The sequence below is a fragment of the Periophthalmus magnuspinnatus genome, chromosome 4, assembly GCF_009829125.3.
Source record: "Periophthalmus magnuspinnatus isolate fPerMag1 chromosome 4, fPerMag1.2.pri, whole genome shotgun sequence".
Lineage (NCBI taxonomy): Eukaryota > Metazoa > Chordata > Actinopteri > Gobiiformes > Gobiidae > Periophthalmus > Periophthalmus magnuspinnatus.
In genome coordinates this window covers 32,621,656-32,682,603 of record NC_047129.1, presented here as the reverse complement: position 1 = coordinate 32,682,603, position 60,948 = coordinate 32,621,656, and the positions used below count along the sequence as shown (strand labels likewise).

At 44.4% G+C, this 60,948-nt stretch overlaps 5 protein-coding genes and 1 long non-coding RNA gene across 6 annotated transcripts in view; 3 read left to right on the top strand and 3 right to left on the bottom strand.

The window, feature by feature from the left end:
* Positions 1-5,294: 5,294 nt before the first annotated feature.
* Positions 5,295-7,718, bottom strand: LOC129456221 (podocin-like). The gene is made up of 3 exons (XM_055221562.1): positions 7,459-7,718; positions 5,483-5,586; positions 5,295-5,411 (listed from the first exon to the last, which is right to left on the bottom strand). Exons 1-3 carry the CDS (start codon positions 7,700-7,702, stop codon positions 5,295-5,297), a joined length of 465 nt encoding a protein of 154 aa, XP_055077537.1. The 5' UTR covers positions 7,703-7,718.
* A 2,795-nt stretch (positions 7,719-10,513) lies between these two features.
* LOC117393999 (E3 ubiquitin-protein ligase TRIM21-like) lies at positions 10,514-16,487 on the bottom strand. The gene is made up of 2 exons (XM_033992001.2): positions 16,426-16,487; positions 10,514-12,208 (listed from the first exon to the last, which is right to left on the bottom strand). Exon 2 carries the CDS (start codon positions 12,204-12,206, stop codon positions 10,545-10,547), a length of 1,662 nt encoding a protein of 553 aa, XP_033847892.1. The 5' UTR covers positions 12,207-12,208; positions 16,426-16,487; the 3' UTR covers positions 10,514-10,544.
* A 3,516-nt stretch (positions 16,488-20,003) lies between these two features.
* LOC117393979 (uncharacterized) lies at positions 20,004-26,073 on the top strand. Its single transcript, XR_004543332.2, has 3 exons — positions 20,004-20,080; positions 20,568-20,608; positions 25,998-26,073. It is a non-coding gene; the product is annotated as an uncharacterized LOC117393979 (long non-coding RNA).
* A 3,307-nt stretch (positions 26,074-29,380) lies between these two features.
* On the top strand, positions 29,381-31,872 carry LOC117369923 (methylcrotonoyl-CoA carboxylase subunit alpha, mitochondrial-like). Its single transcript, XM_033965267.2, has 5 exons — positions 29,381-29,476; positions 30,155-30,273; positions 30,901-30,905; positions 31,051-31,178; positions 31,621-31,872. Exons 1-5 carry the CDS (start codon positions 29,381-29,383, stop codon positions 31,870-31,872), a joined length of 600 nt encoding a protein of 199 aa, XP_033821158.2.
* A 7,499-nt stretch (positions 31,873-39,371) lies between these two features.
* On the bottom strand, positions 39,372-41,796 carry LOC117370159 (E3 ubiquitin-protein ligase TRIM21-like). Its single transcript, XM_033965539.2, has one exon. It carries the CDS (start codon positions 41,683-41,685, stop codon positions 40,033-40,035), a length of 1,653 nt encoding a protein of 550 aa, XP_033821430.1. The 5' UTR covers positions 41,686-41,796; the 3' UTR covers positions 39,372-40,032.
* An 11,091-nt stretch (positions 41,797-52,887) lies between these two features.
* Positions 52,888-60,948, top strand: part of crb1 (crumbs cell polarity complex component 1) — a 63,998-nt gene continuing 55,937 nt past the window's right edge. The window contains exon 1 of the mRNA XM_055221561.1: positions 52,888-52,966. Coding sequence (XP_055077536.1) covers positions 52,888-52,966 — 79 coding nt within the window. The remainder of the gene's footprint in view (positions 52,967-60,948) is intronic.

Sequence of the window (60,948 nt, the reverse complement as noted above, 5' to 3'; positions counted from 1 at the left end):
GCAGATATGCGCGTGAAAGCTTTCCACAGTGTGCATAATTCACATTCTTTAAGCTTAGAAAGTCTCAAACTGAAAGAGGAAGTCTTGCGGGAAGAAGGATGGAAATTAACAGGTAGGCCAGACCCAGAGAGTTCTATAAACAAGTTCTTCTCATTTAAGGAGCTGCGAGACGCCATTCAAGCTGGAGCCAACACCTCACCGGGCCAAGATAGAGTGTCCTACACACTGTTACAGCATTTGGATGAGGAGGTACTGGAGGAGGTCTTGGTACTTTTTAATTACATCTGGGAGACGGGGACATTACCAAAGAGCTGGAAGCATGCCATTGTAATACCAATAGTTAAGCCCGGTAAGGATCCCTCCTCTCCTTCATCTTACAGACCCATAGCTTTAACGTCGGTGATGTGTAAGGTGATGGAGAGAATGGTAACAAATACACTTGTCTGTACTTTAGAAGTTGCCGTTTTTTTTTGCAAATTATCAAAATGGTTTTAGAGTAGGTAGAAACACAATGGATTCTATAGGAGTGCTGGATCAGGACATAAGGCGCGCTATAATAAATAAGGAGGCAGTAGTATCAGTGTTTCTGGATATAGAAAAGGCCTACGATAGTATGTGGAGAGAGGGTTTACTGATAAAGCTGTATAATGTGGGTGTTTGGGGCAGGATGTTTCTGTGGATTAAAGACTTTTTAAGCAATAGGTCAATTCAAGTTAGAATAAAAGGGGATCTTTCTGAAGTTGCCGACATAATGAATGGTACTCCTCAGGGTTCTGTAATCAGTCCAGTTCTATTTAATGTTATGGTAAATGATATTTTTCAGAAAGTTGACCCTAGATTTGGCAGGTCCTTGTTTGCGGACGATGGTGCCATCTGGAGGCGGGGAAAGAATATAGAATATTTAATGAATTGTACCCAGGAGGCTTTAGATCATATAGTGCAATGGGCCAACAAGTGGGGCTTTAAAATATCAGTGGCAAAGAGTAATTTCATGATCTTTGGGCTGAAGAAGGCAAAAGTGGTGCGGTCTGTGAGTATGTGTGGGAGTCCGTTAGAAAGAGTGAAAGTGTTTACATTTTTAGGGATGTGGATGGATGAAAAATTAACATGGAATAAGCATATTGAAAAAACAGTGCGTGAGTGTGAAAAGATAAATAATTTACTCCGGAGTCTAACAGGTAGCGACTGGGGAGCAGACAGATCCACACTGCTCATGATATATAGAGCAATGATTAGATCCACTTTAGATTATGGCTGTTTTGTTTATGGGGCGGCAGCCAAAACAAATCTCCAAAAACTTAATAAAGCCCAGACTAGAGCCCTGAGAATCTGTAGCGGAGCTTTTAGGACGACTCCTATTCTGGCACTTTTGGTTGAGACTGGGGAGTCTCCATTGTATATTAGAAGACAAAAACTGGGTCTTCAGTATTGGGCTCGATTGGCAGGGCTTAAGCATGACTCAGCTGCAAAATGTCTGTTAAATGACTATTGGGAGTTTGAAAAGAGAGAGGATAAGTGCAATTTTCTGTATCTTATCAAAGGAATTGTTAAAAAGGAAGCTCTGGTGAACAATGTCATAGGTGTAGTCTGGCCATCTCTTCCTTTCTGGAGGATGCCTGAACCTGAAGTCCAATTGGATTTCTTAGGAATGGATAAGTGTATAACAAGCAGACAAGTGAGTGAGTTTATTGCTGAAAACAAAGAGAATATAGTTCATGTCTTCACAGATGGGTCAAAAGACCCAGGCTCTAAGCAGCAGGATTTGGAGTATATGTCATGAATACTGAGTACAGTTATAGCTGTCGAGTGAGTGATTATCTTTCTGTTTTTTCGGCTGAGCTTCTCGCCGTTTGGTGGGATCTTTTGTTGTTACAACTCACTGGAACTGTGGCACTTTTGAGATGAGCATCTGGCTTGTTTCAGTACTATTTAGTGTGTTGAGAAATCAAATCCATTTACAGATGCAGTCATCAAGAAGGAAATCCTCCACAATGTGGGAACTTCATAGTGTCTGGCCATAATAAGGTGTGAATGAATTAGATGACATTTGGCATAAGCTTGACGAAAATGTTAACAGTAGAAGAACAAAGAGCTTTGTAGCAGATGCAACCATTGAAGTAGACCGTTATCTTGCTGAAGTCCCAATACCGAGAAGCGAGGATCCATTAATGTACTGGACCAAATCAAAAGTGCTATACCCAACCCTGTATAATCTTTACAAAAGTTTCCTCTGCTCCCCAGCATCCTCTGTTCTTTGTGAGAGAATATTCTCAAAAGCTGGAGACATTCTTTCCAAAAAAAGAAACAGTCTCAGTCCAAAAACCCTTGAAAAAAATTGTATTTTTAAATAAAAATCAATGAAACAGAATTGTGTGACATGTTTTATTATTTTTATATACAGGCCTTTACAAATATCCAAAGTGTTAGTTGAAATAACTAAGGCTAATACACAGCTCAAATGTTGTAATGTCTGCAAAGTAACAGCAGATGGCAGTATTATGAGACCTCATTACTGTACCACATTTTGAATCATTTGGCTGTGAGATCTCATCACCTCATAAGATCTCATTTCTCCCATCACTACATATTGGGAACAGGTGGCTTAAATCAGTGGTCCCCAACCTTTTTATCACCGCGGACTGGCCAACGCTTGAAAATTTTACCGCGGACCGGGGGGGCCCTAATGCTAATGCTAATGCTAATGATTACACATGATAGACATTTGACCCACAATTAAGTCAATAGCAGAATAAACCACACTTACCGATCAGGAACAGCATCCAGTCCATCAGCACATCAGGTCCTCTGCTCCTGAGTCCATCATGATCTTCACTCGGTTCCACGAACCGCTCCAGGTCCAGATGTCTCTAGTTTAACTTGTACAAACATCCACAGTGTCCTCGATCGTGTACTTCCTTTGTTTTGTCTGTTTCGTCATGTTTAAAACGCAAAACTGCTGCGTAAAATTACGCAACACGCGCGCATAGTTTTACGCGCGGATCTTTATATCCAGCCTCGTGTTTTTACGCGGAGAAGTGACGGAACAGATTTCACTTTCCTGCAGCAGATTGGACATGGAGGCTCTAACTTCCTTTGTGGACATAATTTCTCGACTGGATTATATTCTCTGGACCTTTACGGAACGAATGAGACCAACTTTGTGTGAATATGTTGATGTTTGACAGAACCAGAGCCTCAATGGTAAGTGAAGTCCAAATCCACATTCCTGACTTCTCTGTAAAAACGTCTTTCCTGTCAGCACTGTGGTGATTCGAGGTGTAAATGGTTTACATATTCAGAAAGATGAATGTCGTAGCTTTCATTTGATGTGTAGATTGTTTGTGTGGGTGACGCAGAAATACACGTACATTGCTGTAAAGTTGTAACGTGTAACGCGCGCGGGCCGTCGGAACGATAAGTGGTTAAGTTGTCGCGCTCAAGTGACGGAAATGTAACCGAGAGAATCCGGTCATTTTTCAAAATAAAAGATTTTTCAAAATAAACGATTGTTCAGACTCAGATAATAAATACAACAGAAATAATTAATTATTTCTTGGACGGCCCGGTGGTTGGGGACCACTGGCTTAAATAGTCCCTAACTAGGAGGGCGGGGTCAAGGGTGGAGCCCACAGTAGTGTTTTCAAGGACAGCAAGGGAAAGCAGACAACCCCACTACACAGGCAAAATGAAAGTAGTTAAAGTGCAGATTTTTGTTGTAACACAGTGAGTTCTTGGGTCGAGTCATAGAAATGATCATCTGCCTCAGAATGTGTTATCGTGACAGTTTAGTTTTGAGCCTAGATTTAAAAGACACACGTACTTTTGTCTTTTTTCCTGTTTTTCTGTCAGTTCAAATTTCTTACCGTGTGCAGAGGAATCTTAAGAGTCTTCAGTCGGACGTCCACGATATGACACACATCCAGGAACGGCAGAAAGAACAAGAGACCTGGGAGCAAATATACAAAGTGGGTAGGAGCCAGGAAATGTACTTAGTTAAGAGAGTACTGTTTGTAAAGTACAAGTACAAAGTAGAGGTCTGATGTCTGTGTGATCGCTCAGTCGTCCAGGTCTGATCCAGAGTAAAAGCCAAAAGTCAAATCTGTCAACTGGACAAAACGTAAAGGTCTATAAAAATGACAGAATAAGCACTTCTGAGTTCCAGTGGTGGAAGTAGTAAATGTACTGTTCTTAAGTATACATTTTAGGTATCTGTACTTTCTACTTCACTGCATTTTGAACTGGACCGAAAAGTATTTTTTATGACTGTCTGAGACCTGGTGAAAAGGCTGAGGGTTTATTTTTAACACGTTCATAATTTGAGCAAAAAAAACATAGAAAAATATGATCAGTTCAGTTGTTTCTGTTGAACAAAATCCAGCACAAATCTTTATCAAAATCACTTAATTTGAAGCGTTATAAGACTCAAAATGTGCCCCAAATACTTTTACTTTTTACTCTTCAAGTACATTTTTAAACAGGTACTTAAATCCTTTTTACTTAGGTGTTTTTTTTCATTAGATTCTTTTACTTTTACTTGAGTATTTTTTCATTTCTAGTATCTGTACTAACAAAATGACGTACTTCTTCCACCGCTGCTGAGTTCTTCATGTTCTTCTGGAAGGGCTCATCGATATGATTCAGGAAGAGGAGGGACTCTCAGTGGAGTTTTAGCCAATCACAGCAGCCAGTTTAGATTTCAGAATAAAAAAATGTAGTGGCTAAATGAACATGTAGCATCGTACCCACTGATTCTAACGCTTAGCACCTTATGAGCAAGTATTAATAAAATGGGACTTGTCATTATATTCATTTTTATAAATTAGCCAGTTTGAGGAGAATTGAGTGAATTTGAACCCCTATCTGGAAAATGACCAGTCACCAATTCTCTCTGTAGCATCTGGAACCAGAACCAAACGTGATGGTCCAATCGGATTTGTTTATTTCAGTGACACGTGTGAAACAAAGGAGATCATTGGTCACTCACCATTTTGAACAAAGTGACATTTTGGTCACTGATTCTACAGAAAAGCCGCCATGTTTTTAGTCCCCTGTGCTATTTTTTCCCTTTTCTTGTCTCCTCGTAAGCAGCCATTTTGTTCTGATACAGACGGACCTTGCGAGACCCTGATTGGCTAATCCACCTGTCAATCATGCCCGTCTGAACTTGGGGAGATTCAGTTGGATTTGATGTCCAGACTCACATCTTGGTAAAGTATTTGTGTGTAAGTGCGGTGTATTCCAGATCAATCTAGCTTCAGTTTGGCCTTGAAAAATCCTGACAAACTTCCTGTGCTCTAAAAGTCACATGATAAGGTGACACGTCTCTGGACACGCCCACCTGGTCCTCTGGGTTTCCCCCTCAGGAGATGTCCGAGCCTGAAGACGACCGCACGCTCATGCTCCCGCACCACCTGTCCATCAAACACAGAGAGTCAAAGTTTATCCTGCCAACGAAATCATCCTCTACTGCGTCTGGACTCACTCTGACACAGAACCAGATGGACACAGGCAGGAACAGCAGCACCAAAGATAGGACAAAAACCATGAGCGCCCACTCCAGCGCCCCCAGACTCCTCCTCTTCAGACCTGCACCGTCAACAAAAAAACACTCTGATCTCATTTCCTCATCACAAACAGACCTGGACCTTGTGTTTTTTGTTTCATTCACACATGTTTAACACACAAACGCTGCATATTTAGGCTTCTATCAGACAGAAAACACTCTGTTCCACCTTGTGATGTCATCATGTGGCGATACAGGAAGTGCTCCGCTGTGTTTTTAAACCCCACACGCGTTCATTTCTACAATCATTTGGATCATTTCAGTCCTGGAATTGCCGATCTTCTACTGAACTAAAATGTAAAAGGAGCCGTTAACGTGGAAACTACCACTTGATGACATCACAAGGTGGAACAGAGCGTTTTGAGCTTTGGAGATGTAACAGACGAATAATAAAGAGTTACTCAAACAGGTACAGTTTTTTACAGCACATTTTCACCCAGGGCCATATCAAGAAAATGGCTGCTCTCAAAGGGCCAGATCTACTGTAAAATAAATGTAACTACTTTTTTAACTTGTTCATAAACTTTCTGTATTTATTACTTATTCAGTTTACAAATATTGCATCTGTATTTCCATAGATGTAAAAAATATGGCTGTATAACTTGCTATCTCCTGATAAACTGATATTTTAAGACAGTCAGACCTTTTAATTGACTTTGTTGTGGGCCACATAAAATGGCATGGCGTGCTACATTTGGCCCATGGGCCTTGAGTTTGACACATATGTTTTAGAAGGTAAGAAAAGCCAATTTTGTGTAACATCGGACCTTTAAACTGAAATGCAAAGGTGGTGCAGCAGGTTGAGTGTTTACAGTTTACCCTCGTGTAAAAAAGTGTAAAAAAAAGTTGTATTTTTCCCAAATTAATTCTATTATCTCTATATATTTTGTTGTAACTCAGGGTATAAATGACATGAGGATTTGCACATTTACACATCAACACAAACTTCATGTATAACTGTTGAATTGAGTCTCTATTTTGCCTTCACTCTATGACCCATGAATATTCTCACTTCATGATGTTGTACATTTTTAGCATTTTAACGTTGATTTCAGTGTTGCCAGCAGGTGTCAGCAGACTATTACAAGTGCTGTCTGCCAAATTTAAATCAAATACAAAATAAACCTCCATCTTGCAGTCCCACTTAAAGGTTTTTTAAGTTTTTTTTCTCTTTTTCTGGCTACTTTTAATACATTCTCATTTCTAAATCACATTAAATAACAGGTTCAGGCTTGACTTTTTTGATATTTTCCAGTCCAGCTCCTTTGGTCTCTGTCCGTTATTGGTTTAGTCTCCAGTTCTATCCTGCAGTCCCAGTGTATCAGCAGTAGTAGTAGTAGTAGTAGTAGTAGTACTAGTAGTAGTAGTAGTCGTAGTAGTCGTAGCAGCATTGGATTTATTTAAAAATAAACATGACACAAACCAAATATTGATTTTGTTTATGTTTACGGCTGAATAAACTCCTCAGTTTCCGTTGCCAAATCCAAAACTAAATCCAGTCTTGCTGTTTTTAACCCAGTACGAGCGAATGTTACAGCCATTACTCGCTTTGAAGGTGCAATGTGTAACTTTTCTGGTGGGGAATGTGTCACCTGGTTGTCTCCATGGAGATGTTATAGGTTTGTTTGGAATGCTCCACAGTGAGGCATTAAATTGGTTTATCTTGCGTTTATTCAGTTGCAGGTTTTTCAGCTAAAAATATCTTGGAAAAACATCAATTGTCACTGTGAGCGGGGTTGAATCTAGTCTCCACAGATCTGACCTGTAACTCGGCCTGGTAGTGGTACGTTTAATGTCATACTGTGGAACATTCCAGGCAAAGCTTAAACATCTCCATGGAGAGAAGCAGGTTACATAATGCACCTTTAAGTCCATTCAAAGTCAAAGTAACTCACCGTCGTCTTGTCCGGTCGTGATCTCCAAATCTCCAGCGTTCTCCTGCTCCTCCTCTCTCCTCACACTGTCCATGTCCACCACTGTAGCCCTCTTCACCTCCTCCTTCTCCTCCCTCTTCTCCTCCTCTTCTCTCCCTCGCGCTCCCTCTCTCCTCTTCTGGACCCTGGCTGACTTGGAGGTGCTGTTTTGGGCCCGGTGGCTTCTCTCCTTCCTCGGCTTGGGTCCGGAGGTGGTGGAGTCCATGCTGAAAGTGGACGGAGGAGGAGAGAGGAGAGGAGGTGGTTTAGGGTTTAGGTTCTCTTTTGTTTGGAGTCGTTGATGAATTAATCAAGTTTTACGCGGGAGGATCAGAAACACTGGACTAACACGGGATTTAATTAGTTTGACAACAGCTCCACAGTTTGTGAGCGTCTTATCTACTAAACTAAACTAGAAACAAAGGCAGGAAACGTGTAGACATGGGACCAGAGTCAAATTTGGTGTCACAATTATCATTATTCACGACTATATCACCATAATTATTGTTGTTTACAGTTTCAAAATGTTCTGGATATGAATCATTACATTTTTAATCTTATAAATAGGTTCCATATTTCCATGTTTGGACGACATTTAAACATCATTATAATGTTTTATTCAATATATTTCAGTAGAGTCAGAGTGAAACAAGACTGAGTGTAAAGACACTGAAATCACCAAAAACACAGTGTTTAATAATAATAATAATAATAATACATTTTATTTGTTAGGCGCCTTTCAAGGCTCTCAAGGTCGCCGTACACATATACACACATACACAATACAAATAGAACAATGTAAAATGATTAAAAATACATTTAAAAACAAATATAGATTAAAGCAAGTATAGATTTAAAGACAGAGCAGTTATGGTCAGAGTGGTCAGGGTGAGAAGGCTTTTCTAAACAGGTGAGTTTTGAGTTTAGATTTGAAGTGTGGGAGTGAGTGTGTGTTGCGGAGGTCATGGGGGAGGGAGTTCCAGAGCTGGGGAGCAGAGCAGCTGAAGGCTCTGCTCCCCATAGTGACGAGATGGGCAGGAGGGACAGTGAGGTGCAGGGAAGAGGAGGAGCGGAGGGAGCGGGCGGGTGTGGAGATGTGAATGAGGTCAGACAGGAGGGGCCAGGTTGTGGAGAGCTTTGTATGTGAGGAGTATGATTTTGTAGTGTATGTGGTGTGTGATGGAGCCGGTGGAGCTGGTGCAGGTGTGATGATGTGATGGGAGGGTGTGTGTGTGTGATAATGCGGGCAGCTGAGTTTTGGACCAGTTGGAGTTTATGGAGTGATTTCTGTGGGAGTCCAAACAGAAGAGAATTGCAATAATCAATACGAGAAGTGACCAGGCTATGGATGAGGATGGCGGTGGTGTGTGGGGTGAGTGAGGGACGGAGGCGGTGGATGTTTCTGAGGTGGAAATAGGCGGACCGGGTGATGTTGTTGATATGGGAGGTGAAGGAAAGTGTGCTGTCGAGGATGACCCAGACTCTTTACCTGAGGGGAGGGGGAGATAGAGGAGCCATCAATGGATATGGAAAAAGGATTTATTTTGCTTAGGGTGGATTTGGTGCCGATGAGTAGGAGTTCTGTTTTATTGCCCTTAAGTTTGAGGTGAACCAGGTTTGTATTTCTGTGAGGCAGTCTGTCAGGGAGGAGGGTGGAAGTGTAGACTTAGGTTTCCTGGAAATGTAGAGCTGGGTGTCATCCGCGTAACAGTGAAAGTGAATGTGGTGTTTTCTAAAGATGGAACCAAGGGGGAGAAGATAGATTAGAAAGAGCAGAGGACCGAGGACAGAACCCTGAGGAACACCTGACGTGACAGGGAAGGGGTGTGAGGTGAATGACTTGAGGTGAATAAACTGAGAGCGATCTGAGAGGTAGGAGTGGAACCAGGAGAGGGGAGTACCAGAGACACCAATGGAGGAAAGTCTGTCAAGGAGGATGGAGTGTGAAATGGTGTCAAATGCTCCACTGAGATCTAACAGGAGGAGGATGGAGAGTGAACCAGAGTCAGCAGAGAGGAGGAGGTCGTTTAGTGCAGTTTATGGGAGGGCATCTGACACAGAGACAGGAGGACGGGAGGGCATCTGACACAGAGACGGGAGGACGGGAGGGCATCTGACACAGAGACGGGAGGACGGGAGGGCATCTGACACAGAGACGGGAGGGCATCTGACTCAGAGACGGGAGGACGGGAGGGCATCTGACACAGAGACGGGAGGACGGGAGGGCATCTGACACAGAGACGGGAGGACGGGAGGGCATCTGACACACAGAGTTGTCATATAAGTGTTTATTTACATCACTGTAGAGATTCAGATGAACTTTTTCTTATTGTCCTTAAAATTTCTCAGGTTCCAAAGTTTAAGGAACTTGGTACTTTTCAGTTCACTTCAAAATATACAGTAAAAAGTAAATACAGTAAAAAGTACACACAGTAAAAAGTACACACAGTAAAATGTACATAAAGTACAGATACCTCAAAATGATACTTAAAGAGGAGGTTTTGTGTAAAATCATCATGTTTTCACGTTGTTCCTGAAGAGGTTGTACATGTCGTCCATGTTTGAGTAATCTAGAGATCTCTCCCACAGTGAGCAGTACGAGCCTGTACGAGGCTCCGCCCACAAGTCTACATCACCCGTGTACGAGGCTCCGCCCACAAGTCCACACACTGGTGACAGAAGTACTCAGTTTTGTTACTGAAGTAAAAGTATTAAAGTACTTGTTTAAAAATGTACTTAGAGAGTAAAAAGTAAAAGTATTTCTTGCAGGTTTTGTCTTATGAAGTTACTTTGTTCTTCCACTTTAACACAAAATATACAAATAAAACATGAGAAAAAAACATTTATTTATTGTTTTGTTGGACAAAATCAAAATCACGACATTTGGAGATTTATTAGATCAAAATCTGCAAGAAATACTTTTGAAATAACTTTTTACTCTTTAAGTACATTTATAAACAGGTACTTTAATACTTTTACTTAAGTAACTAAACTGAGTACTTCTTCCTCCACTGGTTAACAGTTAATACTCCATAGAAGTGTAATACTCCTCTTTAAGTGCAGTACTTTTACTTTAGTACTTTGTCACTGCTCAAAGTCTCCACTGCAGTGAGGACCAGAGGAGTAGAGTTTGATCCTCCTTCATTTAAACCGGGATTGAAATATGGAAACAGTTTCTCCCTGAAGCAGCAGTTTGTGAAGGAGAAGAGGAGATCTGCAGAATGTGCATCATAAAAGGAGACCAGACCCTTTCCATAGTCCACAAACACCCCCACCTTCTGAGGAGCTCTCTGAGGAGACAGACGGACAAGAGGAGAAGAACAACCAATGTACTGATCTTTGTTTATTAAGGCGATGCACCACTGTCCATGTTCAGGTGTTACATTGATCTTTCCCTTCCTGTTGATGGACTCTTGGGCCACTCCTAAATCCCACTTTGTTTTCCCTTTGACCTGAACCTCAAAGTAAAACCTGCCTGAAGAAAAACTCTGTTTTCCTAAAACAATTGCATATTTATCAAACCTCAGAGGAGAGTCTGGGAGCTGCTTCCACACACCAGTGTGATGAACCTGTTTAAGATCTTCAGACAGAGCGAGTCGAGGATGAGCCGTGTCTGGATCCAGAGTCACCTCCACCGCACACTGCTGCACTCTCCTCAGCTCGGCTTTGTTAAACTCTGAGGCCAGTTCTTTAAACTCCTGAGAGAGACTGTTCTCCAGCTCAGACAGAGCCCGGGTCACACTGCCCTCACACGTCTCCGGCTCAAAGCTCACGCTGCTCCACTCCTTAAGCCCAGCAGGGGGCGTGAGTGCAGGGCAGCGCTGTAGAAAGTGGAGGGGGTCATGAGAGCGTGAGAGACGTTCGGCCTCAGCGCCGCTCTGCTCCAGATCACAGATCTCCTGCTCCAGCCGCCGCACCAGATCCTGGGCTCGTCTGTGGCTCCGGCTCTGCTTCTCCTGGAGCTCCTCTAAGAAGAGGTCCATACGCCTCTGAACAGACTGCATGAGAGCAGTGAAGGCCTGCAGCCCCACAGCCCTCTCTCTGAGGGCCTCTGTCTCACTCAGCTCCAGGAGGCTCTGGATCTCCTGGATCTTCTGCCTCCTCTGCTCCACCATGTGCTGGCTCTGAGCCTGAGTCTGCAGCAGAGAGGACCTCCTGCGCTCACACGCCTCCTCCAGAGATGAAAACTCATGGTTCTTGTGCTCAAGAACGGAGCACATCATGCACACGCTCTTCTCATCAGTGGCACAGAAGAGCTCCAGGGGGCGCTGGTGTGTGGGACACATCCTGTCTTCCAGGTTCTCCACAGGCTCCATCAGCTGGTGTCTTTTCAGCCCAGAGACTGTGAGATGAGGCTGGAGGTGGCTCTCACAGAAGGAGGACAGACACACCAGGCAGGACTTGAGGGCCTTCAGCTTGGGCTCAGAGCACACGTCACACTGGACCTCTTTAAAGACGGGCATGTCCTCCATAGATCTGCTCTTGTTCTTCTCCAGGTTACACCCTGAGACCACCTCCTTCAGGAGCGTGTTGACCTTGAGCTGTGGTCTGCTGTGGAACACCTCTTTACACAGAGGACATGTGCAGGGCCCATCAGTGTCCCAGACCTGAGAGATGCAGCGTCGGCAGAAGTTGTGTCCACATGGAGTGGACACTGGCTCAGAGAACACCTCCAGACAGATGGAGCATAGGAACGTCTCCTCAGAGCTCCTTTCACTGGTGGAGGACATGTCTGAAACAAACCAACAATAGTTACTATCAAACTAAAGTCTTTTCAAAGTGAAAACTCTTATTGTGACAGGAAAGAGGTGAAGAGCTTTTATTTTGTCAGGCTTCAGGAGGATGTGGTGAGACTGGACTAGAAGAATATGTTAGTGCTGTGACCATAGACTGTTTGGTGGTGACTAATGTCCAACACGGTTACCATGACGACAATAAAAACAATATTTCTTTTAGACAATAGAATGTCATTTCAGCTCAAAAACACGGCAGTGTCCTGAATATTACACTGTTGTGACTATTCGAACTAGAACTCTGGAGAAAAGGTCACTTTTTATCCTGTCCGTGTGTCTCAAGTAAAAAAGTATTTGTGAAAAGTACTACTGAAGTAAGAGTAACTGAAAGAGTAACTGTCGGGCGTAACATCTGATTCAGAATTTGAAGAACAAAACATTAAATAATGAACAAAATGTGGTATTTTCAAAGAACAGACACAAAAAATGATCCAAACTCCATCAGATCTGAGCTGCAGGAAACACATGTTCAAATCATTTCAGATTGTTCCATAAAACTCAAGTCACTCGTAGAATCACAGAGGGAAGAGGAAGCTTTTACTCAAGTAAGAGTACTTTTACTTCAATACAAATATGACTCGAGTACGAGTAAAAGTGCTGCTGGAAAAGTTACTCAAGTAAATGTAACTAAGTGCTCTTGTAGCTGACTGGCTCACACACTGAGCAGATTTGAAATGTTTGAAGTTTTTGGATCAACTCAGAAGTGCAGCTTGTGCAGGTCAAAGGTCAGAGGTTAAGGACTATTGGATTGTGTCATTTGAGCAGTTTGTTTTTCTGTATCCATGACGACCCTGCATGAAGCTAGCTATGCTAACCAGCTAGCTCTGAAATGACACAGAGTTTTTACATCAAATAGAAGACGCTCCAGAGGAAACAGAGCAGAGAGAGGCTTAGGCGCCCCCTGGAGGCTGCTGTGATACTGCAGGACACAGAGGACGTCTAAACTACAGGATGAACAGATTTGACACAGAATAAGACACAGGGAGGGCATCTGACACACAGGGAGGGCATCTGACACACGGGGAGGGCATCTGACACACGGGGAGGGCATCTGACACACAGGGAGGGCATCTGACACACACGGGGAGGGCATCTGACACACGGGGAGGGCATCTGACACACACGGGGAGGGCATCTGACACACGGGGAGGGCATCTGACACACACAGGGAGGGCATCTGACACACGGGGAGGGCATCTGACACACACAGGGAGGGCATCTGACACACGGGGAGGGCATCTGACACACACAGGGAGGGCATCTGACACACAGGGAGGGCATCTGACACACGGGGAGGGCATCTGACACACACTCAGAAGAAGGCAAGGCAAGTTTATTTGTACAGCACAATTCATACACAAGGTAATTCAAAGTGTTTTACAGAATAAGAAAGACATTAAAATCACACAAATGAAAACATAAATAATCACCTAATCTGCAGCTCTCTCACCCACTCGTTTGCCCCTTTAAACTCTTTCTCTCTCTCTCTTTAAACACTGTCTTGCTCAGTTTAAGAACTTTCCCATTACTTTACAAAACTCTCCTTTCACTTCTCAAATACTTTCCTGTCACTTCACTTTGTCTAATAAAAGTCCATCAGTCCATGTTTCTTTTGTCATCATAAAATTAACATTAAAAGAAAAGAGGCAGAATAAAAACCTTTCAGTCGTCTGCACAGATAAACTGAACCGTTTTGAGTCTGGATTTAAACATTGTCAAAGTCGAGGTCTGTCTCACATCTTCAGACTGTTCCAGGTTTTAGTTGCATAAAACTGAAACGCTGATTCTCCATGTTTAGTCCTGACTCTGGACCAGCAGGAGGACGGTCCCTGAAGTCCTCAGAGTGTGAGATGGTTCATATGGCACTAACATGTCGGAGATGAACTTTGGACCTAGGACATGGAGAGACTTATACACAAGCAGAGCTGCTTTAAAGTCTATTCTTTGAGCTACAGGAGCCAGAGACCTGAGCACAGGACTTATGTGCTCATACTTCCTGGTTCTAGTCCTGACCCGAGCAGCAGTGTTCTGGATGTTCTGGATGTTCTGTTCTGTGTTAAGGCTCGTTTGGAGAGGCCAGTGAGCAGAACGTTACAGTCGTCTAATCTACTGGAGACAAATGCAGGATAAGTCTCTCTAAGTCTGGTTTTGACAGTAAACCTTTGACTTTTATAATGTTTTTTAGGCGGTAAAAAGCTGCAGATGTTATTGATTTGATGTGGCTGTTAAAGTTCAAGTTTGAGTCCATTATTCCCTCTAGATTTCTAGCCTGATCTGAAGGTTTTAGAGAGAGAGACTGGAGGTGACGCTGACATTTTCTCTATGTTTCTGTGGGACAAAGATGATAACTTCAGTCTTGTCTGAGTTTAGCAGAAGAAACTTGTTTTTCCTCCACACACTGATCTGTTGATGCAGTGAATCCACTGGTCCAGATTCACCTGCTGCAGTGAGACATAGATCTGACTCGTCTGCAGAGTTGTGGTAAGACACATTATTGCTGCGTATTAACTGTCCTAACAGCAGCATGTAGAGATTGAACAACAGGGGTCCCAGGATTGACCCCTGGGGCACCCCACAGGTCAGGGACATTTTATCTGACATACATTTTCCAATTTCAACAAAGTACTCCCTGTTTTCTAAATAGGACTTGAACCAGTTTAGTGCCGTACCACAGATGCCCTCCCAGTCCTCTAGTCTCTGTAAGAGAATCCCATGATCCACAGTGTCAAAGGAAACACTCAGATCTAACGGGATCAGCAGCACAAACAGGTCACAGGTTTGATGAGTTATTATCCATTTCTTTACATGTTTCTTGAACAGTTCGTATGTGGGACTGTCTCTTTACATGTTACATTCTCAATTATTGTAAAATAAAATTGTCTTTAGTTTTTCGTGAGGTTTTCACTGCTCTATTTCTTAATGTTGTATAAAGATTTCACTCAATGCTTTTATTTGCATTTTTTAACTCCAGGTCCCTCATTCATTTGAGTTTGTCAGATTCATCCGATACATTTTTATTGTGGGAATATCTGATCATGATCTTTGTGACACTGACATTAGATTTGTGTTTTATGTTTTAATGGGAGGATTCTGTTCAAAGTTCACATTTTAAACTCTCCCAGAGGCAGAAACACCTGATAAGAAAAGAGCAAGTACTTCAACAATCACATGTACTTCACAGGGAGGGCATCTGACACACGGGGAGGGCATCTGACACACAGGGAGGGCATCTGACACACAGGGAGGGCATCTGACACACAGGGAGGGCATCTGACACACGGGGAGGGCATCTGACACACAGGGAGGGCATCTGACACACACAGGGAGGGCATCTGACACACACAGGGAGGGCATCTGACACACGGGGAGGGCATCTGACACACACAGGGAGGGCATCTGACACACGGGGAGGGCATCTGACACACACAGGGAGGGCATCTGACACACGGGGAGGGCATCTGACACACACAGGGAGGGCATCTGACACACACAGAGACACAGAGACTGAGCAAAACTGATGTTGAATTAAACCAAATAAGTTTTAAACAACAGAATGAATTTAACTTTAGTTGAATTAAATTATTATTATTAGAGAAGAGCAGAGGGACCAGGGACAGGACTCACAGTCACAGAGGAGGAGCAGTAGTAGTAGTAGTAGTAGTAGTAGTAGTAGTAGTAGTAGTAGTAGTAGTAGTAGTAGTAGTAGTAGTAGTAGTAGTAAATGGTCACATTTTTCTATAGCTTTTCCACCTTCAAGGTGCTCACACATTCACACACACATTCACACGCACATTCACACACACACCCCCACACACATTCACACACACATTCACACACACATTCACTCACCCATTCACACACACATTCACACACCAGTGTACGCAGACACTGAGGGCGAGGTGGGTGAAGTGTCTTGCCCAAGGACACAACAACAGCATTCGTCTTTGTGAGCTAGAATCGCACCACCAACCTATGGATCAGTGGATCTGACCACTCAACCAATGATGTTTATGTCGAGAGGATTTGAACCACCAACCTTCAGATCAGTGGACAAACACTCTACCAACTGAGCTACTGTCGCCCTCGTAGTAGTAGCAGTAGTAATAGTAGTTGTAGTAGTAGTAGTAGTAGTACTAAAGGGTCTATAAACACTGACCTGTTGAGGGTTTGGAGCTGTTGTGGTGCCCTTGAGCAAATGCAGAGCGAGTGTTTCCTGGTTCAGTCTATTTCCTGATAAGAGCAGAGGGAGGAGCGACTGTGATCTGCCCTGTCCTCCTCCTACAGTCGGACAAAAAAGGATTTATTCAGCCACAACTGTGCAAGTTCTGCCATTTAAAAAGATGAGAGAGAATCCAGGAAATCACACTGTAGGATTTTTAATGAATTCATTGTTAAATTCCTCAGTAAAATAAGTATTTGGTCTCCTCCAAACAAAGATTTGTGTCTCTCACAGACCTGTAAGTTCTTCTTTAAGAGGCTCCTCTGTCCTCCACTCGTTCCCTGTATTAATGGCCCCTGTTTGAACTTGTTATCAGTATAAAAGACACCTGTCCACAACCTCAAACAGTCAGACTCCAAACTCCACTATGGCCCTGACCAAAGAGCAAAGGAACCACAAACAAAACTGTAGACCAGGCCCTGAACACTCAATCTGCAACAGGTAAGAAGGAAATCCACTGTGGAGCAATTATTAGAAAATGGAAGACAAGACCACGGATAATCTGATTAAACTGAATTGTTTTCTGACGTCATACTTTTACCTTTTTATTTTTTTTAATTAAATTAACAGTATTCTTATTTGAGCAAAAGTTTTGGTTGAAGCACGACTCTGTACTTCTACGTGAATAATATTAAAAATACACTTTGAAGTGTAGTTTTTTTAGTCCAGCTGTTGCTTTTGTCCTCCCTCCTCTGCACTTCTGTAAACTCATTAAAATCCCCCAGAAACCAGGAGAAAATGACGCGAACTTCAAAAATGTTCTGGGGGAGGACTCCCAGACCCCATGACATGTTTTTCTTGTGGCTACAGTCGTCGATAAAAAGCCAAGGCGTTACCATCATTGCCACGTTTTGGAAAAATATCAAATACTAAGTTTGGACAACTTGATGAGGTACTCTGATATCCGTCTGGTCCATAAAGTTTTCCATGACGCCTCCACCTCCTCTTAAGACCTACATCCAGCCTCGCTCTCAGCTTACAAGTGTTAAGGTCTGTGTCTAGAGGCGACTGTTCCTAAAAGAAAGTCTGCCCTCTCTCAATCAGCCTTTTCCTATAAAGCATCAAGGAATGGAATGGACTTCAATCTAAAGAACATGACTGATTTTTACAGCTTTTCACGGGACGTCACAAATTGGATTCTGGAGCATCAAACCTGCTCACACGAACAATACCAGACGGGTATTTACCATCAGGTGTTTCCCTTGTGGGTATCACCTGATGGCCCCAGATTACCAAACCTATAGTGTTACTACATTATATTATATTACACTCTTAACTTATAAATATTTCACGATCCGCAGTTTCTGTGCCATGTTTTGCCTCCTACCCTGCTCTCTCCTTCTCACCTGCCAGAGTCGGGCTGAACTCTGGCTCCTCCCACGCGCACCTGCAGCTCATCAGCGCAATCAACGCCACCTGCCGTGGATAAGAGGAGCCCAGACCAGACACTCAGGCCGTGTCCCAATTCGCCAAATGCACCTTTTGAAGGGTCCTTCGAAGTACTCTTCAAAGTGTAGTTTCAAGGTTCCGGTGGAGAATCTGTCCTCCTCAGTGTAGCCTCCATCTTACTGAAGTGGGACAGGCCTAAACCAGGGACCGCACTTCCACCTCTGTCTTTGAGCGTACGATACGCACATTATGTACGTTATTTTTAATGATTTATTATTTAATAGAAGAAAAGTCAAGATGTCGTCGTCACAGCCGTTTCTTTCTGTTTAGATTGAATATCAATAGGCAAATATAACGTTCAAGGTGATTTTTTTTTACTCAATTGTAGCTACTTCATAACTTAAACAAAATAAACCTTGTGAAAACGTAATAACAGAGACAGAGGTAACAATATCATTTTGACACTCATAGTCTATAAACCAGAGACACTGATTAGTTGTACATATAGTGGGATATTGCAGTTTATGATTCAGTATTTTGTCCAGTGTCTGCACCACTTTAATAACAGTAGAGGGCGCTGTTTCCCTTCTATGTCGTGCCAGTTCTTTTCATGGTGATTCTAAGGCCAGTTTGGCGAATTGGGGCACAGCCTCAGGCCATGTCCCAATTCGCCATCTGGCCTTAGAATCACCATTTGAAGTGTGCGTCAAAGGGCAGTTACGTCATTTCCGGCGCGACAAGGGCTGTCCCATTTCAACCCACCCGACTGAATGCGGCCGACAAACCTGCCCTTCCCTTTCCGTTTCCATGGAGATCGGACGTAACCGAAGCGTGCATCCGTGCACACTTCACACACTTCTATATCCCGTCATCCCGTTCAAATGTTTGTACTGGTTTACCTCATCTACAACAGAGCGACATGAAACTGTTAAATCTGAATAAAGATCTGTACAGTGTGTTTGAGGATTAAAAAGGAGGAGAGTTACATGGAATAAAGGAATGTGCAGTTATTGACAATAAGAAACATTATTATCATTAAAAATTATTACTGCAATAAGAAAAATGTAAGAATGTTCATTTCTATTGTGTCAAAGACCAAGAGAAACATAAATTCAGAAGAGTTTAATGATCCACACAGGTAATGTGAACAATGAAGCAACGGACTCTGAGGAAAGGACAGAACAGAGTCCTGAGACGGGCACAAAATCTTCATGAGTTCCGGTACATTCCATAGGTCTGCGCCCCCTGGTGGGCACGTGTCATTTACCTTCGTGTTAGTAAATCAAGATACTAGTTTGATGTAGCGCTGCACTGCTAGAAAATACTTCAGAATAATAAGATGGAAAGAACTGGCACAGAAGGGAAACAGCGCCCTCTACTGTTATTAAAGTGGTGCAGACACTGGACAAAATACTGAATCATAAACTGCAATATCCCACTTTATGTACAACTAATCAGTGTCTCTGGTTTATAGACTATGAATGTAAAAATGATATTGTTTCCTCTGTCTCTGTTATTACGTTTTCACAAGGTTTATTTTGTTAAAGTTATGACGTAGCTACAATTGAGTAAAAAAATCACCTTGAACGTTATATTTGCCTATTGATATTCAATCTAAACAGAAAGAAACGGCTGTGACGACGACATCTTGACTTTTTTTCTATTAAATAATAAATCATTAAAAATAACGTACGTAATGTGCGTATCGTACACTCAAAGACAGAGGTGGAAGTGCGGTCCGTGGTTTAGGCCTGTCCCACTAAAGTAAGATGGAGGCTACACTGAGGACAGATTCTCCACCGGAACCTTCAAACTACACTTTGAAGAGTACTTCGAAGGACCCTTGAAGGGTGCATTTGGTGAATTGGGACACGGCCTCTGTCTGATCTGAGTTTTCAGAGGAGGAGGAGGGGAGGAGAAGAGGAGAGGGGAGGAGAGGGAGGGGAAGGGGAGAGGAGGAGGGGGGAGGAGAGGGGAGGGGAGAGAGGAGGGGAGGAGAGGACAGGGATGGGAGAGGGGGGAAAGAGGCAGGGAGAGGAGGGGGAGGAGAGGAGAAAAGAGGAAGGGAGAGGAGGAGAGAGAGGACAGGAGGGAAGAGGGGAGGATTTAGCTAGCCCCGTTAGCATCACAAACCTCGGAGCTGCTCAGTTACTGCAGTTATCCTCAGCTTCCCCTCGCTACAGGGCTTCAGAATATTTACACAGTGAGTACAGTAAAACCTCTAATATGTGCGCTTTTATTTGTGACTTTAATCTTAATTTTCTGTCATGCAAATCGGTTCTAAACTCCACCTGCATGTTAGCATCCGGCTAAGCTATCAATGTGAATGACAAGTTCAGCTCTGAATGGGCTTTATGATATGTTTACTTACATTAAATACATTTTAATAAGACATATGCATGTGTTTATGGCTATTTAGTATTTTAAAGATGTATGATCTTGGAAGCTGACACAAACTTAAGCAGCACAAGGTGAAGTAAAGGTAACACAACTCTAATTTTAACTGTTTACTGCTATAACTATGCATAATCTTGAGTCAGTTTGCCAGTTTCATTGGTGTTACAGATCGTGCAGATAATTTCTTATGCAATGACAATGCTTCTGTTGTTATAAATGATTAGATTTGTCCAGTTGTTGCCGTAGTCCCTCTGTCCTTCATAAACAGACATGTAAACTGTGACTCTCTGCAGGAAACTGTCATGGACCAAAAGAGGCGTGAGGCTGGCTTCAGGTGAGAGTCGTTCAGCTTTATGGGTGCATTTATACTGCGCATAGACCACCAGAAAACTGAGACTAAACTGGGACTAAATCTGAAACTAAACCTGGACTAGATCAGAAGTAAACTGTATTCAAGACGGGACCAAATAATGACAAATAATTAAGATGATAAAGTGTGAACGCACCTTTGTGTCCTGCAAAAATGGACCTGTAAACGTGGTAGTATCCAAGTGGTTAAGGTCATATATTAGAATTTGCATCTATCATTATTTCTTTTCTTTTTTTTTTTTTATTTACTCAAAATTACAATATTTAAAGATGCACTATGGTTAGAAATGATTCCTTTGCTTGGAATGTTCTGCTCCAAGTATTAAGAGTAGCTAGCATTTATTCAATTACAGATGTTTTTATTGCTAAAAAAAACAAAAACAAACTTGTGCATGTGTCTGGGGTCACCTCTCCACAGATTTGACCCGTAATTTGGTCTGTTGGTGTCGCCTGCTTGTTTCCATGGCAAAGTGGAACATTCCAGGAAACATAATTAATCTCCATGGAGACAAGCAGGTGGCAGACCCTCAATTAAATCTCAATTAATTACAATTAATTACACAAATAATTACTCAAGTGAGACAAAACTACTTTTTGTGAATGTATTGAAGTAACTGCCTTTCCGTGTAAAAATGTGACTTATGATTTATATTTTGATTTATGCATGTTTTTGCCACCTGCCGCCGTGTTGTTTCTAGTTGCTAATCTAAACAAACGCAGGCTCTAAAGGAAACACGCGTGAACTGCTCAAATATCAGTATTAAACCAGTTTGTAAGATTAGATTAATAACCTTCTCTTCCCGTTAAAGTCTGTGAAAAGCCATAGAAAAACAGTTTGATAAAAACAATACGACGTTGACTGCCCCATTATCCACGTGTGATCTGCCCTGACTGCCCTGTGTGATGTTTATTGGCAAAAACCGATGGGTGATTTTTCCGATGCTGGGATGTGATTTTGTCATAGTATGGTATGGTCTGCTTTTATTTGAAACAGGGACAGTGCACAACGTTACATTGACCTTAAAAACAGGACAGATGTCTGGTGCCAGGTTATAGCCATCCATCCATCCATCCATTTTCTTCCGCTCATCCGGGGCCGGGTCGCGGGGGCAGCAGTCTAAGCAGGGACTCCCAGACTTCCCTCACCCCGGACACGTCCTCCAGCTCCTCCGGTGGGACCCCAAGGCGTTCCCAGGCCAGCCGAGAGACATAGTCCCTCCAGCGTGTCCTGGGTCTTCCCCGGGGCCTCCTCCCGGTGGGACATGCCCAGAACACCTCCCTAGGGAGGCGTCCAGGAGGCATCCTGAGCAGATGCCCGAGCCACCTCAGCTGGTTCCTCTCAACGTGTAGGAGCAGCGGCTCTACTCCAAGCTCCTCCCGTGTGACCGAGCTCCTCACCCTATCCCTAAGGGTGCGCCCGGCCACTCTGCGGAGGAAGCCCATTTCAGCCGCTTGTATCCGCGATCTTGTCCTTTCGGTCATTACCCAAAGCTCATGACCATAGGTGAGGGTAGGAACGTAGATTGACCGGTAAATCGAGAGCTTCGCCTTCCGGCTCAGCTCCTTCTTTACCACAACGGACCGATACAGCGACCGCATCACTGCAGACGCTGCACCGATCCGCCTGTCAATGTCATGCTCCATCCTTCCCTCACTCGTGTACAAGACCCCGAGATACTTGAACTCCTCCACTTGGGGCAGAGACTCACCACCCACCCGGAGAGAGCAAACCACCTTTTTCCGGTCGAGAACCATGGCCTCGGATTTGGAGGAGCTGATTCTCATCCCAGCCGCTTCACACTTGGCTGCAAACCGCCCCAGTGCCTGCTGCAGGTCCTGGCTCGAAGAAGCCATCAGGACAACATCATCTGCAAACAGCAGAGATGAAATCCTGTGGTTCCCAAACCAGGCCCCCTCCGGCCCCTGGCTGCGCCTAGAAATTCTGTCCATAAATATAATGAACAGAACCGGTGACAAAGGGCAGCCCTGGCGGAGTCCAACATGCACCGGGAACAGGTCTGACTTACTGCCGGCAATGCGAACACAGCTCCTGCTCCGGTCATACAGGGACCGGACAGCCCTTAGCAAAGAGCCCCGGACCCCATACTCCCAGAGCACCCCCCAAAGGGCACCACGAGGGACACGGTCGAATGCCTTCTCCAGATCCACAAAACACATGTGGACTGGTTGGGCATACTCCCATGAGCCCTCGAGGACCCGATGAAGAGTATAGAGCTGGTCCAGTGTTCCACGACCAGGACGAAAACCACACTGCTCCTCCTGAATCCGAGGTTCGACTATCGGTCGGATTCTCCTCTCCAGTACCCTGGAATAGACCTTACCGGGAAGGCTGAGGAGTGTGATTCCCCTGTAATTGGAACACACCCTCCGGTCCCCCTTCTTATACAGAGGGACCACCACCCCGGTCTGCCATTCCACAGGTACTGTCCCCGACCGCCACGCGATGTTGCAGAGACGTGTCAGCCAAGACAGCCCCACAACATCCAGAGACCCGAGGCACTCAGGACGGATCTCGTCCACCCCCGGAGCCTTGCCACCGAGGAGCTTGCCAACCACCTCAGTGACTTCAGCCAGGGTGATGGACGAGTCCGCCTCTGGGTCCCCAGTTTCTGCTTCCTCCTCGGAAGACGCGACAGTGGGATCGAGGAGATCCTCAAAGTATTCCTTCCACCGCCCGACAACATCCCCAGTCGAGGTCAGCAGCTCTCCACCCGCACTGTAAACAGTGTTGGTGAAGCACTGCTTCCCCCTCCTGAGGCGTCGGACGGTTTGCCAGAATCTCTTTGCGGCCGTCCGATAGTCCTTCTCCATGGCCTCTCCGAACTCCTCCCAACCCCGAGTTTTTGCCTCTGCGACTGCCCGAGCCGCGGCACGCTTGGCCCGCCGGTACTCATCAGCTGCCTCAGGAGTCCCACGAGCCAACAGGGCTCGATAGGACTCCTTCTTCAGCTTGACGGCATCCCTTACTTCCGGTGTCCACCACCGGGTTCGGGGATTGCCGCCGCGACAAGCACCACAGACCTTACGACCACAGCTACGAGCAGCCGCATCGACAATAGAGGTGGAGAACATGGCCCACTCGGAGTCCATGTCTCCAACCTCCCCCGGGATCAGGGAGAAGCTCTCCCGGAGGTGGGAGTTGAAGACCCCCCTGACAGAGGGCTCCGCCAGACGTTCCCAGCAGACCCTCACAATGCGCTTGGGCCTGCCAGGTCTGTCCGGCTTCCTCCTCCGCCAGCGGATCCAACTCACCACCAGGTGGTGATCAGTTGACAGCTCAGCCCCTCTCTTCACCCGAGTGTCCAAGACACGTGGTCGGAGGTCAGATGACACGACAACAAAGTCGATCATCGACCTCCGACCTAGAGTGTCCTGGTGCCACGTGCACCGATGGACACCCTTGTGCTCGAACATGGTGTTTGTTATGGACAAGCTGTGACTAGCACAGAAGTCCAATAACAAAACACCGCTCGGGTTCAGATCGGGGAGGCCGTTCCTCCCAATCACGCCCCTCCAAGTGTCACTGTCGTTACCCACATGGGCGTTGAAGTCCCCCAGGAGAACAACGGAGTCCCCAGTTGGTGCACTGTCTAGTACCCCTCCCAGGGACTCCAAGAAGGCCGGGTACTCTGCACTGCTGTTAGGCCCGTAGGCCGACACAACAGTGAGAGACCTGTCCCCGACCCGAAGGCGCAGGGACGCGACCCTCTCGTTCACCGGAGTGAACCCCAACACGCAGCGGCTGAGCTGTGGGGCAATGAGCAAGCCCACACCAGCTCGCCGCCGCTCCCCGCGGGCAACGCCAGAGAAATGGAGAGTCCAACCCCTCTCAAGAAGTTGGGTTCCAGAGCCCAAGCTGTGCGTGGAGGTGAGGCCGACTATATCTAGCCGGTAACGCTCAACCTCCCGCACAAGCTCAGGCTCCTTCCCCCCCAGCGAGGTGACATTCCATGTCCCCAGAGCTGGTCTCCATGTCCGGAGATCCGGTCGTCGAGGTCCCCGCCTTCGACTGCTGCCCGGATCTCTCCGCACCCGCCCCTCATGGCTCCTCCCGCAGGTGGTGGGTCCACGGGAGAACGGCCCCACGTCGTTTCTTCGGGCTGGGCCCGACCGGGCCCCGTGGGGAAAGGCCCGGCCACCAGGCGCTCGCTGCCGAGCACCCACCCCAGGCCTGGCTCCAGGGTGGGGCCCCGGTAACGCCAGTCCAGGCAACGTAACTGGCCTCGTTGTTACTCTAATCATGATGGGCTTCTGAACCGCTCTTAGTCAGACCCGTCTCCGAGGACCTGTTTGCCATGGGTGACCCTACCAGGGGCATGAAGCCCCCGACAACATAGCTCCCAGGATCATTCGGGTGCTCAAACCCCTCCACCACGTTAAGGTGGCGGTTCGGGGAGGGGGCCAGGTTATAGCATAAATACTAATTTCCACCTGTCGTCCCTGGACAGGCTGATGTTTAATAAAAATAAGTTTGGTGTAGCTGGATGAGAAACCCGTAAATCTATGATACATATATCAAATACAACACATCTCACATTCAAATACGACATTTCTAAAAACATTCAGCTCACACACACACTTCCATACCAAATTATTCACACACACAAACACTGAGTTTCAAATATGCAAATACTCCTTCTTTCATACACATTCACTAATGAGTGCAAATTTGCTTTGATATTAGCCTTTCCTCTGTCACCTGTGCAAACCTTTGAAAAGTTGTACATGTTATAATCTCATTTGGCAAAACTATTCCACTGACTCACAGCAACAATCGAGAAAGACGATTTAGTAAAAGAAGTCCTACGTTTTGGAACGCTGCACTCTCCTCTAGAGGGCGCCCTAGTGACTCGAGTTGTTTTTTCTGAGCTCAGTGAGACAAACCTTCTTAGAGGAGGACAAGCAATACCATGAATAATTTTTAAAAAGTAGACAGATGTTTGCATATATTAACAGATTATTAAAGTTTAATAATTAGTTTAGTCTCAACTGGCTCTTGCCTCCATCTTTCCCTATTGACTCCACTGTACTTTGTCATGAAATATCCAAAAATTTAATTCACAAATGTTGAACCTGATCATTTCTATTAGTGTCTAGACCCAAGAACTCACTAAATGTACAACAAAAAACCTGCATTTTCACCATATTCATTTTAGCTGCTCCCCGATCTGCATTCATTATTATTGACCTATAGAAAGATGTGACGTCATCTGGAAAAACAACCATAAAAACAAGTTAATAATGATATACATCCTGGTATTTACCCCCAAACTGTTCTTTTATTAACATTTTAACATTTGTCTCCTGTGTTTTGTTTGGTTTACCTTCGGCAGGTGTGGCGAGGATCGAGAAGGTGCTGATCGCAGAGGAGAGATCGCGTGTCGTGCGATGAGGACGGCTAAAAAGATGTGCGAGGAGGCGGGAAGGTGAGGCACTTTTACATCAGGAAGTGTGACGATGATCGATGAGCTGTCCTTAAAGAATCAGAATCAGAAGAATTTTATTGCCATTACCAGTGAACAAAACGCACAAACGAGGAAAGTTCTTCTGCGATAAAGTGCAACATAAAACACTGAATAATAATATAAAAAAGTAGAAATATAGCTGTTACAAATACAAATAAGGGCATGTATAAAGTGTTTACCCCAGATCAAAATAAGTCTGCTGCATGCTGGCTTCATCCATTGAAAGCATTTTATTGTCAGATAATCAGGAAGTGCATGGTTAGCTTGCTTAATTACTCTGAATTTATAAGGTTAAAGGTCCTAATATCATGTGAAACTGACTCTTGTAGCTTTAAGTCATGTTATAATGTTGTTTTCTCCTCAAAAACAGACCTGGAGTTGTTTTGTTTCACTCACACATGTTTGAGTGACACTTTATTATTAGTCTGTCTATATCTCCAAAGGCCAAAACGCTCTGTTCCACCTTGTGATGTCACAAAGTGGTAGTTTTCAAGTTAACAGCTACGTTTTGCCTTTATTTCAGTCGAGATCGGCAATTCCAAGGATGAAAACTTCCAAATGATTCTAGTGTGGAATTTAAAAACACACTGGAGCACTTCCTGTATTACCACATGATGACATCACAAGGTGGAACAGAGTGTTTTCAGTTTGACAGAAGAACTCAGCCTAAATCTGCAGGATTTGTGTTAAACATGGATGAAACAAAACACAACTCCAGGTCTGTTTATGACGAGGAAACAACATTATAACAGATCAGAAAATAATATGGGCAGTTTCAGAATCAGAATCAGAATCAGAATCACTTTTATTGATCCCCGAAGGGAAATTCTCTTAGTTACAAGATGCCACAACCACGGGATAGAATTTAAGAATAAGAATAAAAAGTCATTTAAATAAGAATAAAATTTGTGCAATAAGAATAAAGTGTCATGCAATAAGAATAAAGTGTCAGTGTTAAACAAAATAAATAAATAGATCATCTCACAAAATCACACACTATTTACATCTATGTACAAAGTGGAATATTGGAGTTTTGAAGTGTTTGGTTAGAGAACGGAGTTTAACAGTTTGATGGCGACAGGCAGGAAAGATTTCCTGTGTCTCTCAGTGGAGCAGCGTGGCAGTAACAGTCTGTGGCTGAACGAGCTCTTCAGATTGGCCAGCACCTCGTGGAGGGGGTGGAGGGGAGAGTCCAGAATAGTCCTGACTTTGGTCAACATCCTCCTGTCCGACACAACAGTCAGAGAGTCCAGCTCCTCCCCCACAACATGACCAGCCTTCCTGATGATCTTATTGAGTCTATTAGTGTCCCTCACGCGCAGACTGCTACCCCAGCAGACCACAGCGTACATGATGGCACTGGCCACCATAGACTCATAGAACATCCTGAGCATCGTCCTGCAGATGTCAAAGGACCTCAGCCTCCTCAGGAAATAGAGGCGGCTCTGGCCCTTCTTATAGACTGCGTCCACGTTTCTGCTCCAGTCCAGTTTATTGTCCAAGTACACTCCCAAGTACTTGTACTCCTCCACCACGTCCACACTGACCCCATGGATGGAGATGGGAGTCACAGCCGCTTTGGTCCTCCTCAGGTCCACCACCAGTTCTTTTGTCTTGGTCACGTTGAGTTGAAGGTGGTTCTTCTCACTCCACGTGACAAAGTTGTCCACAACAGTCCTATACTCCCTCTCGTCACCACCGCTGATGCATCCCACCACTGCAGAGTCATCAGAAAACTTCTGAAGGTGGCAAGTCTCACTGCAGTAGCTGAAGTCCGTGGTGTAGAGAGTGAAGAGGAAGGGAGAGAGGACTGTCCCTTGTGGAGCCCCGGTGTTGCTGACCACTCTGTCTGACACACAGCCCTGTAAACGTACATACTGTGGTCTTCCAGTGAGATAGTCCACAATCCAGGACACCAGGGAGTCCTCCACCTGCAACACCGCCAGCTTCTCAGCCAGCAGAGCCGGCCTGATGGTGTCAAAGGCACTGGAGAAGTCAAAAAACATGACCCTCACAGTGGCAGCCGGTGTGTCCAGGTGGGGGTAGACTCTGTGGAGTAGGGTCAAGATGGCGTCATCTACTCCGAGATGGGGCTGGTAGGCGAACTGGAGGGGGTCCTGCAGATGTTGGACCCTGGGCCTCAGCTGCTCCAAGACGAGTCGTTCCAGAGTCTTCATGATGTGGGAGGTCAGTGCCACAGGCCTATAGTCCTTGGGGTCGCTGGGGTGCGGCGTCTTCGGGACAGGGACGAGGCACGATGTCTTCCACAGCAGGGGGACTCTCTGAAGACTCAGGCTCAGGTTGAAGATCAGGTGCAGGACACCACTTAGCTGAGGGGCACAGTTCTTTAAGACCCTGGGACTCACTCCATCAGGCCCTGGAGCTTTGCCAGCCCTGAGTCTCAGCAGCTGTCTCTTCACCTGCTCTTCAGTGACAGTCAGTGTGGAGGTGTCAGGAGGGGGAGGGGTGGAGCTGTCGGAGGTGTGAGCAGAGTCTTCCCCTGGAGATGGACGGGGGAGGGGGGTGGGGGAGGCTACTGGCTGGAGATGGTAGTTGCCTGCCAGTTCAAAGCGATTAAAGAAGATGTTGAACTCATTGGCTAAGTTCACATCCCCCTCAACGCCTCTCCCTCTGGTCGGCTTGTGTCCTGTGATGGCTCTCATGCCGCTCCAGACTTCCCTGATGTTCTTCTGTCGGAGTCTCCCCTCCAGCTTCCTCCCATGTCTCTGTTTGGCCTTCCTCAGCTTCACCTTCAGTTCCTTCTGAGCAGACCGGGCCTCCTCCTTGTTGCCAGCTCTGTAGGCCCTCCTCTTCCTGATTAGTATGGTTTTAATGTCCTTGGTTATCCACGGCTTGTTGTTTGGATAACATTTCACAGTTCTTTCTGGGACTATTGAGTCCTCACAGAAGTTGATGTAGCTGGTGATGCAGTCGTTCAGCCCGTCCAGGTCTTCTCCATGTGGCTCTGTTAGTACAGCCCAATCAGTCTCCTCAAAGCAGCACTGTAGCATCTCCATGCCCTCATCCGTCCATCTCCTCACAGTCCTTGTTGTTGGGGGGAGGCGCTTCACAAGAGGGAGGTAAGCTGCTTTGAGGTGAACCAGAATGTGATCAGACCCACCCAATGGGGGCAGTGGTGTGGCCAGGTATGCATTCCTGACATTAGCATAACAAAGGTCTAATGTCCTTTCCTCCCTGGTGGGACAGTTCACAAACTGGTGAAAATGGGAGAGAGTCTTGTCCAAACTAACATGGTTGAAGTCCCCAGAAATCACAATGAGAGCAGTAGGGTGAACCGTCTGTATCCGGGCCACAACTGCGTGAATGGCGTCACAGGCGCTGCGAGGGTTGGCTGAGGGGGGTGTGTAGACTCCAACAAAAACAACATGAGAGAAGTGAAGAATAACTTTGTGCCACTGAAGCCACTGAAGCCTTTTAAGACCCGGCGTCCTCATATGTGGACAACACATTTTGGGTTGTCTAGGCCAAAATGCAAATTTTTAGAAGACGAGTAACAGCAACAAGATCAGCAACAATGCAAATATATTATATATATTCATTTAAGAGTTTTTTTTTCCCCCTTCCTGCTCCTGTCTCTTCACATGAGACACTTTGTTCCAAGAGGCACAATTGTTGTTTCTCATTTTGTTTTACTCAGGACAAATGTTGCTGTTTTTCAGGGTCATATAGTCAAGGGTCAAATAGTTTTTGCAAATCATTATTCAAATGTTTTATCAAAATGATTAAAATATCCACATATGAAGACATTTGATTTACATATTTTTTTCTCAGAAACTACATAATGTAAAAAGATAATTATTTGTATTTAGACTCATCAGGTCCAATCAGCCCAAATAAAAAAGAGAAATTAATAAAGCGACGCAAGAGCTCGGGTCTCAGGAGGTTAAGATGAACTAGTTGTTTTTCATGATTTTTGGACAGTAAAAATCAAACAGCGCCTTTGACCAACCGTTCCATCTGTTTTATATTACACTTTTAACATGTTTTTGTGTTTTTTTGTGCAGGAGATGCGTATCGCCCGATCGGAAAAGGATTTCTTGGAGCAGCTGGAGTCGGCGAGACGGGAAGCGAGGAAATCTTTCAACGATGACGTAATGCTGGTGGAGAAGTTTGTAGACCCCAGGTACTTTTAGATACAGTATTAGCCACTTATTTCTTGATAGTATTTCAAAATGCAGAACACATCTCCGTTCGAACGCCCTCGTCTCATTCAGAACAAATCTATAACTTTCCCCATCTTAGTTTATCAGTTTTTATTGCTTCACTCTTGGTTCTGTAGAAATCGCCGCAGTTTCTCCGTCCTGTTTTATAAAAAAAAAAGTTTTACCCAAAGCCGCCATGTTTATTTTAACACAAATGGACAATGAATTTCTGATTGGCTTATTTATGTATATTTTTTTCTCTTAAAACTCTTAAAAATACAAACAAAAACCAACAAAACGGGCGCAAATGTGATTATAACCAGATCATTAAAGTGCATTAGTGGCACCGATCTACCCAGTTTTGCGATTCCTTGAAACACATTCCATTTTTAGGAGGGAAAATAACCCATTTCAGTTCTAGCATGGTGAGTTTTTAGACGTAGACAATCATGAGATCTTACATTAATAGTTCCCGTATCAAAGTTCAACAACCAAGTGAGATATTCAGGCCGTCTATCAAGTAGTCCCATATAAATAATCTTTATATAACGCTCTCTTCTGACGGATAGTGTCAGGGAAAAAAAAAAATATTGTTGTGGTTGTTGAAGATGCTGTTTGCAAGACTGGACTAAAAGAATACAACTATTTAAAAATAATAAAATAAAACTGAATAGAAACTGCCCAATGTGTCAGCAAAATCAACGATGTATATGTGTGTGTGTGTGTTTATTCGTCTGTCTGTGTGTTTGTGTCTGCAGGTACAGTGGAGTTCATCATGGACGCTCAGCACAACTTGTACTTCGTGGAGATGAACACGCGGCTGCAGGTGGAGCACCCGGTGTCGGAGATGATCACAGGGACCGACCTGGTGGAGTGGCAGCTGCGGGTGAGAGACAGAACACTGCACCAACAGAAGAGAAGCCACCGTTTTCATTTGAATATCGCACAAATGGCCTATGTTTATTACCTATATTTAATCTTTAATGGACCCACGTTATGCAAAATTGAGTAGGCTCCTGAGACATTTAAGGATGGGTCAAATGCAGAGGACACATTTCCCCACACTGACACTAAACTGCGCTTAAACCTGCTGTAAATCTCTGTGTAGTGTGTGTTCAGTTAGAGTTACACACACGCTCATACTGGCGTCACATTCATTTTACTTCACCTCGTATCTGCTCAAATCTGCTCCTATTTCATCGATGACGCAGTTTTCAGGATCACTGAAATCCCAAACTCCTCAGAGCTTGTCCCTGTCTGCTCCCGAATCGTCCGAGCGGCGATTGGGGGGGACATCCAAGGACACGGGCTGATGTTTGCTCTCGTAGGTGGCGGCAGGCGAGCGTCTACAGCTCCTCCAGGATGACATAATCTTAAAGGGACACTCGTTTGAGGCCAGGATCTACGCTGAGGACCCCGACAACGACTTCCTGCCAGGAGCCGGCCCCCCGCTGCACCTGTCCACACCTGCCCCGGACCAGAGCGCGCGCATCGAGACGGGGGTCAGGGAAGGTACGGGACACGAAAGGACGAATCGATCTGAAACTCAACGTAGAGTCCGAGCGCTGTTTTTAGTTTAACTTTAATGTCAGAATATTTGTCGTAAGTCCTTTGGTTTGTAAACTCTTTGTGATTTTGGACTGACTTAAATGTGCTTTATGTGACTTTTCTGCTGTGGGGTCCGTCGCCATGGAGATGCTATTGTTTTACCTGGAATGTTCTGCAGTATGGTTTTTAATTTAGCCGTTCTTTAAAGTGATAGTGTGTAACTTTCTGCAGGTGGAAAGTTACAAAAGAGAGGTGGCGTGTCACCTGCGTAATACACCGTTAAAGCCACACTCTGGAACATTCTCCATGGCGATAAGGAGATAACAGGTCTGTCGGGCCATAATCTAACCTTAGTCTCAAGGAAACTTACCAAATCTCGTTATAGAAATCAAAATAGAGAGAAGACGTATATTTCATTTATTCCAAAGCGTGACCTGGAGCTATTAGATACTGAAATAAAAAACACTGTCCAAATTGATTTAGTCAGCGGTCAGGATCCTGAGGAAGCGTGCAATACTCTTAAAAACTCAATTGTCCAAATTATTTCTACATTTACAAAAACGCAACCACGAAAATTTAAAAGTAAAAAATCTCTCCCATGGCTGAAGGAAGGAATATGGCTTTTAATGAAAGAAAGAGATACCACCTTAAAAAAGTATCTCAAGACAAGACTCAGTACAGATCGATGGACTTTTAAAAGCCTTAGACATAAGGTCACAGGTCAGTTAAGAAAGGCAAAAGTGGATTTTCTCTTAGACATCATTAAACAGGCTAAAGGTAACAGTAAAATGATATGGAAGTGTATTGTTAAATTATCAGGGAAAGAGCGGATGGGAAATGGCCCTATCAAACTTAACAAACACTTGCACTGATAAAGCACTTTCATCTGGAGCACCGGCCACTGTAAAGGTCAGCCCAACTGTAGATGTTCAACAATTATTTTATCTCTTCCATCTTAGAACTGTGCGATGTATCAAACCCAGAGCTGCTGCATCTGCTTCTGTTGGGACCGTGGATTGTGGCGACACAGGAGGCCCATCCTCCACTCAGGTGGAGGCACTGGACCTTCATCGTGTGAAGACAAAGTCAGCTAAATGATTTCATCACTGTCTAACTCAAGAGCAAAGGACTCATGGGGCTTGATTCACTCTTTTTAAAGAAATATAAGGATGTTGCTCACGAAACAGAAGCTGCTCTAGTCGAGCAGATCCCACTGTGTTAGTGGAGACAGAAGCTGGTGGATTACACTTCCTGTTATTTCATAAACAGTAGTTGTCAAACATATGTTCAAGTTAAATATTACCTTGAAGATGTTATGAACTGCACAGTATTTGGACAGTTTCTTTTCATGATGTGACTTGCGTATTGGCTGTTTGATATTATGATATTATTATGATATAGTTCATGTGATTGAATGGAACACATGAACATCCATGAAAGATCAACAGCACATTTGATGTGAAAACTTAATATTTCACTGATTGTGATTCTTGATTTTAGACTTTAGTCCAATAACATATTGACTTATGAAAAAACAGTTGTGTGTGGTGAGTCTTGGTCAAACATCTTAAAATTAGATGAATAGTTGTTTTAAGACTCTTAATACTTAATATCAGATTTGAAAACTTAATGCCTAGATACTTTCTGAGATAAGTATTACAATCTTAAATCTAGTAGAATATTCTTGCAGGACAATATTGTTTAAAAAAAATCTTATCAGTAAAAAATAAGTATTTTTAAGCTTATTTCAAGTTTCTATATCTTACCAAGATTTCACTTTTTCCGTTGTGTGAGTTTAATCTGTTCCTTCTGATGAGTCCACCTGTCTCCATGGAGATGTGCTTTACCTAGAATGTTTCACTGTATGGCCTTAAATGTGTCTGTCTTTGTAGTAGGTAGTGGGCGACACAAGCTCAAGTTACAGGTCAGATCTATGGAGAGGAGGCCCTATTCATAGAGAGGGCATGTTTTAAAAATCCTACCGTAGCGGGAATGGCGCAAGTCAAAGCTCCAGGTTCATTATGAAATTTACAGAGAAAAGATGCACATGTACAACCACAGTTTATGTAGAACAAGGCAAAGGTATTTTTCTGACATTATTGGAAGTTGTAACAACTCTCGTATCCTGTTTGCAACGGTAAACAGATTAACAAACCCCCCAGCTCCACTGCCGTTAGAACTAATTTCCACATCTAAGTGCAATGAGTTTGCAGTATTCTTTAATGACAAGGTTCAGGGTATTAAAAACGCCATAAATTCCACAACACAAATAACAACCCAGCACCCACCTAGACACTTAGAGCTGACTCACTTTACACCTGTAACTGATAAAACTGTCCAAGAGATTGTCACCAGTCTGAGTTCATCTACATGCTGCCTCGATGTGCTACCCACTAAATTTTTAAAGTCTGTGCTCAACAGTTTGCTGTCACCACTCACTCACATAGTTAATATGTCACTTCAATCTGGAACATTCCCAAGTGCTTTGAAAACTGCGGTTATCAAGCCTCTCCTAAAGAAGAGCAGTCTTGATGCCACAATATTGAACAATTATCGACCGATCTCAAATCTGCCATTTTTAGGCAAAGTCCTTGAAAAAGTTGTTTACCAACAGCTTATTAACTTCCTTGAAATGAACAACTCCTTTGATGTTTTCCAATCAGGTTTTAGACCCACCACAGCACTGAGACTGCTCTTATCAAGGTGACAAATGACATCCGCCTGAACACTGATGCAGGCAAAGTCTCAGTCTTGATCCTGTTAGATCTGAGTGCTGCTTTTGACACTGTTAATCATGGGATCCTCTTACAGAGACTGGAGGACTGGGTGGGCATCTCTGGTACGGCACTAAACTGGTTCAAGTCCTATTTAGAAAACAGGGAGTACTTTGTTGAAATTGAAAAATGTATATCAGATAAAATGTCCCTGACCTGTGGGGTGCCCCAGGGTTCAATCCTGGGACCCCTGCTGTTCAATCTCTACATGCTGCCATTAGGCCAGTTAATACGCAGCAATAATGTGTCTTACCACAACTATGCAGATGACACTCAGATCTATGTCTCACTGGCAGCAGGTGAATATGGACCAGTGGATTCACTCTGCCACTGCATCCAACAGATCAGTGTGTGGATGCAAAACAACTTTCTCCAGCTAAACTCAGACAAGACTGAAGTTATCATCTTTGGCCCACAGAAACATAGAGAAAGTGTCAGCAGTCACCTCCAGTCTCTCTCTCTAAAACCTTCAAATCAGGCTAGAAATCTAGGGGTAATAATGGACTCAGACTTGAACTTTAACAGCCACATCAAATCAATAACATCTGCAGCTTTTTACCACCTAAAAAACATTGCAAAAATCAAAGGTATACTGTCAAAGCCAGACTTAGAGAGACTTATCCATGCATTTGTCTCCAGTAGGTTAGACTACTGTAACGGCCTGCTCACTGGCCTCTCCAAACGAGCCTTAACACAGCTGCAGTACATCCAGAATGCTGCTGCTCGGGTCCTGACTAGAACCAGGAAGTATGAGCACATAAGTCCTGTGCTCAGGTCTCTGCACTGGCTTCCTGTAGCTCAAAGAATAGACTTTAAAGCAGCTCTGCTTGTGTATAAGTCTCTCCATGGCCTAAGTCCAAAGTATATCTCCGACATGTTAGTGCCATATGAACCATCTCGCAATTTGAGGACTTCAGGGATCGGCCTCCTGCTGGTGCCCAGAGTCAGGACTAAACATGGGGAATCAGCGTTTAAATTTTATGCAGCTAAAACTTGGAACAGTCTTCCTGAAGATGTGAGACAGGCCTCTACTTTGACAATGTTTAAATCCAGGCTCAAAACGGTTCTGTTTAGCTGTACAGACGACTGAAAGGTTTTTATTCTGCACTCTTCTGTTTTAATGTTGATTTTATGATGATTATTTGTGATTATTTATGTTTGATTTGTGTGATTTTAATGTCTTTCTTATTCTGTAAAGCACTTTGAATTACCTTGTGTACGAATTGTGCTATACAAATAAACTTGCCTTGCCTTGCCTTGCCTTACCATATATTACGCAAAATGGACTTTGTAGCTTTTAGCCGTGTTATGTCGTCACGTCTTCAAAAACATAACTGGAGTTGTGTTTTGTTTCATTTACACATTTACACTTTAGTCTGTATTTCCAAAGCTCAAAATGCTCTGTTCTACCTTGTGATGTCATGATGTGGTAGTTTTGTAGCTAACAGATAACTTTTACCTTTAGTGCAGTATAGATTGGCACTTCCAGGGCTGAATCATACAAATGATTCTAGTGAAGTTTAAAAACACAGTGGAGCACTTCCTGTTTTACCACATGACGTCTATAACACAGATCAGACAGTGACATAATACGGACCCTTTAAAGTTAATTTTGAGCAATAAAACCACACGTAACTGAATAAACGCAAGATGGATACATTTAATGAATGCGTTTAGGGCAAAGCACTAACAGAAAACCCTGCACCAGAAAAGTTACTTGGACCAGCTTTAATAATGTCCAAAAGTCAAAATATGAGATGATAAGCTACTACTGCTACTGCTACTACTGGTACTATTACTACTGCTGCTACTGCTACTGCTGCTACTACTGGTACTATTACTACTGCACTACTACTGCTGCTACTACTACTGCTATTACTGCTACTACTGCTGCTGTTACTACTACTACTACTACTACTGCTACTGCTTCTTCTGCTTTTAAATAATGTTTTCATTTACTTTCCATATTCCTGAATAAATTAAAGTATTAACTAGTATAAACATTTATTTGTAAAGTTGGATATTTCCCCAACAGGCCTCACTTTGGCCGATGATCCAAGAAGCACATAGAGAACATGGATGTGTTAAAATAACACGGAGAAACACTGCTGCACTAAACATTTATTATTTTATAGTAATTAGTGACAATACAAGTATGTATTCCAAAAATAATATTAATACAAATGAATATAATATAATAGTGATTACATATTTTGTGAAAACATTTCAACAAATACTTAAGTTTGTAATTACAATGTAAAACACATTCAAAAGTTGAACAAGTGAATATCAGAAGTACTTCAGTTTACAATGGTACATAAATAAAAACAACACATGACTTTTCAAAACTAAATTTGAACATTTAACTGCCCAAAAATGGTTCCACCTACTGACTGAAACACAGCAGTACGACATGTAAACATAAATAATGAATAATTCAACCTTTATAAACAAAAAGCTCTAGTTTTAGAAAATTACACTTAAATATATAACTGCATGTTAAAGGTAAACTAAACTAAACATAACAGCTTAAATGAGCTCAAGTGGATTTTAAAGTGTTGGGTTTTGGCAAATAATATGAACTATAAACAGATGCCAGGCTTAAAGAAGCTGTGGTACTCTTCAGTTGGAGCTTTACTTTAATCTTTGCTTAGATTAAGGAGTTTGTTAGTTCGCTTAAGCCAAATGTTAGAGTGAAAACTAACACCCAAGACACACGTCCCCATTAATGAGCTCACAGTGCACAGTCCTAGGGGCTTCTTAGGCCGCTGCACCAGGGCTCATCATCAGCAGAGGAAGACGTGGGCTCAATTTTGGTCACTTAAGTTAATGGATCAGGGGCGGGGCTCAGGTGCAGGGCTCAGGTGCGGGGCTCAGGGGCTTGTTCCGGTCGAGAACTATGGCCTCAGATTTGGAGGAGCTGATTCTTATCCAGCCGCTTCACACTCGGCTCAAACCTGCCCCAGTGCTGCAGGTCCTGACTCAAAGAAGCATCAGGACAACATCATCTGCAGCAGAGATGATCCTGTGGTTCATAAACCAGACCCCCTCCGACCCCTGACTTCACCTACAAATTTTGTCCATAAAAACAATGAACAGAACCGGTGACAAAGGGCAGCCCTGGTGGAGTCCAACTTCCACCGTGAACAGGTCTGACTCACTGCAGACAATGTGAACCTATTTCAAACTGTTTACATTTATTGGACTAAAAGAGACTTAACCAGAAAGTCATGTTGTTGTTTTTTGTTTTTTTTACATAGTTCTGGTTCTACACAGTTCTGTTTATCATCCAGTGATTTATGTGGCTGTGGCTTTACTCGGCTAAACACTTCTGGATCCTCATGGGCCCCTCAGGTCTTCGTGCCGCTCCAGTTTGGCATATGGGTCACTGTTTGGTCCAAACTGTTAAGATTGTGTGGGTCTTATTGTGGTAATAGACATAAGAACAAATATTAGGCCAATGGGACAGAGTCAAATCTACAGACTCAACAGGACACAGTTTGGAAATGTGAAGCTTAAGCTGCACTTTATTGTCCCGGTTCAGATTCTAGATAATCTCAACATTTATGGATCATTTGCTGGTTCAAAATCTCCTAAAATTGTGCCTTTAACAGCACAAGTGTACGACACATGAATACACTCAAACACAGCGTTCAAAAATGCTCTGAGATAAATCATATTAAAGAACAGAATAAATGCACTGACAGTTGGTCCTCTGTGCCTTTGTACCATTGTTTATAACCTACTACAAGGTCATATGTCGTAAACACATAGATCAGACTGTGCTCCAGACAGAACCGACTCAAATGCAGGTGTAGTAAACGTTCTTGTTCATCTTAGTGTATTTAAGATGTGGATTTATATCTCCAGGGTAAGTCCACTTGTGTTTATTTCATATCAGTGCACAGTAGTGTGTTTAAGGCTCTTAAAGTGACAGTGTGACAGCGTTTGGACGACATTTAAACATCATTATAATGTTTTATTCAATATATTTCAGTAGAGTCAGAGTGAAACAAGACTGAGTGTAAAGACACTGAAATCACCAAAAACACACTGTGTTTAGTGCAGTTTATGGGAGGGCATCTGACACAGAGACAGGAGGACGGGAGGGCATCTGACACAGAGACAGGAGGACGGGAGGGCATCTGACACACAGAGTTGTCATATAAGTGTTTATTTACATCACTGTAGAGATTCAGATGAACTTTTTCTTATTGTCCTTAAAATTTCTCAGGTTCCAAAGTTTAAGGAACTTGGTACTTTACAGTTCACTTCAAAATACACAGTAAAAAGTAAATACAGTAAAAAGTACACACAGTAAAAAGTATATACAGTAAAATGTACATAAAGTACAGATACCTCAAAATGATACTTAAAGAGGAGGTTTTGTGTAAAATCATCATGTTTTCACGTTGTTCCTGAAGAGGTTGTACATGTCGTCCATGTTTGAGTAATCTAGAGATCTCTCCCACAGTGAGCAGTACGAGCCTGTACGAGGCTCCGCCCACAAGTCTACATCACCCGTGCTCCACACACTGGTGGAAGAAGTACTCAGTTTTGTTACTTAAGTAAAAGTATTAAAGTACTTGTTTATAAATGTACTTAAAGAGTAAAAAGTAAAAGTATTTCTCGCAGGTTTTGTCTTATGAAGTTACTTTGTTCTTCCACTTTAACACAAAATATACAAATAAAACATGAGAAAAAAAACATTGATTTATTGTTTTGTTGGACAAAATTAAAATCACGACATTTTGTCATGATCCGCACTGTCCGCTCCTGGTTTTCCTCCCTGTGTGCTCTTCCCCCTCCCTCACCTGCCTGTACCTGGAGCTGGGCGGAGCTCTCAGCTCCTCCCGCACGCACCTGCTGTCTATCTGGCTAATCACCACACCTGCCATGGATAAGAGCAGATCGTCTGTTTGGACTCACCCTGTTTGTGCTGTGTTTGTCGTCCTCACTTGTTCCTGTCGTGCCTGCGTTCCTGTCATCCCTGTGTTCCTGTCGTGCTCCGGCCCCGGATGTCTCCTGCCCGCTCTGCCTTATGCCTGTCTGGTCTGCCTGTCATCCTGTGGTCCCTTCATGTCCCCGGTCCCTGTGTTTCCTGTGTTCCTGCTCACTTGCTCACCTCCGGATCACCCGCTGTTCATACTTTGTTCAATTGTTACAATAAATACTGTAAATCTGCCCCGAGTCTGCATCCCTTGGTCCGCTACACACACCCGTTACGACACATTTGGAGATTTATTAGATCAAAATCTGCAAGAAATACTTTTGAAATAACTTTTTACTCTTTAAGTACATTTATAAACAGGTACTTTAATACTTTTACTTAAGTAACTAAACTGAGTACTTCTTCCTCCACTGGTTAACAGTTAATACTCCATAGAAGTGTAATACTCCTCTTTAAGTGCAGTACTTTTACTTTAGTACTTTGTCACTGCTCAAAGTCTCCACTGCAGTGAGGACCAGAGGAGCAGAGTTTGATCCTCCGTCATTTAAACAGGGACCGAAATATGGAAACAGTTTCTCCCTGAAGCTGCAGTTTGTGAAGGAGAAGAGGAGATCTGCAGAATGTGCATCATAAAAGGAGACCAGACCCTTTCCATAGTCCACAAACACCCCCACCTTCTGAGGAGGTGTCTGAGGAGACAGACGGACAGAAGGAGAAGACCGAGCTTTGTACTCATCTTTGTTTCTTAAGGTGATGCACCACACTCCATGTTCAGGTCTTAGATTGATCTTTCCCTTCCTGTTGATGGACTCTTGGGCCACTCCTAAATCCCAGTCTGTTTTCCCTTTGACCTGAACCTCAAAGTAAAACCTGCCTGAAGAGAAACTCTGTTTTCCTAAAACATTAACACATTCATCAAACCTCAGAGGAGAATCTGGGAGCTGCTTCTCCACATCAGTGTCATGAACCTGTTTAAGATCTTCAGACAGAGCGAGATTAGGATGAGCCGTGTCTGGATCCAGAGTCACCTCCACCGCACACTGCTGCACTCTGAGGAGTTCTGATCTTAAAGGCAGTTCTTTAAACTCCTGAGAGAGACTGTTCTCCAGCTCAGACAGAGCCCGGGTCACACTGCCCTCACACGTCTCCGGCTCAAAGCTCACGCTGCTCCACTCCTTAAGCCCAGCAGGGGGCGTGAGTGCAGGGCAGCGCTGTAGAAAGTGGAGGGGGTCATGAGAGCGTGAGAGACGTTCGGCCTGAGCGCCGCTCTGCTCCAGATCACAGATCTCCTGCTCCAGCCGCCGCACCAGATCCTGGGCTCGTCTGTGGCTCCGGCTCTGCTTCTCCTGGAGCTCCTCTAAGAAGAGGTCCATACGCCTCTGAACAGACTGCATGAGAGCAGTGAAGGCCTGCAGCCCCACAGCCCTCTCTCTGAGGGCCTCTGTCTCACTCAGCTCCAGGAGGCTCTGGATCTCCTGGATCTTCTGCCTCCTCTGCTCCACCATGTGCTGGCTCTGAGCCTGAGTCTGCAGCAGAGAGGACCTCCTGCGCTCACACACCTCCTCCGGAGACAAAAACTCATGGTTCTTGTGCTCTAGAGCAAAGCACATCACACAAATGCTCTTCTCATCAGTGGCACAGAAGAGCTCCAGGGGGCGCTGGTGTGTGGGACACATCCTGTCTTCCAGGTTCTCCACAGGCTCCATCAGCTGGTGTCTTTTCAGCCCAGAGACTGTGAGATGAGGCTGGAGGTGGCTCTCACAGAAGGAGGACAGACACACCAGGCAGGACTTGAGGGCCTTCAGCTTGGGCTCAGAGCACACGTCACACTGGACCTCTTTAAAGTTGGGCATCCCCCCCATAGATCTGCTCTCGTTATTCTCCAGGTTACACCCTGAGACCACCTCCTTCAGGAGCGTGTTGACCTTGAGCTGTGGTCTGCTGTGGAACACCTCTTTACACAGAGGACATGTGCAGGGCCCATCAGTGTCCCAGACCTGAGAGATGCAGCGTCGGCAGAAGTTGTGTCCACATGGAGTGGACACTGGCTCAGAGAACACCTCCAGACAGATGGAGCATAGGAACGTCTCCTCAGAGCTCCTTTCACTGGTGGAGGACATGTCTGAAACAAACCAACAATAGTTACTATCAAACTAAAGTCTTTTCAAAGTGAAAACTCTTATTGTGACAGGAAAGAGGTGAAGAGCTTTTATTTTGTCAGGCTTCAGGAGGATGTGGTGAGACTGGACTAGAAGAATATGTTAGTGCTGTGACCATAGACTGTTTGGTGGTGACTAATGTCCAACACGGTTACCATGACGACAATAAAAACAATATTTCTTTTAGACAATAGAACGTCATTTCAGCTCAAAAACACGGCAGTGTCCTGAATATTACACTGTTGTGACTATTCGAACTAGAACTCTGGAGAAAAGGTCACTTTTTATCCTGTCCGTGTGTCTCAAGTAAAAAAGTATTTGTGAAAAGTACTACTGAAGTAAGAGTAACTGAAAGAGTAACTGTCGGGCGTAACATCTGATTCAGAATTTGAAGAACAAAACATTAAATAATGAACAAAATGTGGTATTTTCAAAGAACAGACACAAAAAATGATCCTCCATCAGATCTGAGCTGCAGGAAACACATGTTCAAATCATTTCAGATTGTTCCATAAAACTCAAGTCACTCGTAGAATCACAGAGGGAAGAGGAAGCTTTTACTCAAGTAAGAGTACTTTTATTTCAATACAAATATGACTCGAGTACGAGTAAAAGTGCTGCTGGAAAAGTTACTCAAGTAAATGTAACTAAGTGCTCTTGTAGCTGACTGGCTCACACACTGAGCAGATTTTAAATGTTTGAAGTTTTTGGATCAACTCAGAAGTGCAGCTTGTGCAGGTCAAAGGTCAGAGGTTAAGGACTATTGGATTGTGTCATTTGAGCAGTTTGTTTTTCTGTATCCATGACGACCCTGCATGAAGCTAGCTATGCTAACCAGCTAGCTCTGAAATGACACAGAGTTTTTACATCAAATAGAAGACGCTCCAGAGGAAACAGAGCAGAGAGAGGCTTAGGCGCCCCCTGAAGGCTGCTGTGATACTGCAGGACACAGAGGACGTCTAAACTACAGGATGAACAGATTTGACACAGAATAAGACACAGGGAGGGCATCTGACACACGGGGAGGGCATCTGACACACGGGGAGGGCATCTGACACACAGGGAGGGCATCTGACACACGGGGAGGGCATCTGACACACGGGGAGGGCATCTGACACACAGGGAGGGCATCTGACACACGAGGAGGGCATCTGACACACAGGGAGGGCATCTGACACACGGGGAGGGCATCTGACACACAGGGAGGGCATCTGACACACAGGGAGGGCATCTGACACACGGGGAGGGCATCTGACACACGGGGAGGGCATCTGACACACACACCCACCCACTCAGTTTATTTGCATTTTTTAACGCCAGGTCCCTCATTTGAGTTTGTCAGATTCATCCAATACATTTTTATTGTGGGAATATCAGATCATGATCTTTGTGACACTGACATTAGATTTGTGTTTTATGTTTTAATGGGACGATTCTGTTCAAAGTTCACATTTTAAACTCTCCCAGAGGCAGAAACACCTGATAAGAAAAGAGCAAGTACTTCAACAATCACATGTACTTCACAGGGAGGGCATCTGACACACAGGGAGGGCATCTGACACACAGGGAGGGCATCTGACACACAGGGAGGGCATCTGACACACAGGGAGGGCATCTGACACACAGGGAGGGCATCTGACACACAGAGACACTTCAGTCCCTCGTCTGTTTGAACAAAACTGATGTTGAATTAAACCAAATAAGTTTTTACATAAACAACAGAATGAATTTAACTTTAGTCAAATTAAATTATTATTATTAGAGAAGAGCAGAGGGACCAGGGACAGGACTCACAGTCACAGAGGAGGAGCAGTAGTAGCAGTAGTAGTAGCAGTAGTAGTAGTACTAAAGGGTCTATAAACACTGACCTGTTGAGGGTTCGGAGCCGTTGAGGTGCCCTTGAGCAAATGCAGAGCGAGTGTTTCCTGGTTCAGTCTATTTCCTGATAAGAGCAGAGGGAGGAGCGACTGTGATCTGCCCTGTCCTCCTCCTACAGTCGGACAAAAAAGGATTTATTCAGCCACAACTGTGCAAGTTCTGCCATTTAAAAAGATGAGAGAGAATCCAGGAAATCACACTGTAGGATTTTTAATGAATTCATTGTTAAATTCCTCAGTAAAATAAATATTTGGTCTCCTCCAAACAAAGATTTGTGTCTCTCACAGACCTGTAAGTTCTTCTTTAAGAGGCTCCTCTGTCCTCCACTCGTTCCCTGTAGAAGGAAATCCACTGTGGAGTAGTGATGGTAAAACCGAAACCTCATGAAACATTGAACCACTTTGAGACGACTGCACTGAAAATGACACACTGCTTCGAATCATTTGACACAGTCAGAAGAGCGACACCCCCTCCCCGAACCGCCACCTTAACGTGGTGGAGGGGTTTGAGCACCCGAATGATCCTGGGAGCTATGTTGTCGGGGGCTTCATGCCCCTGGTAGGGTCACCCATGGCAAACAGGTCCTGGGAGACGGGTCTGACTAAGAGCGGTTCAGAAGCCTCACATGAAGAAGAAAAGAACAAGGCCAGTTACGTCGCCCGGACTGGCGTTACCGGGGCCCCACCCTGGAGCCAGGCCTGGGGTGGGTGCTCGGCAGCGAGCGCCTGGTGGCCGGGCCTTTCCCCACGGGGCCCGGTCGGGCCCAGCCCGAAGGAACGACGTGGGGCCGTCCTCCCGTGGACCCACCACCTGCGGGAGGAGCCATGAGGGGCGGGTGCGGAGAGATCCGGGCGGCAGTCAAAGGCGTTGTTCTCCTGGGGGACTTCAACGCCCATGTGGGTAATGACAGTGACACTTGGAGGGGCGTGATTGGGAGGAACGGCCTCCCCGATCTGAACCCGAGCGGTGTTTTGTTATTGGACTTCTGTGCTAGTCACAGCTTGTCCATAACAAACACCATGTTCGAGCACAAGGGTGTCCATCGGTGCACGTGGCACCAGGACACTCTAGGTCGGAGGTCGATGATCAACTTTGTTGTCGTGTCATCTGACCTCCGACCGCGTGTCTTGGACACTCGGGTGAAGAGACGGGCTGAGCTGTCAACTGATCACCACCTGGTGGTGAGTTGGATCCGCTGGCGGAGGAGGAGGCCGGACAGACCTGGCAGGCCCAAGTGCATTGTGAGGGTCTGCTGGGAACGTCTGGCGGAGCCCTCTGTCAGGGGGGTCTTCAACTCCCACCTCCGGGAGAGCTTCTCCCTGATCCCGGGGGAGGTTGGAGACATGGACTCCGAGTGGGCCATGTTCTCCACCTCTATTGTCGATGCGGCTGCTCGTAGCTGTGGTCGTAAGGTCTGTGGTGCTTGTCGCGGCGGCAATCCCCGAACCCGGTGGTGGACACCGGAAGTAAGGGATGCCGTCAAGCTGAAGGAGTCCTATCGAGCCTTGTTGGCTCGTGGGACTCCTGAGGCAGCTGATGAGTACCGGCGGGCCAAGTGTGCCGCGGCTCGGGCAGTCACAGAGGCAAAAACTCGGAGTTGGGAGGAGTTCGGGGAGGCCATGGAGGAGGACTATCGGACGGCCTCAAAGAGATTCTGGCAAACCGTCCGACGCCTCAGGAGGGGGAAGCAGTGCTTCACCAACACTGTTTACAGTGCGGGTGGAGAGCTGCTGACCTCGACTGGGGATGTTGTCGGGCGGTGGAAGGAATACTTTGAGGATCTCCTCAATCCCACTGTCACGTCTTCCAAGGAGGAAGCAGAAACTGGGGACTCAGAGGCGGACTCGTCCATCACCCTGGCTGAAGTCACTGAGGTGGTTGGCAAGCTCCTCGGTGGCAAGGCTCCGGGGGTTGACGAGATCCGTCCTGAGTACCTCAAGTCTCTGGATGTTGTGGGGCTGTCTTGACTGACACGTCTCTGCAACATCGCGTGGCGGTCGGGGACAGTACCTGTGGAATGGCAGACCGGGGTGGTGGTCCCTCTGTATAAGAAGGGGGACCACAGGGTGTGTTCCAATTACAGGGGAATCACACTCCTCAGCCTTCCTGGTAAGGTCTATTCCAGGGTACTGGAGAGGAGAATCCGACCGATAGTCGAACCTCGGATTCAGGAGGAGCAGTGTGGTTTTCGTCCTGGTCGTGGAACACTGGACCAGCTCTATACTCTCCATCGGGTCCTCGAGGGCTCATGGGAGTTTGCCCAACCAGTCCACATGTGTTTTGTGGATCTGGAGAAGGCATTCAACCGTGTCCCTCGTGGTGTCCTTTGAGGGGTGCTCTGGGAGTATGGGGTCCGGGGCTCTTTGCTAAGGGCTGTCCGGTCCCTGTATGACCGGAGCAGGAGCTGTGTTCATTGCCGGCAGTAAGTCAGACCTGTTCCCAGTGCATGTTGGACTCCGCCAGGGCTGCCCTTTGTCACCGGTTGTGTTCATTATATTTATGGACAGAATTTCTAGGCGCAGCCAGGGGCCGGAGGGGGCCTGGTTTGGGAACCACAGGATTTCATCTCTGCTGTTTGCAGATGATGTTGTCCTGATGCTTCTTCGAGCCAGGACCTGCAGCACTGGGGCGGTTTGCAGCCGAGTGTGAAGCAGCTGGGATGAGAATCAGCTCCTCCAAATCCGAGGCCATGGTTCTCGACCGGAAAAAGGTGGTTTGCTCTCTCCGGGTGGGTGGTGAGTCTCTGCCCCAAGTGGAGGAGTTCAAGTATCTCGGGGTCTTGTACACGAGTGAGGGAAGGATGGAGCGTGAGATTGACAGGCGGATCGGTGCAGCGTCTGCAGTGATGCGGTCGCTGTATCGGTCCGTTGTGGTAAAGAAGGAGCTGAGCCGGAAGGCGAAGCTCTCTATTTACCGGTCAATCTACGTTCCTACCCTCACCTATGGTCATGAGCTCTGGGTAATGACCGAAAGGACAAGATCGCGGATACAAGCGACTGAAATGGGTTTCCTCCGCAGAGTGGCCGGGCGCACCCTTAGGGATAGGGTGAGGAGCTCGGTCACACGGGAGGAGCTCGGAGTAGAGCCGCTGCTCCTACATGTTGCGAGGAGCAGCTGAGGCTCGGGCATCTGCTCAGGATGCCTCCTGGACGCCTCCCTAGGGAGGTGTTCTGGGCATGTCCCACCGGGAGGAGGCCCCGGGGAAGACCCAGGACACGCTGGATGGACTATGTCTCTTGGCTGGCCTGGGAACGCCTTGGGATCCCACCGGAGGAGCTGGAGGACGTGTCCGGGGTGAGGGAAGTCTGAGAGTCCCTGTTTAGACTGCTGCCCCCGCGACCCGGCCCCGGATAAGCGGAAGAAAATGGATGGATGGAGAAGAGCGACACCTGCTGGATTTGTCTGTAATGCATTTGTGTGGATGTGACTAAAGCTTTTGTGAACCTCCCCCTTCCTCTAATCCCCACTCCCCTTTTCTGTGACTTTTATCTGAATGAATTTTATCACTTCCATTTTATTTTTATTCTCTTATAACTTATTCTCCTGTTTATTATGATACTGTTTTACATTATTTTGTGTCAACTTGTGTTTAAATTAAGTTGCTTTTCCCTCTTTGGCGCAGCTCACGTTTTTAAATGTACTGTACAAATAAAATGGCTACTTTCTCATAAAAAAATGTACTTTTCAAACTGGTGTCTTTGTGTCCTGTACTTATGTTTGCATTAGTTTTACTCTGACTTGGCCAACTAAAGAGTTTGCAGCTACAGAGGCTTTTTAAACTGGAAAAATAGAGGAATAAAATGATGTGATTAAGCAACTGGGATAGTGATTGTGCGACTGTAGTTTTTCTGAAATTGGAACATTTTTGGAAAAGGTGTCGGGGATGTGAGTGGGGAAAGGTGAGATACGGTATTTATAAAGTTTTAGAGATTTTCTCTTGAGCACAAATCAAACACTTGACTTTATTGGGGCTTATTATGTCAAAGTGCTCCCGTGCATATGACCCTGCTCTTTTTGGTGGCAATAGCTGTCCCTCTGTGTCTCTTCCTTACTGTCTCACTCACTCTCTCTTTCTACCACTCAAACTCACTCCCAACACTTACCTAAAACTATGTCTGTGTGTATTATATAGGCCCAGGTGTGTGTTGATGTGAGTCTGTGTGTGTGGTGGAGTGTATCTTGTGTGATGTAATATGTCTGTGTATATAAATGTATCTGTACTAGGTGTAATCTGTTCTTACCTGTTGTATTTGACCTGCTTTAATATAAACTTTCCCTTATTGAATAACTAGTACAGTGTTAGAAATGTGTCAACAAAATCTCCTCCTCTCAAAACCCACAATTCTTGGGGGGATTCAGACTGTTTTAAAGCTCTGACACAATGACAAACCACCCCAACTGACACTTCTGACGTAACGAGGCCTTGGTTTGACTGGTCACGTGATTTGTGGCGTGGTGAAGCGCGTGTCGAAACAACGCTCAGCGACACTTCCGCTTCCGTCTTATTAAAATATCATGGCACAATATTAAAATTAATATTTGTATGGATATTATTGCGTTGTCCATGTTTTTATTTTATTTTCATTATTTATTTTATTTTATTTGTTGACGATAGTTTATTTAAATCACGTCAGGTGAGATAAATTATAGCGAAGATGGCCCACTCCTCTCACGTGCTTCCAGTAAGTGAATATACTAAAATCCCGTTCTCTGTACAGCCTTAATCAATGTAAGATCATGTTTTTTTTGTTTTCTTATTAAATTTGATCTTCCTTCTTCCGTCAGCGTCCAACCAACAGCGTCACTAGTTCGTCCTGTAGTGACCATCACTTTTACCACAGACGATCTTTGGAACGCGCTCTCGCCTGAAGTTTGGAAGAAAAATATTTTCGTTTTTAATCTCTTATTTTTGAAAGTTTATCGGATGGAAATCATTATGGAGTTGGATTTTGAATCATAATAATCAAGTAAGAAGTAATCCGTGTTTGAAGATTACAAAGCGCTGTTTGACCGTTACAAAATGTCGTGTTTTTGAAGCTGTGAAGAGCTAACGCTGCATTAGCATTAGCATTAGCATTAGCAACGTATAGAGACGCAGGGTAACGTTATTTTCATAGATCCAAGCTAAGGACAGACAGTTTTTGCAGCTATGAAATATTTAAAAGCCGTAACTGTTTGACAAATTTGACATTTTTAATCATTTGTTGCATATTTTGTGGTCAAGCAATTATAAAACATGATGTAAATATGTCAGGTGTGTTAAACGTGTGTGTGCGTCTCCTTTTAGTGAAGTGTAAATAACCAGTTACACACATTTAATTTTAAAAAGTCATATTAGTTAGTTCGTTTTAAGATTTTTGCTCAAAACCTCGCCTAGTGCCCTCTGCCTTCTGAATCAGAATCAGAATCCTTTTATTGCCATCGTTTGCGAACACAGTTCACAAACTAGGAACTTATTTTGGTGATAAAGTGCAACATAAAACATGAAACACACTGAATAAATACAAATAAGGGCATGCACGAAGTTAAAAAAAGATATGCTTAAAAATCAAATAAAATACTTAAAGGTAGAAAAAATATACAACAGCAGCATCAGAACAACAGTGCAAATGTGACTTATTAAAGTGGCCGGTGTTATAAAGTGTCCAGTTTTGTGCAAATATTATAAAGTGTCATGAGACAAACAGCAGAGGGGAAGAAACTGTTCTTATGGCGAGAGGTTCTGGTCCCAATGGACCGTAGCCTCCTGCCAGAGGGAAGTGGCTCAAATAGTCCATGTCCAGGGTGAGAAGTGTCAGCTGCTCTACGGCCTGCTCGCCCCCGAGTCCTGGAGACGTACAGGTCCTGTAGAGATGGAAGGAGCAGCCAATCACCTTCTCAGCAGAGACACAATGCGCTGCAGTCTCTGTCTGTCCCTGGCAGTGGCCCCAGTGAACCACACAGTGATGGAGGAGGTGAGGATGGACTCAATGATGGAAGTGTAAAACTGCACCATCTTCTGGACCGACAGCTTACGTTTCCTCAGCTGCCGCAGGTGGAACATCCTGTGCTGGGCTTTCTTGAAGAGGGAGCTGATGGTTGTATGAAACTGGACACTTTATAACACTTTAATATGTCATGTTTGCACTGTTGTTCTGATGTTGTTGTATATATTTTTTATTATAACAGCTATATTTCTACGTTTTATATTATTATTCTTCAGTGTTTTTATGTTGCACTTCATCACTGAAGTAAGTTCCTAGTTTGTGAGCTGTGTTCTCTGACAATGACAATAAAAGTCTTGTAATTCTGATAGTTTTCCCTGGTTTAACAATATTATTCAAAGTGTTGACTAAGTTTATAATATGTAAATAAGAATCAAAGCTAATGTAAGTTACATAACAGCATTATTTGACAAATCATATGACACTTTCTTAAAGCTCTGAACTCTGCTCAGTCTAAATGTGTTTGTGTTTGTTTCACTGCAGCAGAAGTAAATAATCCCCAGCGTCACTTCAGAGTTAGCTACTATAGTAAACACTGCACTGAGCTGATGTCCTCTGTGAAATATAAAAACATTTAGAGTCCTAAATATTTGTATATTTCATTTGACAGTCACATGTGTCACATCAAACAAGAGGCAGCACAGCTACAGTGGTATCGGCAGCCCATTGACGAGTACTGACCCCTGATACTGGCATCAGTATCTTTGTATCCTACTCATTAATATGAACATTAAGGCGAAATCTCGCATTCAAATCCTGACAATAAAAATAAAAATGATGTGATCCTAAAATCCTCTTTTATTTAATGTTCAGTCCAAATGATCTGATGTTTAATCTGATGTTTTGTCCAGGCTCTTTCTCTTATGCTGCTCTTAACTTGGATCAACACTTTGTACTTCTTGAGTGATATGATTTTGAAGTAAGTGTACTCTGCGTAAGTACATCATTCGACTACTCTATCAAATTCTGCATTTTATGACATAAAGAAATGAGAAATGTGAGCCCATTTTAATCAACTAGAACTTTATACTGTTATTCTTGTGGCTACTGCTGCTGTGAGTATCTAGAGTGTTCAGTCTTTGAACAGCTGCTTGTGTTGATGTCTTAATGTTAAATATGAATATGTGACACTGAAGTGGAGAGGGCCCCCTAGAGGCCAGAGCCGGCCCTGCGTCCACATACTGTGTATCTACTGTGAATATACAGTATGATAAATGCAGGACTAAACCAGGACTAAACCAGGGCCAAACCAGGACCGAACCAGGACCAAACAAGGACTAAACCAGGACCGAACCAGGACTACACCAGGACTGAACCAGGACTGAACCAGGACTAAACCAGGACTGAACCAGGACTGAACTAGGGCTAAACCAGGACTAAACCAGGACTGAACCAGGACTAAACCAGGACTAAACCAGGACCGAACCAGGACCGAACCAGGACCAAAGCAGGACCAAACCGGGACCGAATCAGGACTAAACAAGGACTAAATCAGGACTAAACCAGGACTGAACCAGGACTAAACCTAAAAGATACAAAAAAATATATTCAAATTTCACTTTTGGTCAATAGGTTGGACCAGCAGCAAAAGTTTTTGTCTTTTGCTCCATGGATTTGAGCAGCAGAAAAGCTCCAGTTGGGTTTATTTCTCTTTCACAGTCAGAGGTTGGACTGACTTCCAACAGTGTATTACATTTTTTGGCAGCTGTTTGTAAATACAGTCTATGGGAACTAAATTTGATGTTTTGTGATGCGTTGTCCAGTCCTGTCCAGTCCAGTCTATGCTTCCATTGTAGGGAGTATTATACCTCTAATAATGTAGGATAACAATACTTGAGCTGGGAGCACAGTCTCTGTTTCTTCGTCTATTCTGTTGTTAAACTTTTGTGATGTTGCAGCCTGAGCTTGTCCAGCAGGAGGCGCCACTGCTCTGGGTGACGGGAGGCGCTGCGTTCTTTGGTTTTCCTCTGTGCCACTTCAGAAATTCAGAAGATGAAGTGACCTGTGCTGTTAAACAAATCTGTCACACACAAGATTAAAACTTAAATCTAATACAACACTGTAAGTATCAAAACAAATACAGCTGTTACATCCAGGACTAAACCAGGACTAAACCAGGACTAAACCAGGACCAAATCAGGACTAAACCAGGACTAAACCAGGACTAAACCAGGACTGAACCAGGACTAAACCAGGACTAAACCAGGACTAAACCAGGACTGAACCAGGACTAAACCAGGACTGAACCAGGACTGAACTAGGGCTAAACCAGGACTAAACCAGGACTGAACCAGGACTAAACCAGGACTAAACCAGGACTAAACCAGGACTGAACCAGGACTGAACCAGGACTGAACCAGGACTGAACCAGGACTGAACCAGGACCGAACCAGGACCGAACCAGGACTAAACCAGGACTAAACCAGGACTAAACCAGGACCGAACCAGGACTAAACCGGGACTGAACCGGGACCGAACTGGGACTGACCCGGGACCGAACCGGGACCGAACCAGGACTAAACTAAACCAGGACCGAACCAGGACTAAACCAAAACAAATACAGCAGTTATATTCAGAGGTTATACTCAGTTACATTTACTTGAGTCACTTTTGAAAACAATTGTACTTTTCAGAGTACTTTTCCAGCAGCATACTTTTACGTATTTAATGTTTTTCCTCCAAAGTACATTCAATTCAATTTATTTAACAACAACGACACAGAAACAGACAAACAAAACAAATGGAGAAGTGTCCCAGAGCGCCCCCTGTGCTCCTTCTCTGCAAAACTCAAAAAAAGAAAAGAAAAAGAGATTCAACTCCCAGGACAAATATTTTATCCTGTTGACAGATTTAATTTTTATTTATTTTTGCTATAGATCAGACGTGGACGACTTTAGTAGCACTTTTCTTCTACTTTACTACCACTACTTTGTACTTCTACTAAAGTAATATTATTTTGAAGTAACACGAGGACAGAAAGTCACATATATATTTTGATCTCGTTTCAGTTTAAAGACGAGGATCAGCAGGACGGACACAGACTGCTGCTTTTGTGCCCCAGACTCCTGACCCCCCTCCCCTCCCTCTCATCCACGGGGCTCTCTGATTGGTCGACTCGAGTGTGCCGGGGGAGAAGTGGGCGGAGCTCGTGTCTTTTTCTGCCATGTGTGACGAGGCCTCTTGATGATGCTTTGGTGGTGAAGTGTTTGTGAAGTGGAGCTGACGACAGACGAGACGAACGCACGAGACGCTCCGAGGGACGACCGGAGAAGAGCGAGGATGTTTCCACGCTGGAGCGAACATGGATTTCATCTGCTCCGGTCTTAATCTGCGTATACTCACCTGCACCATCCTCATCGCCCCCTGGTGTTTAATACAGGGTAAGTCGCTTTTTTACCTGGAGCATTTTGTTTGCACTTTAACAGTTATGAAATGGTTAATGTTCTGGTTTAGAGCTGTCGAAAAACTGATACTGATCGATACTAAAACTACAGACTCATTTGAGCAGGAATCGATACTAAAACTAGACTCATTTGAGCAGGAATCGATACTAAAACTAGAGACTCATTTGAGCAGGAATCGATACTAAAACTACAGACTCATTTGAGCAGGAATCGATACTAAAACTAGAGACTCATTTGAGCAGGAATTGATACTAAAACTACAGACTCATTTGAGCAGGAATCGATACTAAAACTACAGACTCATTTGAGCAGGAATCGATACTAAAACTAGAGACTCATTTGAGCAGGAATTGATACTAAAACTACAGACTCATTTGAGCAGGAATCGATACTAAAACTACAGACTCATTTGAGCAGGAATCGATACTAAAACTACAGACTCATTTGAGCAGGAATCGATACTAAAACTAGAGACTCATTTGAGCAGGAATCGATACTAAAACTAGAGACTCATTTGAGCAGGAATCGATACTAAAACTACAGACTCATTTGAGCAGGAATCGATACTAAAACTACAGACTCATTTGAGCAGGAATCGATACTAAAACTACAGACTCATTTGAGCAGGAATCGATACTAAAACTACAGACTCATTTGAGCAGGAATCGATACTAAAAAGTCACATTCACAGGACAGAAATGAACCTTTACTGAAGCTTTAGAGAAGAATAAGACACATGGACCAGGACTAAACCAGGACTGAACCAGGACTAAACCAGGACTGAACCGGGACTGAACCGGGACTGAACCGGGACTGAACCGGGACTAAACCGGGACTAAACCGGGACTGAACCGGGACTGAACCGGGACTGAACCTGGACCAAACCAGGACCAGTCCAAGTCTTTATACTGATGTGTCTCTACCACATCCATGTCCTTCATTACAAACTACAGTGAGTTCTTTTTGTAAAACGTGAGAAGTAGAATTATAAATAAATGTATCATAAGTTACACACATTCAAACACACAGCTCATTATTACTTTAGCAACAGGTGCAGCAGGTGGAGGTATTTCCCAGGTTTTTAACACCACCTGAACACATCCTCCCACGTATCATAAATATCGGTCACTGTGAGGCCGACTACAGGTCCACGTTTCTCAATTATTTTAAATGTTTTTATAATTTTCATACATAAAGAACTGACATTTTGACAAGAAAATGAGACAAACTGTTTATAGATTTAAGCGTTTGCCTTGTCAAATCCCAAGATAAAAGTTTACCCACACCTCCTAAATGAGTTACAGGGCGTGCATCTGGTTTAAAATCTCCCAAATAATCATCAGTCAGCTAAAAACAGAGAGTACAAATGTGATGGATAAGATTGTGTTTATTTAATAAGAAATACAGTTGTCCATGTTTACAGTTAAAGTACAAGCGCCTGGTTTAAAATATAATCTAATCTCTTACTCTCTGGTTTAAAAATGAGCAGAAATGTGATCGTTTTGTTTATTTACCAAGAAATCCTCCATGTTTTTGCTGTTTTAACGTCTGATTACAACGAATCAACTCTGAGGTTTAAGTCGTGTTCTCATGTTGTTTTCTCCTCAAAAACAGACCTGGAGTTGTGTTTTGTTTCATTCACACGTTTGAGTCGCACTTTATTATTCGTCTGTCTCCATCTCCAAACCTGAAAACGCCCTGTTCCACCTCGTGATGTCATCAAGTGGGAGTTTTCATGTTAACAGAGACATTTTACCTTTAGGTCAGTCGAGATGAAATGATCCAAATGATTCTAGAGAGGAAAGAGAGAGGAAAGAAAGAGTGATGAGAGAGAGAAAGAGCGAGGGAGAGAGCATAAGAGAGAGGGAGAAAAAAAACACACAGAGAGAGAAAGAGAGGGGGGAGGAAAAGGGGGGAAGAGAGAAAAAGAGGGACAGGAGAGAGAGGGAGAGAGATAGCGAGAGAGGATGAGAAAGAGAGAAGGGGAGAAAAAGAGAGAGGAAGAGAGCGTAAGAGAGAGGGAGAAAAAACAGAGAGAGAAAGGGGGGGAAGAGGGGCGGGAGAGGGAAAGACATAGAGAGAAAAAGAGAGCGGGAGAGAGAGAAAGAGAAAAAGAGGGACAGGAAGAGAGAGAGGGAGAGAGATAGCGAGAGAGGAAGAGAAAGAGAGAGAAGGGGAGAAAAAGAAAGAGGGAGAGAGCGTAAGAGAGAGGGAGAAAAAACACACAGAAAGAGGGGGGAGGAAAAGAGGGGGGAAGAGAGGGAAAGACATAGAGAGAAAAAGAGAGTGGGGGGAGAGAGAGAAAGGGAAGGAGAGAGAAAGGGGGAGAGAGATAGAGAGAGGAAGAAAAAGAGAAGGGGGGGAAAAAGAAAGAAGAAGGAGAGGGAAAGATAGAGAAAAAGAGTGGGAGAGAGAAAGTGAGAAAGAAAGAGGGAGAAAGGGAGAGAAAGAAAGAAAGAAAGAAAGAGGGGGAGAGAAAGAGAGAGCGAGAAAGCTAGAGAGAGAGCGGGAGAAAGAGGAAAGGAGGGATAATGAGAAAAAGGCAGAGGGTGATAGAGGCGGTAATAAAAAACACAAGGAAGAAAGGAAGTAGTAAAAGACAGAGGACAGAAAGGATCCACATGATTCTAGTGAAGGTGTGTGGAGTTTAAAAACACAGCGGAGCACTTCCTGTATCACCACATGATGACATCACAAGGTGGAACGGAGCGTTTTCAGTTTGAGAGAAGAACTCACACAGGCCCTTTAAAGAATCCTGAGTGTGTTAAATTTCTTGCATTCTCTCCTCGTCCGTGCTCTGAATTTCAATGACGTGATTGTAGAGTGACATCATCGCGGGGGGGGGCGGGGTTACAGATTAGGAACAATGTGAGGAGCGGGAGGGCGAGGGGCGGCGGCGGGGGGGGCGGCGGCCGTGGCTCTGTGGATAAGTTCTCAGACAAAAGACCAGTACGATCGGGCCACAGAGATAAACTTAAATAACACGAGCTTATCAGGACGTAACAATCCCACAGACAACGGGACGGGCCCATCACAGCGGAGTATGAGTCAGGACGGAACGATCCCACAGAAGACAACGGGACGGGCGCCGCGGACGAGAGAATGAGTCAGGACGGAACGATCCCACAGAAGACAACGGGACGGGCGCAGCGGACGAGAGAATGAGTCAGGGGTCCCTCCTGTACCACCGCCATACAACATGTACACAAAGAGGAAAGGAATTAGCATCTGAAAAAGGATTACATGTTCAGAGAGAGAGAGAGAGAGAGAGAGGGGGGAGGAGAGAGGGGGGGAGGAGAGGAGGAGAGGGGGGGGGGAGGGAGGAGTGGACAGGAGGAGAGAGGGGGGGGAGAGAGGGAGGAGTGGACAGGAGGAGAGAGAGAGGAGAGAGGGGAGGAGGGAGGAGAGAGGGTAGGGGAGGAGGGAGGAGAGAGGGTGGGGGAGGAGGAGGGGGGAGGGAGGAGGAGAGGGAGGGGAGGGAGGAGTGGACAGGAGGAGGGAGAGAGGGAGGGGGGGAGGAGGAGGGGGGGAGAGAGAGAGGGAGGAGTGGACAGGAGGAGGGAGAGAGGGAGGGGGGAGAGGAGGAGAGAGGGAGGAGTGGACAGAAGGAGAGAGGGGGGAGAAATGGAGGCAAGAGGAGAAGACGGAGAGTGGGAGAGAGGGAAGAGAGAAGGAGGAGGAGAGGGGCAGAGAGGAGAGATGGAGGCAAGAAGAGAGAGGAGAAGAGGGGGAGGGGGGGAGGGAGGAGAGAGGGAAGATTGGAGAGGAGGAGAGAGGGGGGGAGAGGGAGGAGTGGAGAGGAGGAGAAAGGGGATAGAGGGGGGGTGAGGGAGGAGAGAGGGAGGAGAGGAGGAGGGAGGGGGGAGAGAGGGAGGAGAGATGGAAGAGAGAAGGCAATGGGAGGAGAGGAGAGAGAATGACAGAGATGGAGACAAGAGGAGAAGAAGAGGGAGAGAGAGAGAGGGGAGAGGTGGAGGAGGAGGAGGAGAAGAAATGGTCAGTAAATCCAGTAGTAGTAAATCCTTCAAATTAGCAGATGTTTCACAATAGACTCGTTTTTTCATTAACAAAGAGACGAGAAATGGACAAACATCATGTCCTGAAGTTTTGAAGTAAATTGGAGAAAGTTTTTTTTATTTTTTATTCTTTTTATTTTGAATTAATTAATGCGGCTCATCTGGGATCAGGTTCCACAAGTCCATTTTTCATACATTTTTCCCATAGAATTTTCGAAAACAAAGTCCAAATATCAAGAATTCAAAGGCATCGCGGAGGCTAATCAGCTACATGCTAACTAGCCACATGCTAACTAGCTACGTGCTAACACATATCCATAACTCGGCTGCTTTCCATCCAAAAAGCACATTTCAAACGCAAGATTCTGTGAAATGTTTTAATAACTTTGTGGTTTATACATTTTTAGAAACAGATTTTAAATAAAAAGTATAATTCTTGCGCTCGTTAGTTCCGCGTAGACTTATAATATAATTCTTTTCCGGAAAGTCGATGAGAAAAATGAAGGTTGAACTTGTTTGTGGAGCCGCGGTGTGGGCCGTCGCTGCTGAGCTCCGTTAGCGTTCATGTTTCTAATCCTCAGTTTTGGTTTTATTTTAGATTTTTGCACATTTGATCCTAAAATTTCCGTTTATTTAATATGAGAAGCTCCAAATTGTTGCGTGAAGAGGTAGAAGCTGTTTCCGTACGTGTTAAAGCGGCGGTATTCCATTATTAAAGGTCATGTTCTAACGCTGTTACCTCCTCAAAAACAGACCTGGAGTTGTGATTTGTTCATTCACTAAATCACTATGAATCGGAATCAGTATCGAGTATCGAGTCTATTCCTTAGTATCGACGTAGAGTTTGACGTTTTCATATCCTCTGTGTCTGTAAAAGCCCCTGCGCCGGCCCCGTCCGCTCTCAAGACGTTTATCTTTTCCCTCGGACGTGTTAAATTGTCGCTGGGGCTGATTGCACCGCAGAACGACCTCTTCAGACGTGATTATCGCGCGCGAGGACGGAGACGCGCGGGTCCTCGAGAAGCGCCGTGTTTACGCCTGATTACACATCCAGCCGCTCTCGATGTAATGCGGCGTGGACGGAGCGGGCGTGGAGTGATCTCGGGGCGTTTTCAGACAGAATTTGAAAGAAAAGAGTTTTTTTGGAGGGTTTTTTGTGACGGAGGGTTTATCGGAATCGAAATCGAAAGGAATTAGCCAAAAGTTACGGTTTTTGAAGTACTGTAGTTTACCTCACAAATGTCGGTAGTACTTTAAAATACGGTCGTACCAGGGCATACTGTGGTAGTTAGTAGATACTGGTAATTACGGTGGTACTTACAGTGGTAGTTACTGGGGTAGTTACTATGGTACTTCTGGTGGTACTTTGGCTGGTACTTATACTGATACTTACTTGTATAGCTAATACTGGTACTTGTATAGCTAATACTGGAACTTTGTGGTACTTATAGTGGTACAAGAAGTGATACTTGCAGTAATACCTCCTGGTACTAGTACTGTACTTACTGCAGTATGTCATATTAAGTGAACGGTTTAAAGAACATGTTGTTATGAGGCAGATGAATCTTTATTTCATTATAAGTTCATAGAAAATACACAAGACAAAACTGTGAAAACACAAACACTTTATTATGACAAACTTCACATTAACACAACAATCAGTACAATAAAAACAATAACACAGAAATTATACGTGTTAAATGAACATGACAGTGATACGAACTGGAACTATCAATACTTTAACTGGTATTTTAAAGCGAGACATTATGGTACTGGCACTGGTACTTACTGTAGTACTTACTGCCGTTTGTACTGGTAATTACTGGTACTTTCTGTGGTACTTACTGATGTTTGTACTGGTACTTTCTGTGGTACTTACTGCTGTTTGTACTGGTAATTACTGGTACTTTCTGTGGTACTTACTGCTGTTTGTACTGGTAATTACTGGTACTTTCTGTGGTACTTACTGCTGTTTGTACTGGTAATTACTGGTACTTTCTGTGGTACTTACTGCTGTTTGTACTGGTAATTACTGGTACTTTCTGTGGTACTTACTGCTGTTTGTACTGGTAATTACTGATACTTTCTGTGGTACTTACGAGTAATTACTGGTACTTTCTGTGGTACTTACTGCTGTTTGTACTGGTAATTACTGGTACTTTCTGTGGTACTTACTGATGTTTGTACTGGTACTTTCTGTGGTACTTACTGCTGTTTGTACTGGTAATTACTGGTATTTTCTGTAGTACTTACTGCTGTTTGTACTGGTAATTACTGGTACTTTCTGTGGTACTTACTGCTGTTTGTACTGGTAATTACTGGTACTTTCTGTGGTACTTACTGCTGTTTGTACTGGTAATTACTGGTACTTTCTGTGGTACTTACTGCTGTTTGTACTGGTAATTACTGGTACTTTCTGTGGTACTTACTGCTGTTTGTACTGGTAATTACTGGTACTTTCTGTGGTACTTACTGCTGTTTGTACTGGTAATTACTGGTACTTTCTGTAGTACTTACTGCTGTTTGTACTGGTAATTACTGGTACTTTCTGTGGTACTTACTGCTGTTTGTACTGGTAATTACTGGTACTTTCTGTAGTACTTACTGCTGTTTGTACTGGTAATTACTGGTACTTTCTGTAGTACTTACTGCTACAAACTTTGAGCAGAGTTTTTACTTTAGATAAAGAAAGTACCAGTAGGTCAGAATAGTTAATGATGCGCTCTGGAATATTTTTGGTGACGAATCTGCCACCTGTTTCCATGGAGATGTTTTTGCTTTACTCATAACCTTCCACAGTATGGCATTATTAAACACGTCAAGCTCCATGGAGACAAGAAAGTGGCACCTCTAGAAGAAGGCACGGGTCAAAGAATGTTCCACAGTACGGCGTTATTAAACTTGTCAGTCTCCGTGGAAACAAGAAGTTGGCACCACTACACCAAATATAGGTCAAATAAATAATGTTCCACAGTAAAGCATTGTTAAACTCACCAATCTCCATGGAGACAAGAAGGTCAAAACACCAGAGCAAGGCACAGGTCGAAGAATGTTCCACAGTGTGGCATTGTTAAACCTGTCAAGAAAAGTCAAGCTCAGCTAGACCGAGGTACAGGTCAGATCTGCGGAGAGGAAGCGTCATTCACTGTAATGCATGTTCCTGAAGGTATTTTTTTAAGCAAAGAGATGCGTTTAATGCCATACCGTGGAACATTTCAACACTATATATCAGACTGCAGACGTGTGGACCTGGTTTCTGGTTAATATCTCTGTAATTACTGAACCGATCCACGTGACACAAAAAACTGTGGTAAACTTGAACGTCTCCTCTTTTTTCCAGCGCGTTCTGTTCATCACCTTTTGTGTTTCTTAAAGTTTGTGTGAAAGGCTTTGCGGGTCGCTGTTGTCTATACACATTCCCGCATATATTAAATCTGGAGGAGGGACGCGTACGTTTTGAAAAGCATTACAGAGCGGCAAACGCCCGATTCAATCTAAAAACACACGGGTAATACAGTCGGGATTTGCCTGCGGGCGTCACGTCTCCACAGATACACGGGCTTCCTTCCATCATCCAAACACGACCTGGTTCAATAGTGACTCTCCTTTGAGTTTAATGAACAGGGAGAGGAGTCTGTGCTTCGGAAAACTCTGTCAGGTCTGTGTCCAACAGTCTAAGACCTATTTATTATCGATCTTTATTTAAGCAGGAAAGTCCCGCGGAGATTAAGACTTTTACAGGTGAGGAGCCAACACGAGTTTATTTGGATTACTTTGTGTACGATTTGTGCTGTACAAAGTGTTTTACAGAATAAGAAAGACTTTAAAATCACAATGCAACAAATCGAAACGTAAATAATCACAAATAATCATCATAAGATTAACATTAAAGGAGAAAAGTGCAGAATAAAACCCTTTCAGTCACAGCAGATAAACAGAACT

Coding starts and splice junctions, on each gene's coding strand:
- LOC129456221 (XM_055221562.1), bottom strand. CDS start 7,702: ATGGACTCCACCACCTCCGGACCCAAGCCGAGGAAGGAGAGAAGCCAC. Junction 5,587..7,458: donor CACGACCGGACAAGACGACG/GTGAGTTACTTT, acceptor TTGACGGTGCAG/GTCTGAAGAGGAGGAGTCTG. Junction 5,412..5,482: donor CCATCTGGTTCTGTGTCAGA/GTGAGTCCAGAC, acceptor TTTGATGGACAG/GTGGTGCGGGAGCATGAGCG.
- LOC117393999 (XM_033992001.2), bottom strand. CDS start 12,206: ATGTCCTCCACCAGTGAAAGGAGCTCTGAGGAGACGTTCCTATGCTCC.
- LOC117369923 (XM_033965267.2), top strand. CDS start 29,381: ATGGTTGAAGTCCCCAGAAATCACAATGAGAGCAGTAGGGTGAACCGT. Junction 29,477..30,154: donor GCGTCACAGGCGCTGCGAGG/GTTGGCTGAGGG, acceptor TTTTTTGTGCAG/GAGATGCGTATCGCCCGATC. Junction 31,179..31,620: donor TGGTGGAGTGGCAGCTGCGG/GTGAGAGACAGA, acceptor TTGCTCTCGTAG/GTGGCGGCAGGCGAGCGTCT.
- LOC117370159 (XM_033965539.2), bottom strand. CDS start 41,685: ATGTCCTCCACCAGTGAAAGGAGCTCTGAGGAGACGTTCCTATGCTCC.